Here is a 72,089-nt window from a genome sequence, read left to right as displayed (position 1 = left end):
TCTGAAGATAAGTTTACAAACTCGACCCTCGTAGGAACGCCAAAGGATCCATCACATGCCATGGAACCTCGTCTCGTACGTAATAAGAGTGCACGTGTAGGTCAAGGGGGTGCTACAAAACATAAAGGAATAGGCTCAAAACCTTTAGACACAAGCGCTCGAAATGACCAACTACAGGGTACAAGCAAGGGCATGTGTGTGGATTAGCACCGTCACAGTCAAAAGAAGACCAAGGGTCGAATACATTGTCACGGTCAAAAGAAGGCCAAGGTTCAAAAGCACTGTACGGTCGAAAGAAGGCCAAGGTCAAAAGCACCCTCACGGTTGAAAGAAGGCCAAGGGTCAAAAGCACCGTCGCGGTCGAAGAAATGCAAAGGGTCGAAAGTATGAATCTGCAAAAATAAAGGAGAATGGTATTTTAGTCTCCAAGCACCTATATGGACATTTGCATAAAAGAAAGGAATTTAAATAATAAAGGGGAAAGACAACCAAAATGAGTTTGTGAGGAATCGAACCCCTTACCCCTTGGAGAAAGTGAAGACACTAATACCACCAAGCTAAGAAGAGATAATGTAAATATTATGCTTGAGATGAATGTCTATTTATAAGAACCACAAACTCATCTTAGCCATTGGATCCACTGCTTGATCAATGGTCAAGAAGGGGGCTTGGCACTTGCTTTGGGATCTGCAGAGCACAATGATAGGATCACATTCACTCTCAAAATCTCATAATAGTCTTCAACTCCAAAGTGTGTTTTTCTATAATGTCGAAATAAAGAAGCAAGCTCATACCTCATGGGCATCCCAAAAGCATCGTACCATGAAGTCTACCAGAGAGCTTGGAGACCCTCTTATAGACTGGGGGGCAAGTGTGGATGCTAAAAGTTCCACATCGGTGAAAGACCCATATCTCGTGTATATGGTCCTTTGAAGGTCCAAAGCCACCATGACCAACACCTCGTTGGTCTCTTGGAGCACTACCTCAACGAAAAATGCATCAAACATGGTCTCAGCATGACCACTATTTCAGCCTTGCATCATGCATAACATAGCCATTTCACACGAGTGGTCCTGCAAGGCACTCGCCTCGCGCTTAACTCAGAGGTCTCGCTCGGGTGCCTAGAAGCCATGATGGCCTCACATAGTAGGACGCGCCTAACTTCACCCAGGAGCCCAGATAAAGCGTACCCATGTTGCGCGCACAGCCCACGGTCTCACGAGACACCACAGTTTCGCACTAGGTGCCTCACGCCACTAGCAGCACCAGACGCCTTGTGCTACCAGCCCCACCAGGTGCCTCGCGCCACCAGTCCCACCAGGTGCCTCACGCCACCAGCCCACATCTCACCAACACCAAGCGAGACGCCATTGTGTCCCCATCTCACCAGCATCACGCGAGCCACCCTCGCACACTGCATCTCGCCTCGCTGAAGGTCCCACGGTCTCGCGCCCAGGTGCTACGCACTTATGCGCCTCGTGTAGCCACTGAAGGTCCCACAGTCTCGCGCCCAGGTGTCGCGCACCTGTGTGTCTTGCCCAGGTGCTGCGCACCCATGCACCTCACGAAACCACCGAAGGTCCCACGGTCTCGCGCCCAAGTGTCGTGCACCCAGGCACCAAGCCCAGGTGCCACGCACCCATGCTCCTCGCGAAGCCACCGAAGCTCCTACGGTCTCGCACCCAAGTGTCGCGCACCCATGCACCTCACGAAGCCACAGAAGGTCCTACGGTCTCATGCCCAGGTGTCGCGCACCCATAAGCCTTGCCCAGGTGCCTTACACCCATGCGCCACACGAGATGCCACCGTGCCCCAAATCCGCGCCTCGCCCCATGCACCTTTGGATCGTGTCTCCTATGAGGACTCATGAAGAATTTAACATTTAAAGGTTGAAAGAGTGGGACGCCTTGGGGAGACGTAAAAACCTAGTTATAACATAAAGAGATCGTATAGGCACGAAGCATGTACGGGGTACGACCCTTAAGACTCCGGATGTCTGATTCTAATATCCACGCCAGACAAGTAGTGGTCATACGAGTAAGGTACCTGGGGTGGTCCTCACCAGCCAATCTTTGACACTCGTACTAAACAAGTAGCGGAGGCATATCCAAGTACTAAAGTGGAGGTGCTCCCATAGACCCTGAGCATGTACTAGAGCCAACCACCACGCTCTTGGCACCACTACTATCTATAGACTGCATCTGCAGAGTCCTATCCCCAGGGACCACCATGTACAATGAGCCAATAGTGCTCTACTATAAATATGACCTCCCTTCACCTGAAAACAGAGAGATTTTTTTAGAGAATTTTGTAACCACACATAGTTAATGGGAATAGACACTACACATTCTTTCAATTTTTCATTTTAAAATTTCAGCATTTACATTTTTGTGTTCTGGAAATCCTAAGAGAGTCTGCTAGAAGTTCATTTGATTTGAATCTATTTCTTTTAACTCACAAAGTTCTCGATCTAATTTAGTTGACGAGTTCTTACCGTCAACACATAGCGACAATGGATAACCATAAGATTCTCAACCATTTAAAAACTTTGGATTAAATAACTATCATCTGGGACCTTAATTTCTACTAAACGGGGTAGTAGAAATTGTCCCGAGCACTTAAGTTTAGATGCACGAGCCTCCCTAAGCCCTAAGACAAACCCAAGCTAAAACTAACTAAGCGGACCGCGACCTGGTCCTGAGGGTCGCGGCGTGCCTCAAGCCAGATATGCAGCCTTTGCATCTGGAGGGAGGCGGGCCACGACTTGCCCATTAGGGTCGCAGCGCGCCCTCATATCAGCAGCCCTCCCAGGGCCTTCTGGGGCACGCTAGCCACAGCGCCCATGAACTGGGTTGTGACGCGCCCCTGTGAACCCAGAAATCCTTGGGTTTCTCCAATGTTTTTCCCAACCAAACTCAACAGAAATCATCACAGATGTATACCAAAGTTAGAATCAAGCCTAAAACCCTCATCACCATATCATAGACAAGATAAACATCATGGAATCTATAACATATCCTCTACCCAACACATAATCAAAGCTAGAGGTAAACTTAGCTCAAAGCACCATCCAAACCCAACCAAATACTTCTTGCTCTCTATCCTACCATATCTTATGATGTGTCACCCTAGCCGTTGTCCGACATTCTTCGGTGTGAGTATTTCATCAAGGGACCGTACTTATCTTGATGTCCCAAACACTTGCACATTCGATGCATAATTCTTTAAAATTTGAATCACTTCCCCAGATTTCTAGTCTATTTGAAGGTAACCAATACTTCAAGGTTTTAATCTTATACTCTTTGTTTTCTACATTCTTTTCTAGAACTTGAATAATAGAGGGTCTCATCCCAACACTATCAAATTTGGTGTTCCACAGAGACATACAGTCTCCCTTCTCCTATAATCATTATTATGATACCCATTCACCTTAATCAAGGTGTGTTAGCTCGACCTGTTGAGTCACAACCTTCCATGTCCAACCATCTTGCTTGCAATCTAATGTGGTCCACCCTTACAGTCAACTAATAAGCCTTTTTACCTTCCAATATACGAATTTTAGATTTCAACATCCATTTAAACTTTCTGGTCACAACACCAGGTTCCCTTGAATCACTCATCCGATCTTCATATCTTAATTCATTCATATTAAAATAGTAGGATTCTAAACCATTCCTACCAGATCTTTCCTTTGAATTTCATTGTCCATGGAGATACATCTATCCACTGTCCTTTGCAGATACTATATCAACCTTAATCGTTACTTTGTATGATTTTACTGTAATTCGTGGCGTCCTATCCAACTGGCACAGATCTTACCAATTTAGGAGGTCAACTTCCATATCAATTTTCCCTTATGCAATCAAAGGTTTCCAATATGAATAACCCATTAAACCCCACTAGTTCTTGGTCTCAAGTTTATTCCTCTACAAATGACCAAACACTCAAACCCTTTGTGCTAATACAATCACTTCTATTCTGTGACTGCCAGCACTGCATCTTAACTGTGGCTATCTAGCATTACCGTCAACTTAATGCTCTATATATATCATTTGTGTTCTTATTCGTTCTTCTAAAAATCTGATACAAAACTATGCATTCAGTCCAACTTTAGATTCTTGTGTCATCCCAATTTCGGATGTAGCTCTCTTCGAAGACACTTTAAGTAGTAGATGATGTGTTTTACCAGTCTCACTATACTTACCCCTCAGGTGTTCTTCAGTAATTTCTTTTTGGCTTCTGACTAAATTCCTTCATACTTGATCCCATCACCTCCTATAACGTGACCTTAATTACTTTTGGAGAAATCAAAGCTTGCACTTTCTGGAGCCTTACCTGAAACCCTACTTTATCAGTCTTGGTATTATCAACGTAGTAGTCGTTTGCATTCTGCTTCCAACCGAGAGTAGACCAACACATTCCTAACCAATCTGGGAATGACTCATCCATATCATTTCTGTAATCTCTGGTTGTCAAACCTATCTGTGTTATCGAAGTATTAGTCAATTAAGAACCTTCGTTGATAATCCATCATAACCTACTTGGTGCTAGAAGTAATTCTTAAAATTTCTCTTTCCTTGATTCTCAACTGGTAATCACCAGATCGAAGATCAATTCCTGACAACATTGTCCTATCTTGCAACTGGGAAATTGAACCCTTCATCCTTAACAAGCGAGGCCCACGTGTCCCACGATACGATGCTCCGTCTGATTTATCCTTAAATCAATTACTTTCTTCAACTGAACCATTAATTCTTCATGATGTCCCCGACACCAAGTCTTTCCATACCCAAGCCCGTAGTGTACCAAACATTTCTTTGTGCACCCATCTGAAACCTTACTGGCTACTATAGTTTCCATTCAATATAGCTAATATTTTCCAAGTGTTGTCTACCCCAATGTCTAGGCATCTCGTAGATGCAACTGGGTCCTTCCCTTCCGAATCTAGACATTATTACTATCTCTTGTAATCCTTGGTTGTCCCTTATTTAACAGATTAGCTCATACTCAGGCTCATATCGAAACACTCATATGACAAGCTCAATTACTTTTACTATAAAGCTTTTACCACTTGTGTTCCAATCCTTCTCTTGGAAGTTCCCCACTCTTCCCCAGCAGGCACCAATATCTCAAGCCCCACTGCATAACAACCTTGAGGCTTGTACTTCATATGTAAACTTTTTCTAGGAGATACGCAACACTGAACTCTTCCATCTCATTATATAGTAAAGAACGAGGACTAACAAGTTAACCGGTCACCTCCGAGGGACTAGCCTAAGGCTCTGACTGTAATAGGGCAGACCAGTCCTCCCTTTTCCAATCTTAGGCAATCCGCCCTAACATGCTTAACTATTCCATGTAGAAAACATGCCTTCACTTAGCGTCCTTCCAGATGGCGTCTCCCACATCTGGCGCATACTAAGTAACCCTATCAGGTCTCATCGCCACCTTGACAGCTAACCTATAAACTATAACCCTTCTTGTCAGAACCAGGAGTAATAGAACTATCAGGGGTCCTTCTTTTTTGGTTACTGGGCATTTTCCCTTACTTAATCCTACAAATGGGAATACTATTTCCTGCGCTTCTTGCCTTACGACTTTCACACTCCATATCTTATCTCTTATATATTTAATAACAAGGCCCTCCCTACTGCCCAAGCATATATGAAAATCTCTTGCACTAGAGCGACCTTGGTGCTCTGGGCCATTCCAGAGTTTAGTCATTAGATAAATCGTTCTTTCCGGGCTACATCCGCTGGTACCAAACCCTCAAGCAGATTGACCAACCCATCAAATTCATCAACATACTCTGTCGTTGTCCTACCATTCTGACTGGGTTAATAAACTCATTAGTCTTCGCAGTTCAAACTGCATCACAGTAGTTTCTTTTATCAAATCACTGTCTGAATTCCTCCCAACCGATCATGAAAATATTCCAAGTCTGAGGTACTATTTACCACCAAACCCGGGCATCCCCCTGCAGTATACACAAGGTGCAACTACTCTCTCATGACCCACTATTCTCATATCATCAAGGACGAAAATCATCACGCCCATTTATTGATCAGTTCTTGAGCAAACCCAAAACTTCCTCAAAAACTAGGGGATAATGCTTCTAAAGCCTTTCACACGGTAACTCTTATATGTTTCCATCCTCAGGTTAAACTAACACGGGTGCCCTTATTGTCAAAATTTACGAAGCAACTATTTTTTTTTTCCAATGAAACTCACTGTCCCAGCCATCCAATCTCGTTATCCTGATCTAGCATCCTTATTCGCATACTAGCGAATGTCTACTGCGAACTCCAGGGAAAGATGGAGGGTTCTGACTCTAACCAACATCTGCAGCCCTCGCTCTAACAATATCAGGTCCAATTAACCATCTTGAGTTCATCCACTATGAATCAGTCTGCAATCACTAGCTAAACCCCTTAACCCTGATGTTCATAACCAGAATCATCCCACGGGCAGGTCCAAACAACCACAATAATCATACACACATTAAGCATATCAAAGCCCAATCTACATTACTCATGCATTAATTATCAAATCCCATCACAACCAAATATATTCATACACATCATGCTTTCTGTATTAACATGCAGATAAGGCACACAAGTTCAATTTAAACAATTAACCAAATAATCATGTCATTAGATACCTAACCATGAGTCGAACTTATCTTTTGTGGTGAGTGTACATGCCTAGCCAGTCTTTAAGAACCCTTAAACTAAGACTGCTCTGATACCAAGTTGTAATGTCCTGGATAACCAAGATCGTTACACTGTGCGTTTAAAATAGTGCTTAATCTACTAAGCAATTTGTTTGAACTTAAATGTGTAATTAAAGACTAAGTCAAGGTCATGTAATAAAAGATTTGGTCAACAAAATGTTTATTTTTCATTACAATATTATGTTCATACACGAGATCCCAAAGATCAGTTTACAAATTGGTAAAAGATAAACATATACAATTTAGCCGTCCTAAGCGGTAAAAACAAGGTTTAACCCTTGTTCCTCCTAAGCTACCCTGACCGTGGTAATCGAGCAGGATGCATATGTATGCACCGCCCCTGAAGCTCTCCAACTTATGGCTGGTCTAGCTATCAAGCCCCTTACTTGCACCACATAGCACCCGTGAGCCAAGACCCATCAAGAAAACTTAAAAAAAACATACATAACTAGGCAACAATATAAGGATAGTAAATATAATTCACAAGATTCAATTGTCAATAGATTATTGGCAACAATTCCAAGAAAAGAGCAACCGTAGCATTTAATCAAGCTTGACCCAACCAATCCAATTATTCAATAGAGTATAAGCATTAAGTTAAACAACGACAAACCTATATTCCCAAGCATACATTTCAATCAATAATGCAAATATTCAGGGTTGGCGCCCTTAGGTTGAGCCCTCTATTTACCCAACTGTCCCCAGCTCGCTTAGGCCGAGACCGTTGTTTATTTAGCTGACCCTGGCTTACAGTGGCCGAGCTGCGTCCAATGAGCTAGTCGCCAGCCTTGACTCTCTTAGGTCGTTCATTGTTTATTTAGTTGACCCCGACTCACAGTGGCCGAGCCGCCCCCAATGCGCTGATCATCAGCTCCGACTCTCTTAGGCCATTCATTTTCATATATCACATCAATCTTATGATCACAGTTTAAGCATTCAATTATTGGGAACCTTAGTCCCATTCTCAACCATACAAGAGTGCAATTTTCTTACCTCGAATCCCAAGCAGCAAGCGTATAACAGCCCCGAGCATGATCTTTAAATCCTGAGCCCTTACGGTAAAACCTATTCACATAGCGACAATGGATAACCATAAGATTCTAAACCATTTAAAATCTTTGGATTAAATCACTAGCCTCTAGGACCTTAATTTCTACTATACTGGGTAGTAGAAATTTTCCCGAGCGCTTAAGTTTAGATCCTCGAGCCTGCCTAAGCCCTAAGACAAACCCAAGCTAAACCTAACTAGGCAGGCCGCGACTTGGTCCTGAGAATTGCGGCGCACCTTAAGTCATAGACAAAACCTTTGCATCTAGAGGGAGGCGGGCCGCGAGTTGCCCCTTAGGGTCGTGAAGTGCCCTCATGGCAGCAGCCTTCCCAGGGCCTTCTAGGGCATGTGGGTCGCGATGCGCCCCCGTGAACCCAGAAATCCCTGAGTTTCTCCAATGTTTTTCCCAACCAAACTCAACAGAAATCAAGCCTAAAACCCTCATTGCCATATCATAGACAACATAAACATCCTGGAATCTATAATAATCCTCAACCCAACACAGAATCAAAGCTAGAGCTAAACTCAGCTCAAAGCACCATCCAAACCCAACCAAAATTCAGTACAAGAAGGCTTAGAACCTTACCTCAGTGATGGCTTGAATTTCCCCCAACAGATCTTTGTTTACTCCTAGCCTTAACTCTCCAAATTTTCTTGCCTAAATCCAAGCTTCTCTTCAAAATTCTCATTCAGCCATAAGGCACAAGAGTGGAAGGGAGAAGCAAAGTGTAAGAGGAAGAGGTAGAGAATACTTGAGAGGTTTCTAACTTACTCTATTATGTTCTGAACATCCTAGAGTTTCCACCAGCTTAAACCCTTAATTAAAAAAATAGACTAAAATACCCCTGGATTAACTCAGCCTGCTATTTGCCCATAAAGGCAATATGGTCATTATCCCAAATTCCCGTTACTTGCTCGAGTCACCCTATAAATTCCCAATTAATCCTTGTTGATGGTAAGAACTCGTCAACGATTTAAGGTTAGAAAACTCATATTATTATACTAAGGATAGCTAAGAATCAGCTGGAAAGAACTTGAATCAACAAAAAAATCAGAACTACAGTGGAACAAAGATCATATATTTCTTAAACGTCTCCTCATACAATCAGTTTTCCAACCCCTTAACCTGAGGGGTCGAAACCTATTTATAGGTGGGCTCTATTGGCCCCCTGATACAAGTAGGTCCCAATGGACATGGACGTATGCAAGTACAAGGTCAGGGTAGTGGCTTAGGACATAGTGGTGTCTACCCTGAAAATGCCCAAGTAGTGGTGCAGGACATCATACTGTGGACTCTGGAATATTGTTGGGGGTGCTCAAGTAGTACCTCCACTCTCCGCACAAGTTTGTACCGCCACTACTCGTCAGACGCAGATGACAGGGCCACGTCTCTAACCCCTTCATGATCGTACATCCTATATCAGTGTACGTACCTTGTAATTAGTCGTCCTCATCAATTCATGTTTTGCGCCTAATGATTATTTGACATACCCGTTTGGTGTTTCCAAGTGTTCCTCATGAATATATCGAGGAGGCTCCAAACTATACATGTCATGAGAAACCAAGACACGGGGAGTGTTTGTGGCGGAACAAGGTTCACACATGAGAAGTAGCGAGGCTGGCCAATGGTGCGGACGTGTGCGCCTATGGACGCGGGACCCGTGAGAAGCAGCGAGGCTACACCCTCGCATAGCGAGGCTAGCCTAGGTGGATCACACGGCGGCTGGGTGCGATGCTTCGCATAGACGCGGCGCGCGGGAGGCTAGCCTTGAACCTCGCATAGCGAGGGTGGTGCCTCAGGGTACCCATATTCGGATACTAGGGTGCGCGTGGGAGGCTGGCCTTGACCCTCACATAGTGAGGGTGGTGCCTCGGGGTGCCCATGTTCAGGTACTATGGTGTGCTCGGGAGCCTCGTACAGCGCGACACAAGGCAGCCTCGCATAGCGAGACATAGGGTAGTCTTGCATGGCGAGTCCCTCAGATGATAGCCCTTGAAGACTTATGCTCGGATGCATGTGTTTATGCATCTCCACCCTTGAGCATATCACCCTAGCGTGGGCACATCGGACCTTGCAAAGCCTTCAAGAATGGACACCATTTCAAATATTTCTTAGGATATTACTCGACATTTACACTTGCCCCCAAGTCTATAAGTACACTTTCAAGTGTGCTTGTAGACTTTATTCTTCTTCTCTTGTTTGATGTGTACGGCCAATTTTGGTGGACTCAACCTTGGAGCGTTACCCAATGTTGCTTGAAGAAACACAAAGTAAGTTTTGAAGTTGTGTTTCTTTATAGTGTCCAAAGAAACACAAAAACCATCTAACTTTTGGGGGATCCATGAATGTCCCTAAGATTGCATAAGGGCCAATCATTCTCAATCGCGGATCCCAAGGCTACCCATACTCTTGATCTCCACCATTCATATGGACTTGAATCCAATGGCTAGGGGTCCTTGACTTTCCTTATAAATACCCCAAGGCTTGAAGTCATTTCTCCACACCAAAACTTGCCTAGCCTAGTGGTATTCCCTCCAAACCACTTTCAAGAGTTCAAAGGTTCCATCCACCACAAAAGCATTCTTGAGGTAATTTTCCTTCCATTTCATTTATTCATCCTCTTTTTTTATTATTATTTTTCCTGATTCTTTTGCTCTTTTTTTTTAAACTAGCATTGCGGTGACGCTAGGCATTCTCTTGCTCCTACGGTATTGCCCTTGCTTATCGCTCAACCGATCTTAGGCCTCCATAAGTCTTTCCTTGCACACCTTCGACTTCATACATATACCTCCAGGTATGCCTCCTTCCTCCAATGATGCACATGCCCCTTCCTCTTTTTTTTTTTTATATTGATTACGCGGGGGTAAAATAAGTTGTTGTACGACACTCATTCTTTAGAGTTTGTCATTCTTTTCGTATGGCCTTTCAAGTACATATGCATAGGCCCTTTTCTTATACCCCTCACACTCATGTTGTAGATATAGGGTTACCCTTACGCATATACGCCCTCGAGTCTTAGCTGGTCCATGGCATCTAGGCGATGTCTCGAAGGTCCATCCAATGTTGAATTCATTGAGTTGTCATACTCCGACTCGGAGGCCGACGTTCCTAGACCCTCTAACCGTGGGGGTGTGCGAATGCTCTACCTCCGGAGACTGTCCTACCTCAGACAAAAAGCGTACGACCTGGAAAAGGCGCTAAAATCCAATACCAAGGACGAGGGTTTAGGTTTCTCCCCCCAGCATGTGACATACATTTCCCAGCTACAATCAATACTTCGGGATTGCCTTTCTGGAATTGCTTGCCTAGAAGAAAACTTGCCCCTGAGCCTTTTTCCTTGTGTGGTGACGAGTCTCCCGGTCATAGGGGTCCCTTCTTTGAAGGCAGTAGACGTGAATCGGTTGAACCCGAGTTCCTTTATATGATCCCACCCATGCTTCCTCCCCTGCCCCCGGTCTTATGCCTTATGGTCAAGCAAAGTGCTGGTAGATATAGGACAGATGGGGGGTCTTTCAAGATCCTTAGAAAGTCTGTGGCTCATAAACTACCTATCTCTACCTAGGTACCTGAGATGCCGAAAAGAACCTCTGACACTTCCGAAGAAACGGGCAGACCCAACCTTACCACCACTAAACTTACCAACATGCTAAATGCTCATCAGTAATCTCAAGTTCATCATCCCAAAGCGTAATGAACACGCATCTGAGCTGCCGGAAGGGTTCATGGCCTTCAGCGATGCCATAATCGATCTGGTGGGGTTTTGCCTCTTCACCCCTTTTTCGTCAGAGTGCTTAACTACTTTGAGCAGCATATATGTGTTGTACCATCACGTGCATTCTAGAGGGCCTTCCATGAGTGAGGTTCATTACTTCTATACCCTTAGGGCGAATACATCTGCCTCCAAGCTCTACCAGCTCCAAAAAGCCGCAACCCATAAAGGGAATTCCCTCGTGGAGGGCTCCATTTCGAATAGGGGCTCGTGGAAGATAGACTACTTCTTCACTTATAGCGGGCACACCCGACACACTAGCTTCAACACCCCAAGTAAGACTATTCTCACTTTGATTTCATACATGAGAGGTTTCTCTTTTTACTCGACTTTTCTTCTATGGTTTTTCTAACTGTAGTTATTTCTTTTCTTTTGATGGAAGGTCTCTTGTGGGTTGTTGGCTCCACCTTGAAACCGTCGGCTTGCGACCAAGTAGTGAAAATCCTAGCCTTCCTGGGTGAATGCAAACAAGCCTGCGTCCTTTTTACAGAGAGCAACCTTCACATGTACAGGTTGCTGACCCCGGACCAAACCGTCTCTTTGTGCTCCATTTCCTCTGAATCTGTGGATCCACGCCCTACCTCACCTGAACCTGCGGGTCAATGCCCCACCTCATCTAAACTTGCGAATCTGTGGCTATACGGCCAGGATGAAGGCAATTATGACAAGGTAGATGATAGGGACTATGTCTACCCTTCTAGCGATCATTTGGATGTTGAGGAGACAATGGTGTCTGAGAACTACTCATGCTTACACTCTGTTGATGGCAGGGCTAGGGGTGTGGCCGATGACAGTCATACTAGCGGTGTTACCTCTCGGTTGCCACCGTCGATGCTTGGCGACGAGTTTGCCTTCGATGCCTCTGTCCCCCACCCCTCTGTGCCTAAAAGGAATTTTGTCATTCCTTATTTCGCTGGGGCTCCTCTACCCTCGAGGAGGCGCCTTGGGCGGACGTCTACGAGCGCCTCTTTTCCTAAGGAGATGACTCTGTTCTCTTCTGCTCCCCACACAACTGCGGATAGATAAGGACCTTCTCGGTCCCCATCCCTGCCAAAGCGTGCCCCGGCAAGCACACGCATCTCCCCGAGTCAAGCTTATGTTTCTGCTTCTGAAGATCATCCTCTAGCAAGCCAGTATGGGGAAGCCATGAGCCATCATCTGGGAAACTTTCCCAAAGGCGAGTGGGGGACTCTGCACAATGTCCCCGACACTGAGCTAGAAGACGCCTATATGCGAGCCTCCTTGCATGTATTTGTCAAGATACTTGGTTTATTCATTTATGATAGATATACATTTTTTTTGTTTTCATTTTGTTTTGATATTGCCTGAACCTCGAGGCTTTATTCTATGTCCTTGCCCTTACTTAGGCTTCTATCTTGAGTCATCGGCTGATCGCCTCAAACTCCTCATCGACCCGACGATTATAGTGCAAGCTCGAGCAGGCATTGGGGAACCTAACGGTGGCCGAGGCGGTAATGGATGTCTTGTCAAGTCAACTGATCGAGCCAGTTTTCCAGAGGGACGCCGCTTTAGCCCAGGCTGCATCAACCTCTCACACCAACACCCAGCTGAAGGCTACCATCCATAATTTAAACGAGAGGATTATTGCGCTTGAGGCTGAGCTTGTGAATGCTAAGAATCGCATAGTCGAGCGCACGCTGCACGTTGTATGGAGGACCAACCCAACCGTGGACCTGTCTCCCTTTGGAGATTATGTCGTTGAGAAGATTTCTGAGTGGAAGGGTCAGGATGGAAATTTGTAGGTTCCTTTGTATTCAGCCTATGTATGTTGTTGCTATGTAATCCCTCACGTTATTTCCCCTTTTTTTGTGTTCATCAAACTTAAGGGACTTTGGTAAGTCCCTCTTATTATTATTATTTGTGGATTAGATATCGCTTCCTTGATTTGATGATGATAATCTTTCTGGTGCACCTTGATTATACTTGTAAGGACACGTTAACCCATTGGGCTTATGGGGTCCTTTCATATTCTTTGCGCGCGCTTGTTACTTTTTGCGAGAAGCGTCCTTCTCGTCATTATATAAAGTACTATTTCTTCAAGGGTCTCTTGTAGGACCCTTTTTGGCTAGTCGACTTAATAGCCGTTCTAGACTTATTGGGAGATTCCTTCCTTACGGCCTCACCCCCTGGGGTGTCGACCTTTGGTTGGGGGTCATCCTTTTAAACAATTCCCTTGATATTCATAAGGGTAGCTAATCCTTTTGAATATAAGAGATTTTTTTTTTGGTTATACTCGTGCCTCCTGTCCTACCCCCCAAGTGCTTGGTGAAATTTATTTCAGCAGGCACTTTGGTTGCTGCTCGCATAGAGAAGAAAAATAACATGCAAAGTTGTGAACAATTTCATAAATAGTAGGAAGGTTACAACGATATATATGAAAAGTTTACATCTACTTGGGAGGTAATCTAGGCAACCTCTTTGATTCCTGTCTACTAAGCTAACATGACATGCAACAAACTAAACACAGATACTGCTTGCATCAGATGTGGAAGTCTTATTAGTAGTACTTCTTGAGGTGTTCCGCATTCCATGCTCGAGGTATGATGGTGTCATCCATGCGCGCCAACTTATAGGTGTTTGGTGGTATGTATTGAGCGACTCGATAGGGCCCTTCCCAGTTCGCCCCAAGTACCCCCGCCCTGGGTGTCACGTGTTGGGGAGTACTTTTCTTAATACCTGGTTGCTTACTCAAAATGTTCTCTCTCGCGCCCTCGAGTTGTAGTACCTTGTTGCCCGCTGCTGGTATACCGCCACTCTCATTTGCGCCTTTTCCCTTCTTTCTTCTAGCATGTTTAAGCTTTCGGCCATTGCCGCATGGTTGACCTGTCCTAGTATGCCTGTATCCTGAAGGAGTTAACCTTCATCTCAATTGGGAGGACAGCCTCACATCCATATGCTAAGGAGAAAGGGGTTTCTCCATTGGTTGTCCGCGGAGTGGTTCTGTAGGACCACAGCACATTAGGTAACTCCTCGTCCTAAGCCGCTTTCATCTTCTCTAGCTTTGTTTTTAAGTTCTTCTTAAGGAATTTGTTAATGGCCTCCACCTGCCCATTGGCCTGTGGATGCACAACAGTCGAGAAACTTCTCCTTATCCCCCTTTCCCTACAGTACACCTCGAACGTTTCCCCTTCAAACTGGGTACCGTTGTCAGAAATAATTTTGTAGGGCACTCCATATCTACAGACAATGAATTTGTTTACAAAGGTGGTGAGATGCTTGGCCGTTATCTTTACTAGAGGTTCTGCCTCAACCCACTTGGTGAAGTAATCTACGACTACTACGGTGTACTTTGCTCCACCTCTACCTGGGGGAAAAGCGCCAATCAGGTCTATCCCCCAGATAGCAAAGGGCCAAGGGCTGGTCATGCTAGTTAATTCATTCAGGGGTTTTCGAGAGTAGTTTGTGTGCCTCTAGAATTTGTTACATTTCCTTGCAAAATCATTTTCATCTCTCTCCATGGAGGGTCGGCAGTGCCCTTGCCTCATGGCTTTCCAAGCCGTGGATGGTCCACTCACATGGTTGCCGCATTGACCCTCATGTATTTTATAGAGTACCTTCACAACCTCTTCCTCATCAACACATCATAAGAGTGGCACAGAAAACCCCCTCTCATATAAGATCCCATCTACCAAGGTGTATTGGGCTACCTTATATACTAGCCTTTGAGCCTCCCTCTTGTTTGTTGGTACAACTCCATCCTTCAGGTAGCTTATAATAGGGTTGGCCCATGACTCCTTTGGGATGCTGACCATGTGAACGTCTGAATTAACAATGCTTGGCCTTGGTAAGTATTCCACAGGCACTGATTCAAGGGTATCCCCATCTTTAGTGGAAGCCAGCTTCGCAAGGGAATCAACATAGGTATTCCTCTCTCTCGGGATTTGGTCTATGCTATACTCCATCAACTACCCCAAATAGCCTCTTACCCTTTCCAAGTATGCAGCCATCTTGGGACCCCTCACTTGATACTCACCCTTCACCTGGAATACCATCAACTATGAGTTACTAAAGATGTGTAGATGCATTACCTTTAGCCCATGGGCCAGCCGTAACCCTTCTAGAAGCGCTTCGTATTCTTCCTCATTGTTCGAGGCTTCGAACCCAAACCGTATCACACAGTACATCTTGTGTCCTTCGGGTCCAGTCATCACGATACCTGCTCCAGATCCTCCTTCGTTGGATGCTCCATCCACATGCAGGCTCCATTCTTCAGAACTCCTTAGCTCTCCTTCTACATCTCCTCCTCCATTCAGTCGATAGGAGGTCCTTAGGGTATAAGCGATGTCGAATTGACTCAACTCGATCGACCACTTCATCAGTCTCCCCTTGGTTTCAAGTTTATGCAAGACCTACCTTAAAGGGCTATTGGTGAGTACTTCGATCGGATTGGCTTGGAAATAGGGCCTCCACTTCCTTGAAGCCACAACTAACACGTATGCCAACTTCTCTATCTCCGGCTATCAGTTCTCCGTATCTACTAACCGTTTACGGACGTAGTACACAGGCTGCTGGTGTTTCTTCTCTCCTTTAACTAGGGCAGCACTTATGGCATGCTCGGATACTGCCAAATATAAGTATAGCCTTTCACCCCTTTTAGGTTTTGCCAGCAAGGGTGGCTTCCCTAAGTGTTCCTTTAGCTTGAAAAAAGCATCCTCATATTCTTCATCCCAAGCGAACTTTTTGCTCCCTTTTAGGATATTGAAGAAGGGGAGGCACTTGTCCGTATACCTCGAGATGAATCTATTAAGGGCCGCCACCCGTCCCGTTAGACATTGCACCTCCTTCCTATTCTTGGGTGGGCTCATTTCTATTAGGGCCTTTATCTTATCAGGATGAGCTTCGATGCCTCTAGAGTTGACCATGAAACCTAAGAACTTTCCCGAGGATACACCGAAAGTGCACTTGAGTGGATTCAACTTCATTCGGTACTTCCTAAGTGTGTCAAACATTTGTCCTAGGTATTTGTTGAGTTCTGCGGCATTTTTGGTCTTCACCAGCATATCGTCAACGTATACCTCCATGTTCCTCCCTATCTGGTTAGCGAACATTTTTTTCACCAATCTCTGATAGGTGGCACCCGTTTTCTTTAATTCGAAAGGCATCACCTTATAACAGTAGAGCCCTTTATCCATTATAAATGACGTATGCTCTTTGTCGGCTGGGTTCATAGGTATCTGGTTGTACCAAGAGTAGGCATTCATAAAGCTAAGTAACTCGTGCTCGGCTATTGCATCCACCAGATGATCTATCCTTGGAAGCGGAAAACTGTCCTTAGGACAGGCCTTATTGAGGTTTGAGAAGTCAATGCAAGTCCTCCATTTTCCATTCAGTTTCGGGACTAGCACTGGGTTCGACACCCATACAGGATAGAAGGATTCACGGATGAACCCATTGGCCTTCAACTTGTCCACCTCCTCCTTTAAGGCTGCGTACCTCTCTGGATCAAGCGCTCATCTTTTCTGCCTGACAGGCCTTGCCTCAGAGGCGATATTCAAATGGTGGCACATGATGGCTGGATCTATTCCTACCATGTCTTCATGACTCCAAGCAAATAAATCAAGATTGTCATTCAAAAACCTCACCAACTTTTCCTTCGCGTCGCTTTGAAGTCTTTTTCCCACCTTCAACTTTCGCAATGGCTCTTCCATCACCATGATCTCCTCTACCTCCTCCACAGGTTCAGCCCCTGGCTCCTCCATGATTCTGAGGTCTAGTTCCTATGGGTTTGCACCCCCATGCACCACCATCGCCATCAGTTCTCACGGTTTCACAGACGTGCGAAGGGAGGTGTTATAACACTCCCTTGCCTCTCTTTGTTCTCCTTTCATACTCGCTACTCCACCAGGAGTTGGGAACTTGACGACGAGGTGATATATTGAAGTGATCGCTTTCAATTTTCTTAGGGATGGTCTCCCCAATACCGTATTGAAAGCTGAAGCACAATCTACTACGACGAAGTTTTCCATGACTGTTGTCTGTCGGGGTTGTTCTCCCATGGTGAGTGCCAATTCGATCACCCCTAAGGGTTGTATCAAGTCCCCCATGAATCCGTATAAGGAGGATTGACAGGGTTTCAAGTGTCTGACGCCCAAACCCATCTTCTCCAAGGCGGGGCGATATAAGATATCTATGAAACTTCTGTTGTCTACAAGGACTCGATGCACCTGCATGTTGGCCAACTGAACTGCCAACACCAAAGGATCATTATGGGGAAAGTGCACCCCTCGTGCATCCTCCTCTATGAAAGTGATTGAGTCATTTTCTCCCTTAAAGCTTTTCGGGGGTCGCTGCTCCAAACTCATGACACACGGTGGTGGACTCTGTCTGGCTTCTCTAGCGTACCTGTCTCGACCCTTTTTGGACTCTCTCCCAAACCTCAGACCTCCAAAGATCATTCTCACCTCTCCTTGTGTCTCTGGGGCTCCTCCTTGTGTCCGAGGTATCACCGGCACATCCTTCGATGTCTGCTTCGCCCTTCTAACATATCGGCCCAGGTGTCCCCTTTGGATGAGCTCTTCAATTTCTTCCTTCAAATGGGTACATTTTGCCATGGTATGGCCGATATCCTTGTGGTATTGACAGTATTTGCTAGGGTCCTTCTTGGACCAGTCTTTTCTCATCGGTGGGGGCCTTTTGAAGGGAACCCGGTCATCATTTGTGAGGTAGATATGCTTTCTGGTGTCCGTCAGGCTCGTATAGAAGGTGTAAGTTGTTTGCCTATGGTCGCTTCCGTGTTTGGTCCTTCTATGTTGATCATCTCTCGACCATTCATATGCCCTCTTCTTCTTTGCTCCATTCGACCCTTCATTGGCTGGGGGCTTTACATGCAACTCACTTTTTCCTGCCTTTAAGTTCGCATGGCCATCCTCCACACGAATGTAATTTTGTGCCCTCTCGCAGAAGTAATCTAGGTCGGTGACTTCCCTTTAAAGCATATTATCCCACAATTTGCTTCCCGGATGCACTCCGGTTGTGATGGCCATTTTCAACTCTCTACGGGTCAAGCTCCCTACTTTGGCTGCCTCCATGTTAAACCTGTGGATGTAGCCCTTTAGAATCTCGTTTTCTCCCTGCTTCACATTGGCGAGGCTGGTGCCCGACATTGTGTAATCACGCACATCATGATGCTATTGGAGAAATTCATCAGAAAATTGCTGCCAAGACCTGATGGACCCTGGTCGAAGTCTCTTGAACCATTTGTACGCAGGTCCTTTCAATGTGACAGCAAAGCAATGGCACCTAGCTCTGCTACTAATCCCCCTTAACCTGATCATGTCGTTAAACGTGTCCAGATGGTACTTAGGATCATGTGATTCCTTCATAGGGGGTCATATGAGGCTCCTTGAAGTTGGCTGGGAGCCGGATGGCTTGGATCTCACTAACGAAGGGCGATTCATGTCAAACTTATCCTTGTCGGATTTTCCTCCAGATGCGGTGACGATCTTGCTCCGTAGTCTTCTCATCTTTGTGTCTAGGTCTTGCCTCCTCTTTTTCAAGGAGTCTCTCAATGTGGACGGGCTTGCATCTCCCTTTCCTTTGCCTTCCCAGGGCGCTATAGGAGGTGTAGTCCTTTTATCTGCCCTTTTCTTGTTGAGTTCCTCTCGTAGATCTGAGGGTGTCCTCCTTGAGGTGACTTCGACGTTGTTATGAGGGCCAGCGTTGTTCTTCTGCTCTGGCCTCAGAGGCTGCTTTGGTGGTTCGGGACGTTCGCTGCTTCGGTGGTCCGCGATGCTTGTGCTGCTTCACCCGGGGGGTATTACTGGTGGAGAGTTGAGTCCTCCCATCGTCTACTGGGACGGTGGCCTTTACCCCCTCTTGGCCTCTCTCTTTTCACTTAGGGAGAGATATGTTTGACTTCCCTTGCAACATGCCATTCAACACCTCTTGCATGTTCTCTAAGGTGGTTTCAAGCCTTTGGTTCTTGCGGTGCAGTTCACATATCTCCTCTTCATAGAATCGATACCTTGAACTCAAGCACATGGAATGGACCTGAGAATGCTTGTCTAGTCTGCGCATTGATGGGCCCCGATCCTGTCGGTCGGAGTTTGGCACCTGTGGCGGCCTTGAGGGCGGGAACTCGTCGGCATCTTTTGCAGGGGCAGCTGTTGACCTTGGATGATCCTCATATGGAAGGACGACTGGGGATGAAGCCTCCCTCTCTACTTCGTGAACCTCAGGTTCCTTTGGGACCTCCACATCTCTGGGCAGAGGAGGGTTCTTCATTGAGGCCTTCAGCTGATCTCCATCAAGGCGGACCTCCACCTCTCGTGGCTCCCTCAGTCGTTTAGAACGTCTTCGCATTTCTTCCTGCCAGAACTAATGGAAGTGTAACGCTCTACTACCTTAGAGCCATTACTAAGTGAGTTTTAAAAGAAACTTTGTGCAAAGAACTCGCTAACTGAGGTTTTTAAAACAAAAGTGTGACTAAGCAAAAGTCAATGATGTAATCTTTAAGAAAATGCGGTGTTTCATTGAAAACTTCTAGTATTTAACATTTGGGATCCCAACATAAGGTTTGAAAACTATTTACAACTTAAAATAAGTTTACAGTTGATTAGTTATTAAAATCACAGATTATTACAGCCATTTTTCGTAAATAACCCCAACCAAAGCAGTCGGGCAGGCCAAACATGTACGCGTCGCTTCATGCTCTCCGTACTCATGGCTGGTTGACTCATTCTTTGCCCTTACCTGCAACACAGAGCACCCGTGAGCCGAAGCCCAGCAAGAAAAATCATACAGTTCATAACATGTGCAAATTATACAGTTAACATATCCGGTAATCCGCAGATAAACAGGTCAGCCATCAAACTAAGCAAACACCGCCATGCTGCCCCAGAAGCCTTACCAAAGCCTGGGGTTTCGGTCCTTACCGTAAGGATATCCCATTTATCCACTAGGTCCTGCCCTGACTATAAGCATCCCATGTGCTAAGTGTTACTTCCGGCCCCGCTGCCGTTCTCGGCTCATTAACCGTTCTCGGAACCTTTGCCGTTCTCGCTACTATAATCACATATAGTATAATTCAAATGACATTCAAACATATAACAATTCAATAAAAATTATACCATAATCATGTAATACCATTTAGGGTCGTGCCCTGCATTAACACTACGGGTCCATGCCCTGTCCTACGGGTGCTACAGTTTTCCTTACCTGTATCCCGAGCTCTCCGATGCACCAAGGCCACAAGCATGGTCCTCTAGCACGAGCCTCTCCGAAATCCTAGTCACAACACACATAAAACACTTTTTAATACTAACCAATCCAAAACCATTTCCCGGGACCATTCCCACACTCTCGAGACTTCTAATTCCTTAAAACAATACCTAGGAACCATCCCCCGAGTCCCCGGGCAAAAGCCCTAAAAACCCAATTTTCGGCTGTCAAAATTGGCCTAGGGCCGCGGCACTCCCTTCAAGGGTCGCGACGCCCAGCAGATTGCCCTCCTCCTGATGCAACCTCGCGCCGCGGCGCCCAAGAACAGGGCCGCGACGCTCCTACGCGAACCCAGAAATCTGGGTTTTTTCTTTGCATTTCCTCGAGCCAAAACACTCCCAAATCATCCCAAACTCACACCTAAGCCCCAAAACCAACTCAAAACTCCAAATAGACCATTCAACAACCCATAAACATCATAACCTAGCTCAATAACACAATCACACTAAAAATCCACCCATTTGATTTCAACTTCAGAAATTTAAACCCATAAACCAAAGCTTGAAAAAACTTAAGCCATGCTTCAAATTTCCTAAACCACAACAGAAACAAATCTTAAAATTTCCTAGAATCTTTACCTTAAGTGGAGAATTCACCCTTTGCTTCCTTGATTCATCTCCAAGTCTCCAAATTTCAGCTCCTTCTCCTCTTCTTCTTCTTCTTGCCCTAGCTTTTCTTCTTCTAGTTTTTATTTTCTTCTCTTATAATTTTATCAAAACCAAACAATGACAAGCCTAAACCGAGTACCCCATATAACCCAGCTGCAATTTGTCTAAACCCCTTGCCAAATGACCATTTTACCCCTCCTTACCTATCCTTTCCTAACTAAACCTCAAGGGCTCACTTGTCATTTCCTATCCATTACAATTCTACCATTTTTCCATCTAAACCTGTTACTCTCTATGGTTACTAACCATTACATAAGGTACCATATTACCAGTTACCATAAACTCTCAAGAACTAAGTTACAAAATCCCCGAAATACCCCTAGGCTCCTCTCGAGCCAGGTATAAAATCCCATTGTGACTTTTGAGTTAACTAGCTCTCCAGGACCGTCTCAGCACGTGCATCACAATAATAACACCACTCTCACGTGGTACAAATCACATAATACAATTATCACATATATGCCCTCAGCGGGCTAAAATTACCAATTTACCCCTATCATACAAAGGGGTCCACATGCATATTTATTTCACCTAAACATGCATACTAACCACATATTCATTTAAATTCACATAAATTAATGCAATATAAAAATTATTGTTCTCCAGGCACAGTAATCAAGGCTCCAAGATTTAATAGCAATTTTAGATCGTTGCAGGAAGAACAGTGGCTTGGTACTTATCCTTCCCACAGACGACGCCAAACTGTTGACGGTAAGAACTCGTCAACGATTTAAGGTTAGAAAACTCAGATTATTATACTAAGCATAGCTAAGAGTCAGATGGAAAGAACTTGAATCAACAGAATAATCAGAACTACAATGGAACAAAGATAATATATTTCTTAAACGTCTCCTCATACAATCAGTTTTCCAACCCCTTAACCTGAGGGGTTGAAACCTATTTATAGGTGGGCTCTATTGGCCCCCTGATACAAGTAGGTCCCAGTGGACATGGACGTATGCAAGTATAGGGTCAGGGTAGTGGCTCAGGACATAGTGGTTTCTACCTTGACAATGCCCAAGTAGTGGTGCAGGAAATCATACTGTGGACTCTGGAATATTGTCGGGGTGCTCAGGTAGTGCCTCCACTCTCCGTACAAGTTCGTACCGCCACTACTCGTTAGACGCAGATGACAGGGCCACGCCTCTGACCCCTTCATGATCGTACATCCTATCTCAGTCGTCCTCATCAATTCATGTTTGGCGCCTAATGATTATTTGACATACCCGTTTGGTGTTTCCAAGTGTTCCTCGTGCATATATCGAGGAGGCTCCAAACTATACATGTCATGAGAAACCAAGACATGGGGAGTGTTTGTGGCGGAACAAGATTCACACATGAGAAGTAGCGAGGCTGGCCAATGGTGCGGACGCATGCGCCTATGGGCGCAGGACCCGTGAGAAGCAGCGAGGCCATCCTAGGCAGATCACACAGTGGCTGGGTGCGATGCTTCGCGTAGACGCCACACGCAAGAGGCTGGCCTTGAACCTCGCATAGCGAGGGTGGTGCCTCAGGGTACCCATATTCGGGTACTAGGGTGCGCGTGGGAGGCTGGCCTTGACCCTCGCATAGCGAGGGTGGTGCCTCGGGTTGCCCATGTTCGGGTTCTAGGGTGTGCGCGGGAGCCTCGCACGGCGCGACACAAGGTAGCCTCGCATAGCGAGATATAGGGTAGCCTTGCATGGCGAGTCCCTCACATGACAGCCCCTGAAGACTTATGCTCAGATGCATGTGTTTATGCATCTCGACACTTGAGGTTATCACCTTAGTGTGGGCACATCGGACCTTGCAAAGCCTTCAAGAATGGACCTTACATTAACTTTTATTCCTGCAACGGGCCAATTTTACAAATATCCCTAATTGTCAAGAATGGGATTGCTGCATATTTAATACTCCTAAACATGCATATAAATATAATCATACCCACATATCATGTTTATCATGCATGCCACATAGTCACACATTAAATCTGTTAATCACACATATATCCAATTATGTCTTCCCGGCATCCTAATCAAGGCACTAAGCCTCTTAGAATTTTTGAGACGTTACATTAATCATAAATATGAGCGCTCAATCATTTAGCCATTTGGACTATTCTATGAATTAAATTATATTTTCACTTCTTACACCGAAGCTTATAGATTTCAAATCTATGATAGATACTTTCATTCAATTATACTATTGAATCTCTAAGATGTAAGTATAGGCTATACCGCAGGGACAAGCTTTTCACGAACAAGTTAAAAGACTCAGAGAATATAATTAATAGAAATTTATTCCCCAGAATTTAGATTGACTCAACCTATGATCAACGTTGTGATAATGATTAGATTTGATAATAACTATACTTAATTATCCATCAATAATCAGTGTCGGTCCTAGTATGATATAAGAAGATACATTTGATCTTCTCTACTTGGTCAATGTCTTGGATAAGACATCATTCGATTGTGTATGTAGATCATACTGTAGATCACCTAATCATTGAATATTCTATGCACTTATTTAATCTTTTCACTGATTCTTTTGAACATATAATTACAATTATAATCCACTGCGATCTAGTGATTATAAGTATAACTATACATATGTTCACAATTTTATAGATTTTTGTTGTTACACCCCAAATTTTGAGATATAAAAAGAAGTCTCGTGAGGATTTAATCTAAACCATGTAATCAACCCTATTTTTTAGGGATATTTATTTATAATTAATACAATTAATTGTATTTTAATATACATATTTGTATTTCAAATTCAAATCTGATATATTTTAACTTCCCTAAAACCAAGGGAGGATATTTTTGTGTATTGAACCTATAAATAGTCTGGGTGATGGTCTTTAGAGGGGAAGCTCTATTCTTTTATGAAAACACTCTGAAATTTCTCTAAAAGCTTTAACATAAAAAGATAAATAAAGTTACTCGTGGACTAGATAGATTTAACTATCGAACCACGTAAAAATCTTAGTTCTTCTTTTCTTTCTAAATTATACATTTGCTTAATTTCCCTTGTTTTTAGTTGACGAAAAACATCGTCAACAGTTTGGTGCTCTCATTGAAAGCATTAAGCATTCTTGTTCTTTCAAACCTTTCATTGAACAAACAATGGCTGCACTCGCTGGCAACGTCCCTGGATTTGGAAATGGTCAACTATTGCCCAGAATGCCTAAGGAAAATATTCCTCTAATGGAAGAACATCCCCAAAATCCTAGCAAACAACCAATGAATGAAGAAAATCCTGCTAAAGGGAGAGCATAACCAGCCCTGCGATAACCTAGCCAAGGGTCTAGGACACCTAACAAGGGTTATTATTATAACCCCGAGAGATATGTGCCAGTGGTGGAGTTAGAGAATAGAAGATGATGAGGAAGGCAGCAGAATTACAGGTGCCCTTACGGCGGACTAGAGGATGTCCTCATGGATGTACTGCGACAGGGGTAACTAAAGAAAGAGCCCAACAAAGTCAAGTAACAAAAGCTGGAGAAAGTATTGGAATCAACCAGTGTGGGGTATCATCTTGAAACCCCTTGAGAACACCCTAGCCAAGAGAGGTTCTGCTCACTATTGGGAATAACCAAGCTGCCCCACAAGCAGCTCGGAATGATAACCCAGAACCAATGAGGCCAACAACAAACAATCATGTATCCTCCATCTTCTATCACACATCCCTCACCCATTGGGATTGTACCGCCACAGGCATCTAGTGGACCACGAACTGACAGAGGAGCTCTGCAAAGGCCAACCTAGAGTGCTAGGAGTAGTAGCCGAGCTAGGAACCATCGAGCTGGGCCCGAGTGTAGAGATGGTCGCGAAGCCCCCGTGGGGGCAAGGCAAAGACAACCCAAGTCGTCTAGAAGTTATGTTTCGAGGTCACGTGCTATAGGGATCAGGGTACATGTGGGCAATCCACCTCGTAAGCAGGCCCCATGACAACAAAGGGTCGATAGCTTCCGAAGTGACAATCAAGATTATAGTAGGTCGGTGAGTGTCTACAACACCGAGCCTAGGTATTATGAGGATTATCCTAATCATAATGCAAATCTCTGAGATCACTTGAACTAGATATGGGGGCAATACAACCCCAGAACCAAGATCTAAGGGCACACATAAACTCCAAAATGGAGCCCTTACAACATGTGTATGATAATAACTATAACGCGATACTACAACAAGGAGTTGGAGTTCTTATGAATAATAACCAACCCAGTAGTATAAGTTTAGGCAGTGGTAGATCCAGCTCCAGACAAGATAAGACAACTTGACGAACAGTTCAGGCTCCTTCAAGATGGGAAAGATGAAGAAAAGGCATACAACTGGGATGAGGAACTTGAGCCTTTTTCTCCTCATAATTGGAGCACAAATTTTCCCCACGAGTTTAAGATACCACATGTAGCGCCATATGGCAGAAATACTGACCCGATCAATCATTTGAGGACATTTAACACCGTCTTGAGAGCGAGTAATATTGGTCTCGAGATTAGGTACATGCTTTTCCCAACAACACTCGATCTCGTCCTGGGAACAATTATCGAAAGATATCAAGAAGAAATTCTGGGATGCAAAAAGCATTAAACCTGAAGCATACTCTATGGCGAACATAAAGCAACAGCTAGGTGAATCACTAGAAAAGTATCTGTCTAGATGCACCATCGAGGCAGCAAGGGCTCGGGATGTCGATGACACCAATTACTTAATGGTTGTTGGAGTCAGAATATTATCAGTAGGCCCCCTTTGGGATGACTTACAAAGAAATCCAGTGTGGACTATCACTAATTTTACTCTCTGAGCTCAGAGGTTTATCAATGTAGAAGAGTTCAGTTCAGCGCTACAGTTTGTGTCTCCTTCCCCGATAAATACAACAACAAACATCAACTCTGCAACAACCACACCAACACCATCCACGACTTATCCTTCAGGCGATAACTCTTCCAAGAGGAAGAAGAATGAAGATAGTGCTTCCAAGGCCGAAGGGAGTAAGAAGAAAAGGGCGATAAATATGTCTTTATCTACAATGTATACACCGAGTTAAGTGATACTCGAGAAAAAATATATGTAGCCAATAAAACATAGGTCCAGTTTCGACGACCTGAAGTGATGCGCAACCAACGCACTAAGCGAGATCAAAACAAATACTGCCAATTCCATTGGGACATTGGTCAACTAACTGAGGAATATAGGCAGTTAAAGGATGAGATCGAATGAACGATATCGAGGGGTTATGTTGACGCGGTTTTTCGCCAACAGTAGATTAAGAAACCTAATAGGGATATTAGTGCTAAATTGTAAACCGTAATGAAATAACAAGAACCCTTTTGTACACACACAATTTTTACGTTGTTCAGTGGTTAAAATCCACCTAGTGCACGAGATAGTATTATTGTTTTTCTCTCACAATTTCTATAGAGTTTTAGTAATACAAAAGGGCAATCCCCTCCCCTGTCCATTGTCCCTGATATTTATAGGGGAATTTCCTGGACAGGTTTGGGTAACCATGTAAATAAATAAGGTATACATTTAATACAGATTATTCCCATTTGCATTGGGATATGATTTGATAACATAATAGAATATACTCCTGCTATCTCGGATAATGAATGATAGATATGAAATACTACCTGGGCATTAATGAGCGTATAAGGAGCCTCCAAATCTCTTGGGATCCTTCAGTATGCATGTTGACCAGGTTCCCATGATTGAAATATCTCACCTGAGCTGGTGTTTAAAGACTATCTGAGCCTTAGTTCGTATTAAGCTCAGAGCGCCCAAATGTGGATCTGGCCACTATAAGTCTCGAACTCGGTTGTTATCCTAAGAGGCGGTCTGATAGCAACCTGTACATTATGTACAAACTAGATTGAGTCTCGAGATGCTGACATCATTGTTAACCAGATATTCTTCTTGGCTATTTTTTCACATATTCATCTGATAGTTCTACTCAATATAAGAAATTGAACTCTTGCTAATTTTAGGGTACAACCGGTTACCTTGGACAGTATGTCTAAAATAGAAACAACCAAGGGCAAGCCCAGGGAGATCAGAGGGAAACCCAGCCCAGCCAGCACAGCGAGCTCAAGTCTTGACTACCCCTGCTAGGGAAGACAATAGTTCCCTTCCAATAAATGGAGAAGACGTGATAACCATATATGGGGGACCTCACATTGCTGGGACAACTAGAAACGCCCAAAAAGGATATGTTTGGTAGCTGAATACTGATGATGGATCTCCCCATGTTCTGGAATCTCGAGCTCCAAAACAACTGAGAGTTGAATCCCAACCTATAACATTTATAGAAGAAGATGCTTCACACGTACAATTTCACCACAATGACCCATTGGTCCTAACCATGCAACTCTCTAACAAAAGAGTCTATCGAGTGTTGATCAATAACGAGATCTTGGTGAATATCATTTACGAAGCAACGTTAGGAAAAATGGGCTTTTCAGTATGAGACCTAAAGGCCTGTGTGATCAGCCATTATAGATTTTTAGAGAAGATAGCCAACACAGGAGCAATCGAACTTCCGGTAGCCTTGGGAGAATACCCAATCTCGGTTACAAGAATGTTCGAATTCATAGTAGTGGACACCCCCTCTGCTACAATGTCTTGCTTGGGAGACCAACCTTGATTGGGCTGGGGGCAACGACATTGGTAAGGTACTTGGCATTAAAATTCCCATCACTTAGCGGAATTTGAACACTAAAAGGAGATCAACTAACAGCCTGAGAATGCAATTGTATTTCTATGAAGGGAAAAATTCAATCTAATGTCCAAACACTAGTAACAATTAGGGATATTGAAGAAAGGAATTTCGAAGTAGAAGATGAGATCGATCCTAGGGTGGGGAAAGATAGGGCAGATCTCGGCCCAATAGAGAAGCTCGAAGACATCCAGTTCATTAACAAAGATGCCACCAAATTTGTAAAGATAGGGAAAAATCTCACAAAGGAAGAGAAATAGCAATTAATACGCTTCCTAAGGGAGAATCAAGGTGTTTTTGCATGGTCTCATTCGAATATGGTCGCGATTGATCCCAAAATAATAAGCCATGCATTAAACATAGACAAAATCTCCCACCCCTCCCTGAAACAACAGAAAAGGAGGATCCTAGATGATGAGAGGAAAAAATCCCTAAAGGAGGAGGTCAATAGATTAAAAGAAAATCGTTTTATAAGAGATGCCTCCGACCCCGATTGGATTGCGAATCGAGTCTTAGTTCCTAAACTGAATGACAAATGGAAAACAAGTATAGATTATTCAGATCTAAATAAGGTGTGCCCAAAAGATTACTTTCCACTGCCTCAGATCGACCGGCTAATAGATGCAACCGCGGGACACGATGCCATGTCATCATGGATGCTTATTCTGGATACAACCAGATAGAAATGCATGCTCCCGATCAGGAACATATGAGCTTTATGAGATAAAGGGTTATATTGCTACGATGTAATGCCATTCGGGCTCAAAAATGCGGGAGGTACATATCAACGGTTGGTAAATCAGATGCTCGCAGAGAAAATTGGGAATACCATGGAAGTGTACGTGGATGATATGCTCATAAAATCCAAACATAGTAATAACAATGTCGATGACCTCGCCAATTTTTTACTATACTTCAAAAGTATAACATGAAACTTAACCCACAAAAATGCTCCTCTGGGGTATCGTCGAGAAATATTTTAGGGTTCATAATGAATTCTTGAGGCATTGAAGTCAATCCTAACAAGATTAATGCTTTAAGTGAAATGCCTTCACTTCGAAAGCATAAATATTTTTAGAGTTTGACTACGCAGATGGCCTCTCTAAACAGGTTCATCTCAAAGTCCACTGATAAGTGTTTACCCTTTTTTAACCTTTTGAGATGGTGCAAGAAATTTGAGTGGATGGAGGAGTGTGAGCTGGCCTTTCAAGCTTTAAAAAATCCTTTCACTGAATAACTTATCTTGTCTAAAACAAGGTTGGGAGAAATACTGTACTTATACCTCGCTACAACCGAGCATGCCATCAGTGCGGCTGTAACGTACCAAAAATGCTAATAGGGTTTAGTGCCTTGATTAGCGTGCTGGAGGACATAATTGGATGAATGTTTTATTTATTTATTAAATGCATGATTATGAGCATTAAATATGCATGTGGGTCCATTCTTGTTGATAAAGGCATATCTGTAATTTTGGCATGTTGCGGGCATAAATGTGATTATATGTTTTAAATGATTAAGACCACATTTTTACGTGGATATATTTGTAGTATATGGCTCGGCGCGATCCTAGTGAGCGAATTAGCGGAATAGTCATAGCGGGGTTTAATACCCAGCTCGGGGTGAGCTTAGGGATATTTTGGGAAGTTTAACGTATATTTGGGGATTTATTGAGTAAAGAGTAAGTAATTGGTGATTAGTTGGGTATGTCGGGATTAATTGAGAATATGAAGGACGACTCGAGGAATTAGCGAGAAATGGGGCAAATGACCGTTTTGCCCTTGTGGGCAACAAGAGGGTTGGGTTAATATCAGGGGCAATTTGGTCTTTTGGTTAAGGGATATAATTAAATTAAAATATAGGTAATAACCAGAACATAGTGGAATAACTATCAGCTCTCTCTCTCTCTCTCTCATTTCACGTTTCTTTCTTCTTCTCTTATTCCTTGAGATTTTTTGAAGCTTTGGAAGGGAAGGCTTAGAGAATTGAAGTTTGGAGAATGAAGGATTGAAGCCAGAAGTGTTTGAGGTGCAGCTTAGGGGAAGAACCATCTTTAAGGTAAGGTTTCAGCTGTGAATTAATGATAGGACTTTGCTATTAGTTTAAGTGTTTGTAGCTTCTAAAGTTCAAACGGGATTTTGATGAATTATGGGTTTTGACAAGGATTTTGGTTAGAATTTTAGGAGGTTGTGGTAATCTGAGTTGTGATATAGTAGTTGAATTCTGGTTCTGGTGTATGCTAGGTTAGATTTTTGATGAATTAAGCTGGGGAAAAATGCAGAGAAACAAATTGATTTCTTGGTTCACGGCAGCGCGCCATGACCCAGTTCATGGGCGTTGCGGCTCGCATGCCATGATCCTTTGGGCTAAGTCGCGGCCCGCCTAGGCATCCATACCCTAGGTTAGTTTTTAGGCTCAGGGAGAATTCTACTACCTAGTTTAGTAGAATTCGGAGTACCAGAGACTAGTAATTGTTTCCAAAGCATTTAATTGAATTAGATTTTGATAGTAAATGAACTATGTACGTGACAAGCTTATAGGAGATGCCATTGTATGTTGTAAACTATATGAACTTGGATTCTTTTTTATCCTTCATTATATTTTATTACTAAATTTCTGAAATTAAATATCGCAGGATGACCTTCTAGATCAAAGAAACGAGGGGACACTTGTAGAAGTTGGGACAAACGATATATTGACACAAGTGTTAGGGAAAAAGGAGCATCCTGGTAGAGTAAGAGGCCAAAGTCGTGGCGTTACACAAAGAGACTACTTTTTGAAGCCAGCAGGAGGTTTTAGTGGACTTCAACAATATCAATTTCAATTTCAACAACACCAATCGCAAAAATACTTAGATGACTTTAAAAAGTTAGAGAAATCGTTTGAGCAAAGACTACGTTGTCAAGCTAAACAATTTTAAGCAGAACGAAAACGAGAAAGAGAAGAACGAGAATGAGAAAGAGAAGAACGAGAATGAGAACGAGAGTTGTTTTTGACAAAGTTTACAGAATTAGAAAATCAAATTTCATCATTAAAAGGAAGTGAAGTGAGTTTGCCTACGATAGTTTCACCATCAAGTGAGACCCCTACACCAATGGAGGTGGTAAACGAGTCTTTAATTTCTTCAAAAGTATTTTATTCTTCACCTTTTTATATTATTATTGAAGAAAATATCTATTATGACATAAATATTATTATTTTCCTCATCTTGAGCCTGTAGGATAATCAGAAGTCTAGATTATTGGAAAAAAATGGTGATACTTTTGCTATTGGACGAATAATGGCAACAAGCGGAACAATTCATTGTGTTGAGTTAAGAGAGGGTAACTATCGTGTGTGGGTGGATGAGTGCTGTAATAATGATGCTAAACTTATTTTTCCTATTAAGGATGAGATCATTTTTGTACGTCATGCTGTCGGTTACTTTGTTGAGTGGCCATCTCATCTGATCATTCCATACGATTCAAATTTGGTAAGATATTAACAAATAGTTATATTTACTGATTAAATTATTTTTCAAGACTAACATGTGTTACTTTCATGTTGAAGCTACCTAAGAAGACAAAGAAGCAAAAAAGAAATAGTTCACCAATACCTAATGCCTCAATGACACAAGACAAGTCTCATCCTTCCCAAAGACTTCCTAGTCAAAATGAAGTAGTGTCAAGTAAAGCTAGTGCCCCGATACTCTTCAAGATTCCTAGTGGGGTTCCTCACTCTCTCAAGTGTTTATTAACTACTGTGAAGTATGTGGAGCCAAGTTTCATGGTCAAAGTTCCGATGGATTTCAAGATATTAGGTCATGAGAATGATTTATATATCTCACAAGAAGATATAGTCCACTTTGGCTTAATGGAGGAGATTGGAGCATCATGTATATCGTTATATATCAGGTATCAAAGATTTTTAAAACCATTATAAGTTTGTAGATAACTTATTTTATAAATTTAACAAAGATATATATTTTTTATGTAGGATTTTATACTTCCAATTAGTGAAAAGAGAGACCAGTCACTTTTTTCGTTTTGTTGAGCCAATTTGGTTATCAAATGTTGGATCTACTGAAGAAGAACGAGTTGAATGGATATCAAAACGTATGATTGATTCAAATCCAGGTTAAATGTGGTTGTTGCCATATCATAAGGGGTAAGTTTTTTACTTTTAGTATTTTGTTAGTGGTTAAATATAATATTAATAATGAAATATTTTTGTGTTTCTGTTAGAAATCATTGGATGCTTATAATAATGGATTTTGATCACCAATTGTGCTATTTCCTGGATTCTCTTGATAATTTTCCACCAGATGAAATCAAATCTCTCATTTCTCGATAATAATCTAACCAATTAACTATATACTCTTAAATTCATTTAAAAATTAACAACATATAAATGTCTATGTTTTTATTGCATAGTGTTTGTCAACATTTGCGCACAAATAATGCGAAAACTAAGGAAGTCGCATGGAGAACTGTTAAGTGTCCTCGTCAACCATCAAAATCAGTACAATGTGGATTCTATGTTATGAGGATGATGAAAGACTTCGTGACAAATGAGTTTTCAATGCGATGGCTAACTAGTAAAGTAAGTGAAAATATTTATTATTAAAGTTATAGCTTTACCTCAAGATTAAGTATATTAATTCAACTCACGCAAGGAATTTTGTTTTAGTGTGGCGGGAAGAATTCTTACACAAAGGATGAGATCAATGAAGTACGTGAAGAATGGGCACAATGCGTTATGGATTTGATGAGTACTACATAAGTCTACTCACTTTTTTGTTAACTTAGACTTTTAAAGAGATATACTTAGAATAACTTAGACTTTCTAAGAGATACACACACTTTTATTGTCTAACTATAGTTTACACTTTTGTTGCTTATATGAGTAATTTTGTAATTAACTTAAGACTCATCATTATTTTGGATATTTAATTCAAATTCTAGTATTTTATATTACTGTGATATATGTTTTGTTTTGTTATGTTTGTTTGTATAAAAAGCAGGATTTGTTTTGGCATAATACACTTTTCATGAAAAACAAAAAACACTATAAGTCGGTTGGGAACCGACTTACCCTGTTTTACACTAGAGGTCGGTGTGCCAGACCGACCTATCATGATTTACACTAGAGGTCTGTTTGCAACTGACTTACCCTGTTTTACACCATAGGTCGGTGTGCAACCGACCTACCATGTTTTGCACTAGAGGTCGGTGTGCAACTGACCTACCATGGCTTACACCAGAGGTCAGTTGGCGCCAAACTGACCTCTAGTGTAAGACATGGTAGGTCGATTTGCAACCGACTTACCATGTCTTACACCATACGTCGGTTTGCAACCGGCCTACCATGTCTTACACTAGAGGTCGGTTTGGCGCCAACCGACCTACCATGTTTTTACATCATAAGTCACTGCATGGGAAGTCAGTTCACAACCGACTTATGAACATTCAGAAGTCAGTTTTTAACCGACTTATCGTGTAATTTTTGTAGTAGTGTATCCATTATAGTTTGTGACTAGGGTTACCGTTAAGGCTCGAGATTGAGGATCGTGCTCGGGGGCCGCTTTACTTCCTTCGCCCAGGATTCAATGTAAGAAAATTTCACCCAAGTTGTGAATGGGACTGAGTTTCCCTATAAATGAACATATGTGCTCTATAACCTGTATATATGTTATGTGTGATGTGAAAGTACAACCTAAGGGAGTCGGTGCTAATGTTGAGCATATTGAACGCAGCTTGGCTTAAGCAAGTTGGATCAGTTAAATAACCAGAGGGCTCAACCTAAGGGTGCCGACCCCTATTTAACTATTTTAAGGTTGATTTATATGTGTGGATTGAACTATTATCGTTGCTAATTTAGCACATGTATTCAGCTATTAATAGAACTGATTGATCTAAATTTTACTATGTACATTCTGTTGTTATATATGCTTGTGGAATTTGGTTTTCTTGCTGAGGTGGTACGTGGTGCAGGTAAAGGCAAGGGAAAGTTGGACCAACCATGAGTTGGAGAGCTTTGGGGGTGGAGTGTACATCGGCAACTGCTCGACCGCCACAGCTGAGGGAATTACAAGGACTAGAGCTCAAACTTGTATTTTTCCATTTAGACTGGCTACTGTTGTATTAACTTTTGAGGGTTGTATCCACCATGTGAATCTTATTTTGGGATCCCATGAATCAATCTCTTATTTTAATGAAAATTAACCATTTTATGATCAAATTTTTTTAACCCTAACATGTCACTTGACTTTAGAAACACATTTATGTTCAAACGACTTGATTAGCAAGTATTGCACTATTCTAAACACACAGTGTAACGGTCTTGGTTATCCAGGGCATTACAGTGGTGCTAGTTCAGGAGGACAAAAAGGAACAAAAAAAGATTTACTTTAGTAAATGAATCTTAGGATCTAAGTCCCGGTACCCTTTTATGGAGAAGCTCGCGCTATGCCTAGTGCACCCATCTCGAAAATTACGGCCTTACTTCCAAGCACACCCAATACATGTGGTGACTGATCATCCATTGAGGCAAATATTGTCAAAACCCGAGGCGTCCGGTCAACTATTGAAGTAGGTAGTTGAGCTCGGGCAATTTGAAATTAGATACCATCCGATGACAACTATAGAAGGATAGGTGCTGGTCGATTTCATAGTAGAATGCATGGGAATATCCAACAAAGCAGTCATAACCCCAGTACGGGAGCTGTGGAGACTTTACATCGATGGATCCTCCAATGAGAATGGATCGAGGGTAGGTATTATACTCATCACCCCATCGAGACATAGTTTTCATTCAGCATTGAGATTTGGATTCGATGCATCCCATAACGAGGGTAAATATGAAGCACCACTAACTGGACTCTTGGTGGCCACTGATTTAAAAGATAGAGCAATACATTGTTATAGTGATCCGCAACTTGTGGTAAACCAAGTTCTATGAGAGTACCAAGCTCGTGGAACCAAAATGGTGGCATACCTGGACAAGGTAAAAACAACATTCAGTCAATTCAAATTTTATACAATCAAACAAGTCCCAAGAGAACATAATCAAAATGTAGATGCCTTGGCTCGACTTGCAACAACCACGGAGGCCGACACACTCAATGTGGTCCCAATAGAATTTTTACCACAACCAAGTATCACAAGTATCACTATGAGCTAGAAGCCAATGAGGTTGGCATGATAGACGCACAACCAACATGGATGACACCTATAATTGACTATCTCCAAACCGGCGATATCCTAGATGACCGGAATAAAGCTCTTAATCTGATGTATCAAATACCAAAATATACTATCTTGTATGGGGGATAAACCAAGCTCACCATGATGAGCTCCCCCTGGCCATTAGCAGTATGGGGGATAAACCTCATAGGATCATTACCCACGGGAGAAGGTGGAGTTAAGTACACAATTGTGGCAATGGGCTAGTTCACCAAATGGACTAAGGCTAAACCTCTAGCCACTATCACATCAAAAAAAGCCCTTGATTTCGTGGTAAGAAACATAATATGTTGGTATGGGGTACCGAGAAAAATAGTTTTGGATAACGACACCCAATTCGACAGCGGACTTAGTTCTATGAAAGGAAAGGGATAATAACAAAGTTATCCTTAGTAGCTCATCTTCAGAAAAACAGTCAGGTCAAAGTTGTAAACAAGACCCTAAAGAGTTCGATAAAGAAACAACTCAATGAGGCAAAGGGAAGATGGCCAGAAGAATTACCAAAACTGCTATGGGTTTATGGAATGACTGCTCGAACTTTGACTACACACATGCGCATCTTGTTAGCTTATGGTTGTGAGACCATGTTGCCAATCAAGGTCAAGGTTCCAACACTAAGACGCGAGGTGTATACACAACACTTAAACCAAGCCTATCTCTTAGAATCCTTAGATATTATAGAGTAAAAGCGAGACGAAGCTCAACTTAAAAGTGTTGTGTATCAGCAACGCGCCACGAGATACTTTAAAAAAGGGGGTTCGAGACAGAAGCTTTGGATTAGGAGACTTGATGTTTAGAAGAGTGTTTTTGGCCACACAAGATACATCAACAGGCATGCTCGAGACTAATTGGGAAGGACCTTACCAAATTGAATCTATCATTCGACCTGTAGTATATAAACTAGCTCGAATAAATGGATAATTGGTCCCACGAGATTGGAACGTTTAACATATACAAGCATATTATCAATAAGTTATGGAAAGATGTTTGTTTAGTTGTAACCAAGCTTGTATTTTCCCACAGGCAATCTTTTTCCTTCTTGAAATCCCCTAGCCATACAAGTTTTCCATTCACCTTAAGAGAATGTACAACTATTCCTTGAGCAGGTTTATTAGTCATACAACTATGGATTAGGGACACTTTAGGAAAATTGGACACCAAACCTGTAATATACTTTAATAATGAACTGAAGCCATTAAGATACGTAGATCTCGTAGCAAATGTAGAGTCTAAGGCTGGACAATTAGACTCAACCACAAAAAAAGGAAGACCAAGATGTAAAGATCAATCCAAAGCCACCATCAAAGTCACTCCCCCATGGTTGAATAACTGAGAAATATCCTACAAAAAACACTGAAAAATAGAATTATTTTAGAAATAAACATCTAAGAAGGAAATGAAATAATACAATAATATAATCATGTCTAACAATAAAAATTTGGAAAAAAGAAATAGTGAAGTGTATCGAAGGGATAAATGTTGGGGGAGAGTAAATCTACACCACCAATATAATTAGAATCTACACGAAATTTCGCTCGATAGATTCCAATAAAAGATAAGAGATGAGAAGTGCAAACCCTCTTCGTAGAACAAACCCTTTGATCTTCTTGAAATCTTGAAATCTAGATGAACATAACTTGAATCTTCTTTGTTGGTGAGAATCAAAACCAAGGCTTATACATGAAATGTATCATTGTCCAAATTCTCTATTTCCTAGCCCTTCATGGACGCTTGAGGATTTCTCTAGCAGGAAAGGGAATTGGGATTGCACAAGCCTTTGAAATTTAAAAGACAAGCATTTTCCTTATGAATTTCTTGGAGAAAACTTATGATATGTTAAAGTAAGATAGAGAATTGAAAGTGTGATCAATACCTTCAAAACCCTAAAAGACCCCTTTTATATTGTAGGCACTGCCATTAAGTCTAACCAATAGGATTAGAGATTTTAAACACATCATTTGGAGCTTAAAATACGATATTGCATGGACTAGATAGGCGACATGTCATTTGCTACATTTTGCCTAGGTTTTAAGATTTAGGCGATGTGTCGCGTACAAGGAGGCAATGTAACACCAAATAAACAGCTCAAACTTTTCAAAGGTGACCTTAAACATCTTCAAATACTCCCAAAAATTTTAGGCACTCTTATATACCCAAAAGTATGACTTTGGTCCCAAAAATATTATTTTTAAATGCCTACATGAAAAATTCAAATCTCACACCTTCTGTAACGTCCTACTAATCCAGGACTGCTACACTGTGTGTTTAAAATAGTGCTTAACTCGATAAGAAAGTCATTTGAACTCAAAAGTGTAATTTCAAATTAAACGATGCTTTAGGTACTAAAAACTTTTGGTTAATAAAATTAAATTTTCTTTAAAAGGTTTGAATATATATACAGGATCCCAAAAGTTTATAAAAAAAAGATAATTATATTAAACATTACAAAAATAGCCGACCTAAGCGGCAAATTTGAACTAACGTTCTAAGTTCCTAAAAATACCTTGACTGTGATGGTCAAGTAGGGCGAATATGTACGGGCCGCTCCAAAGCTCTGTAACTCTTGGCTGGTTACCAATAGCTTGCCCTTACCTGCACCATAGGGCACCCATGAGCCAAGGCTCAGCAAAAAATTCCCCCACAAGGCATAATAATAATAAAATTATTCATAAGCAATAAACATATGCTTCACAGGCGATAAATGCATCCCCCCACAATGCATTCATTCTAGTCATATACATCATAAAATCATTTTACAATAACAAGTACATTTATTTCAATAATAGGAATCACTTATATGACCCAAGAAAAATAGCCTTGCCAAGCGAGTGGGACTGTACCCTAAAAAATGAACTTGCTTTCACGGCCTGCGTTACACACGCTTGCCGACGGCCTGAGTTACATGCGCTTGCCAACCAGCCCCACATTCAAGCACTATTGTGAGAATTGAACTACGCAAGTATACGCAATCGTAACAAGTAATAAAGTGATAAATCAATTAGCATTCCCTTAGTAACTACCAAAAATTAATGTGTAATTCTAATTGATTCAACAAATAATGAAGTCAAAATTTATAAAACTAAAGGAATAAAATAATAAAATAGAACAATTAGGAACTCAATACTAAATATTAATTCAATGGAACAAGAATTAGGGTTATTAACTTCATTAACTCTTCACCTATGCCTCTCTAATGTGAATTTACGAATTCATATCTCCATTGTGATAGTAGAATACAATTGTAAATTATATTCTTGCTAGGACTTATAATTCTCTACAATAAGCAATCTCCTACATCTTTGTGGTAAACTAACATATTGCAGGCATTAAACACATAATCCCTAAATTACACAAATCATACAGGTACTCTCGTCTAATATAAATCTATGATTATTTGACTATAGCATATTTATCCTTCACTTCTCACATCTCATGTTAAAATAATATAAATCATGTAAATTGTGATCAAGCATTCATAAACATTAAACACAAAACAAATAATTCACAATATTGATAGGGAATTCGTAAAAACTTCATTAGATAATCATAAGGTCTCAAGAAGAATCCATTAACACTGTAAATAAGAAATTAGTTCATGCTAAACATAATCAAATCAATCAAACTAAATATAAACATTACTACAAGAGAAAGTAAAAGAAGAAGACGAAGAAAAATAATGATAGAAACTAGTTGATCTCCAAGATTTTGCCTCCACAAAGTATTTCCTTGAGTCTTTCCTTGGGTTTTTCTTTTCAAAAATCGTCATAATGTTGCTTAAATAGTATTTTGCGCTTTGAAAGTGAAATTACACTTGTTCCTATGCTTAAAATGCCATAATATGTACATTGACCGCCTCAGGCAACGCGACTCGTGAACTTTTGTCCATGTCCTCAATTGCAAAAATCAAAGGTCTCTGACTTAACCTGCACTGCGATCCTACTTTGCCTGCGTCTTTGCTCTAATTCTTCAAATAATAGCGTCGCGACCCTCATTTTCCCAGAACCTTTAGGTCTTTGTTTCATCTCAGCAGCGCGACTCTAATGTCTGATTTTTGCTAAATTACTTCTTTTCTAAGTCAACACGGTCTTTTTGTCCATTCTTCCATAAATATTGAAATATTAACAAAAAAGACAACAAAAGCATCGTACTACACAAACATAACTAATAAAGCTTGAAAATTCCATAAAACAACTCTCTAAAACCCCATAAAAACTACTGTATCAAACTCCTACAAACTAAACTTTTACTCGTCCTCAAGTAAAACATTTGACATTTCCAAAACAGCTAAAAAACAAACATGAATAAAATTATAACCTACCAAGCCTCAACCTCAACAACACCATGCAATACAAGCTCAGAATTTTCAACTATGTTTCATCTAGAATTTCAGTAAATTCATTACAATAATCAACTTCAATCTTTGCTACACCAATCAACCTTAACCAATAAATAACACACAATCACAATACCATATACATGTCAAATCTTCCAAATCATTCCATCAAAAGCAAGTATTTCATATGCTTGAATAATTAATCAATCTTCCCTAATATGATAACACATGCTCAAGAATCAAAAGGACTTTTTCAGCTTATAACGAAAGACATAGGCTCAGGTAGGTAAATAAAAAGTTATTTGGGCTCAATTATACCATAAGCACATAACTCAAACAAATCAATCTTTCTCATCTTGAAAACCTACAATAAATCGCCAAATTTCCCCAATTTTTCCCAAATTTCCTACTTTGAGAGAATTCATACTTCTTAATTTTTTTTTTCTAATGATACTACACTTTGCAAACTTATTTCTTTATATTCTTATTTGGAGTGTAGTTCATTTATCAAAAAAAAAAAAAAATTTCTTTGTCTCTCTAAGTATATTTTTTTTTTCTATTGTCATTAATACAATTTCTAATATTAATAATAACTCCTTCCCCCATCACTTTTCATATGCTCATGGTATATCAAAGGGAATAATAAATAACAAAGTTCCAGAAAGATAAATGTCAAACAACAAAAGAATCATGTTAGGCTCAAATTGGGTAACTAGGGATTTAATACATTAAGGTTAGCTTGAAAGGCTCAATCGTTCCAATGAATTGTCTAAATTATCTTCCTAAGCATGCATCATTCCAATTTCAGTTCAATCAACATCTATCCAAGTTCTAAAATATTTTTAAAATCTCATTCCACAGACTCACTTAACATGCATATATGTAGAGTCCCATAATATTTACTTAGCAAGCTAGATAGTAGTATTAGTTAGTAGTATGTTAGTTACCATGGATTTTGGTTCAAGTCGAAACTCGTAGCAACAGCTATGGATTTTATAAGTTTAACCTATAGTTTAAGAATATTAATTATAACATAAGGTTTGATTAACATTGCTGGTCCTAGATATATTATTTATTATAACCTAAGGTTTAGATAGAACCATTAAGAGCATGACACTAGTCATGATCATGATTATTAAGGAATTAAGTATTTTGATGAATAGTTTTAATAAAAGAAAGATCTAGAAGCTCTAGAACCTTCTAGAAACTGTTAGGATTGTATTATGACTTAGTCAAAGTTGTTTATCCAATTCAAATTATGCTGAAAAAGTGCAAATACGTGTTTAATATATCAATGTATGCCGATATATCGCAGCATAGGGGCCGATATATCACCTACGGAAGATACAGAAAACACGTCGACTTTGTACGAACGTACAAACGGGGCTTTGGATTAGGGTGGAGTCGATATATCACCCAGGGTAGGCGATATATCGCCGCTAGTGCATGATTTTTGAAAAGTTTGGTTTTTGAATATTAAAAATAGCCTTAACCACTTGGACCTGTCTTTGAACGATTTTCATCGAGTTCTGGGCGTCAGTTGAATGGAAATTCAAATATTTTTCCTTTTATAATAATTTATTTATTCAAATTAAAAGGGGTTAGTTTCACTCCTTGAACTCTATAAATAGGACCTAGTGCTCATCCAAATTCTTCATTCCTAAAGCATTTGATCAGAGCCTCCAAGGTGTTAGTGTTACTATAGAGAGATACACTTGGGTTTTGGGATAAAAGCTTTATTATTTTAAGCTTTTCTAAACACTTGGGAAGTGAGATTTAGTGTGATTTCAGCATTGAGGTTTAGACCAATCCATAAGATCATTCAAAGTATTCTTATCCCTAAGTTCATGTTCTTTACGGTTCTTTAGTTTACTTTTATTCAGATCCTAACTCTTGTTTATGATTCTTGATTAGATATTTAAGTTTCTTGAAACTTAAGGTTCTTCTTGGTAAGTTTCTTCTTGATGGTTTAGTTCTCATTTCATCTTTATTCTTAGAGATTCTCACCATTTTTACTGTTGGTTTATAGGGGTGTTCTAATCCCGTTCTTGTTCCCAAATATCCCGGCTTTTGGTAAGGAAAATATGATAGATTTTATGTTCTTATATGTTATGATATGTATATGTATAGTATGTCTTATAGTCCTTGGGCATTTGACTTGTTTAGATAACAAGCCCCAAGAGTATGTTTTATAGTCCTTGGGCATATGACTTGCTTAGCTAACAAGCCCCAAGAATTTATGATGGCCATTAATATTGTAGTCCTATATGATATATGTTTTTATAGTATATGTTTATGATATAGTTTTATGCTTATGATTTATGATGTATGTTTTTAGTAGATTTTCCTTGCTGGGCATTAGGCTCACTCCTTTATTTTTAGCTTGATGCAGGAACATAAATATGGAAGGCAGAAGGATTCTTGGCAGCTTGACTTGTTTGTTAAGAATGAATGGATTCAATGGACTGCGTGTCGATCGAGGATGACGTTATTTATTTTATGTCTTTTAAATCATCTTTTGATGTAATTCCGCAAATAGTAGTTTAAACATATTCAAAATCTATGTTGTATGTTTTATGTTTTATTAAACAATGGGATCCCATACCATATCACATTTTATTTTATATTTTTACCTTATTTTGTATTGGTACAATATCTATTTTGGGTTTTAAATAAAGTTATGTTATTTCTTATGTATGTTTCCCAAAAAGTAGTAGCTATATCTAGTAGTTTTAATGGTTCAAGGTTTTAGAAATAGTTGTATACTAAAGAATTGTAAGTAATTTATTGATTAAGGCATTCATGGAAATTAAAACTCAGATCAAAGCTAATAACTAAATCAATTTCACCAAGCACACAGATTCACACAGTTCTAAAAGCTTCACTCATATCACATGATTATAAGTATCATCGGCTTCAAAATAACTTGATTCACAAACTAAAAACATGAAAAACAACTAAAAACAAAGTAAACTCTTCCCCAAACTCAAAGTACACATTACCCCCAACATGTCACAAAAAGATGTTAGGGTTTTATGCATAATTAAAACCCAATTTCTTTGTAATCTCATTTTATTATCAATAAAAGAATAGAAATCATGTTTTGACTTGGTCAATCACTTTGCTCACATGTTTTATTTTCATGATTATTTGTTTAATATAAACTTCTATTAAATCCCAAGCATATAGCTAATCGTATTTATAGTGACGTAAGCATAGTGGAATATAAATAGGATTATATGTTCAAATATAAGTTAGTCCTAAGACTAGTCAGTGCACAGGATTTACACTGACTTGCCAATCTACGATATGATCTACTTGCACATTGCAGTGTTATGTTCTTTCCAGAACATTAGCAAAGTAGATCAGATCAGATGTATTTGTTACATTGGACTGGACCGATATTGATAGAAGATAAGATAAGTAAACATACCATTATTATCTATTCTAGTCATATCATATAGTTGACCATATGTCAACTCAATCTCAATTCTGAGTGGTTATTATTCTAACTAGTTGTATTATTTGAGTTCTTTGACTTGTTCGTTACCAGCTTACCCTACGGACTAGCCCATACTTACATCTTGGGAACTCGGTAATATAATAGAGAGGGAGTGTTAATGATAGATATGAACATCTATAGCTTCTGATGAAGAAGTGAAACGATGGTTTCCTATTAGTTTGGTTCAAGGTTCTAAATGATAGAGATCTCATTTCAGTAATTAATATTAGTTTATAGAAATATCATTTACAATGAACTAAGTGTTTTAAGGATAAAATACAATGAGGGGTAAAACAATATTTTAGTCCCATCTCATTGTAGACCATCTATAGAGGATTGAGTGACAATTATAGTTGTAACAATGGATAATCAATAGCGTATCTATATTTGTTATAGAGCATTCTATGAATTCAAGAGTGCAATTCTGAGTCTTTAGTGGAGTCACGAGGAATCAATAAGTTAGTAAATTTATTTGTTAGACTAATGATAACTTATTGGAGCTTGATTTCATAGGCTCATGGTCCCCACTATACCTTGGATAAAATCATCTAGACAGTCTCAATTAATTGATTTAATTATCAAATAGAATTATCAAAGTTGACCAGGTCAATTTTGGATAGTTTCACAGAGTTATATAATTTAGAGAAGAAAGAGAAATTATGACAGATTTATTAATTAAGATAAATTGGTATCTAAATTAATAAATATGTTTAAATCAAGGTTAAAATTATAAATAATTAATTTGATAAAGGATTTAAATAATTATTTAATTAATTAAATCAATAAAAAATAATACAGGTCTTGATTTTAAGTCAATTGAACTTATAATCCATTGGGAAATTTCATGGGCCTAAAGCCCATGATAATTTCGACCTAGGATTATTATTGGCTATTATTTTATTGATTTTTTAATTAAATAAATGACCTAATTGAGCCTATAAAAGGAATGTTAAGTGAGAGTTGAAATCATATGACAGACACTGGTTTTCTGATAGGCTTTAGAATCTATCTAAACATAAGTCCTTTTCTAAGCCTTATTGTTCTTCTCTTTTCTTCTGTTTTTATCTATCTCTAGTGTTGAGAATTTCCCACTCTAGTCTAGGTGATTCTAAGGATAGTTTGGAAGATTGAGAAGAAAATTGAAGATTAGTTCAGTTTCTTGGTAATACTCTGCGACAGAAATGATACAAGGGTTAGAGAAACTGAAGGAATGCCTCATTCATTCGGCTGCGTATAATGTAAGTATTCGTATCATTATTTCTCTTTGAATTCAATTTTAGAAACATGTTCTAGGTTATCTCATATTAATTTGTTTGATATTAGATCTACATGTACCAAATCACACACCAGATCACTATGGTGGTTCATTTTTGTTTTCATCTGGATAGGCGCGTCGTGGCTCATTTCTTGGGCACTGCAGCGCCTGGACTTCGCTGAAAATTCAGTGGCTCTCTAATTTCACATGGGTCGCGACTTCTAATAGTGGATGTTGTAACTCAATATAGCCTGCGAATTTTTTTTTTCACGATTTCCACGGTTCATAAATGAAAAATTAAAGTTTAAAATTATAAAAACATAAAATTAAAACTCAACATAGAAAAATTATCCTAAAATTAAACAAAAATAACGAAACAACAAAACGTTAAATAGATTGGGATTCCTCCAAAGGGCAATGTCGTTAACGTCGTTTAGCCAGACATTGAATTCCTCTGCAATTTCAACTTGGATCAAGTCCACCCCTCACGTCCTTAAGAGCCATAGTGTCATGAGTGGAAACTCGTTTCTTGTTATAGCAAATTGGTGGAACTTTCCCTCGCTCATGTAAAATTCGAATCTTCTCACTAAAGAACATTTTTAAATGATGGCACACTTTTTGTATTCCACTTTTAACCATGGACCTTAGATTAGAGACTTCCAACTTTTTCTCTCCTCTTTTTACCACATCAACTCTACAACAAGTTGGATTTTCCGTTGCTGCAAACACATTAAATGTTACATCCTCTTTTTGCACTCGCAGCTTCAACTCACCCTTTTCATACATCAATTAATGCTCTACCAGTAGCCAAGAATTGCCTTCCAAAAATTCTTGGAATATTTTCATCTTCCTCCATATCAAGAATAATAAAGTTCAGAAAGATGAATTCATCAACTTTCACCAATACAAACTCAATCACTCCATGAGGATATTTAACTAAATGATCTGCCATTTGTAAGGACACAATAGTAGGTCAAGCTTCTCCAAATTTCAACTTGTAAAAGATTGATATAGGCATTAGATTCACACTAGCCCCTAAATCACATAAATCCTTTGTCACCACTGACCCCCTTATAGAGCATGGTATATTGAAACTACGAGGATCTTTAAGCTTGGGAGGTAGGTTCTTTAGAAGTATCACACTTTACTCTTCAGTAAGTGCCACTTTCTCATAGTCCCCAATTTCCTTTTCTTTGACAGAATTTCTTTCATAAACTTCACATAACTTGGCATTTGTTCAAGTGCCTCGAAAAACAGAATGTTGATGTGAAGCTTTTGAAATACTTCTAAAAACTTAGAAAACTGCTTGTCAAGCTTATTCTTTTGAAGCTCTAAGGATATGGTGATCTATGCTTATTTTTGGCTGCTTCTCTAAGTTCTCAGTAACCTTTGACCCACTCAATTCCTTCTCCTCATCAGACACATTTTCTTCAATAATCCATTTTTTGTGTGGGTTCATCTATCACCTTTTCACTTCTCAAAGAGATTGTGTTGCACTGATCTTTAGGATTCACTTTTGTAGTGCTTGGTAAGTTCCCTTAAGCATGGTTTGTCATTAAATTGGCCAACTGACCAATATGCCTCTCCAAACTCTTGATAGATGCCCTTGTCTCAATCATAAATTGATTCAATTCATCAGGCTGTAGTTCAGGCTGCTTCATTAAAGTTTTTGATCGTGAGGGTCGTGTGGTTGATAGAATTCAGGAGGTAGGACTTGTTGCTGATTTTGAGGGAAAGCCTGTTGTACGGCTTGGTTATTAGTCCATGAGAAGTTAGGATGATTCGTCCACCCTTGGGTGTATGACATTGTAAAGGGGCTGTTGGTTGGCCTTTGGAAATTCCCTATGGCTTGCACTTGTTCCATGGGCATATTATTCATATGCAGGGAAGGGCACTGATTTCGTGGATGGGTACTACCACATGCCTCACATATATTCTGTTCTTTTATGGCTTGAGATGGAAGGTTGTTATGTTGTAATTGTTTCGTTAAGTCTGCCACTTGAGCAGTAAGCATTGAGATAGCATCTAATTTGATCAAACCAGCCACCTTCTCTGTTTGTCCCCTCTAATTAGGCCACTGGTAATTGTTCATAGCCATCTCTTCCAATAATTCATATGCCTCATCAGCACTCTTTCTCATGAACGCACCCCCTGCTGACGCATCAAGTATTGTTCGAGTAGCACCATTTAACCCATTGTAAAAATTGTGAACCAGCATCCACTTAATCTCCCTTCTCAACTTTACAACTTTTGCTGGATGGAAAAAATTTGCAAGGAACATCCGGGCTAGTTCCTCCCATGTTATAATAGAATTGTCTTGCAGCGAAATTAACCAACTCTTTGCTCTCTTTCTTAGTAAAAATGGTAAAATTGAACATAGTTCCAGGAAATTGGCTATGTGAAAATTAGGATCTTCAGCAGGCAACCCCCCAAATTAAACGGTAGACTTCACCATTTGTAATATTTTCGGCTTGATCTCAAAGTTATTAGCGGCAACTGTGGGGTGTCAGATGCATGAATGCACTCCCGTGACAGTGGGAAGCACATAATCTCTATGCATCCTTGGTCCTTGTTCCATAGGGACCTATGCAACATTTGGAATATTATTGGTAGTAGCTGCATTCCCCTGACTTTCTGCCATATCAAACTCTAACCTTTTCTTAATCCTTTGGTTTTGTCTACATGTTCTCTCTATTTCAAGATCTACTGGTAACAGTTCCTTGTGTCTACTTAGTCACATATACCAGTGTTTCAAGAAAGCACAATTCAGCCACAAACTGAATGAGATTAAAATAGAAACCAATTTAGAATAAAAATCAACTATATTGATATTAATAATACAATGCCCAACAACGACCCAAAAAATTGTTGGGAGAATTTTGAACTACGCAAGTATACGCAATTGTAACTAGTAATAAAGTGATAAATCAAGTATCGTTCCCACGAAGACCATTATTAACTACCAAAAATTAATCTTTAATTCTAATTGATTCAACAAATAATGAATTCAGAATTTATAAAACTAAGGGAATAAAACAATAAAATAGATCAATAAAGAACTCAATACTAAATATTAATTCAATGGAATAAGAATTAGGGTTATAAACTTCATCAACTACCCACCTATGCCTCTCTAATGTGAAATTAAGAATTCCTATCTCTATTGTGATAGTGGATTACAATTGTAAATTATATTCTTACTAGGACTTATAATTCTCTACAATAAGCAATCTCCTACATCTTTGTGGTAAACTAACATATTGCAAGCATTAAACACATAATCCTTAAATTACACAAATCATACAGGTACTCTCGTCCAATATAAATCTATGATTATTTCGACTATAGCATACTTATCCTTCACTTTTCAGATCTCATGTTAAAATCATACAAATCATGTATATAGTGATCAAGGATGCAAAAGCATTAAACACAAGACAAATAATTCACAATATTGATAGGGAATTCATAAAAACTTTATTAGATAATCATAAGGTTTCTAGAAGAATCCATTAACACCCTAGATAAAAAATTAGTTCATGCTAAACATAAGCAAATCCATCAAACTAAATATAAACATTACTACAAGAGAAAGTAAAAGAAGAAAAAGAAAATGAATGATGGAAACTAGTTGATATCCAAGCTTTTTCCTCCGCAGAGTGTTTCCTTGAGTCTCCCCTTAGTTTTTTTTTTTTAAATCGTCATAATGTTGCTTAAATAGTAGGTTGTGCTTTTAATGTGAAATTCCACTTTTTCCCTTCTTCAAATGCCCTAATGTGCACATTGATCGCCTCAGGCACCGCGGCCCTATAAGTGTGTGCCGCAGCCCGTGTCCTCGATTGCAAAAATCAAAGGTCTCTAACATAACCTGCACCGTTGCCCTACAATGTTTGAGCCACGACTCTAATTCCTCAAGTAATAACGTCGCAGCTCCGCAAGGTTACGTTGCGACCGTCGTTTGCCCAGAACCTTCACCTTTCTGTTTCACCGCAGCGCTGCAACTCTAATGTACGATTTTCGCCAATTTACTTCTTTACAGAGCCAAACACGATCTTTTAATTAATTCTTCCATGAATCCTGAAATATTAACAAAAAAAGGCAATAAAAGCGTCATGTTGCATAAACATAACTAAATAAGCTTACCTCAGATTCCACTTGACCGGGTAGCGGAATCGTTCCCATGCCCTCTGATTTGATTCCCCGAAACAAAAATTCAAGACATTCTAAAATCTCATTTAGAACCACTGTGTCCCCAGCTACGCCGCAACCCCACAATATGCCGAGAAGCCTCCAAGAAATCACAAACATTATGAGTTGCGATGCTCAGCACTAAGGTTGCGCCCCACTGACCGAGAGTTTACGCCATTATAGAATCTGGGGGTGTCCTGCCCACGTCCTAAGGAAAAAGGACGGAAAGCTAGAACCTCGAACTGAAGTTTGCATGTTTATTGGAGGTCCTAAAGGTAGGGTGGAATTTTCTATATTCATTCAGAAAAGAAAGTGTTTACTTCTATGAATGCTACTTTTCTGGAAAATGACTATGTCCAAAACTTCAAACCGCGCAACAAAGTAGTTTTAGAGGAGATAATTAAAGAATTAACTCCAACCAATGTTCCATCGTCATCAACACGAGTTGATGAAATTCCCACTCTTCATGTCCAACCGACACAAGTCGATTTAAATGAAGAAAGTACCATTGTTCCTAAGCAAACAGTCACAGAGCCTCATCCTAGTGGGAGAGTTTCTAGGAACCCATTTCGCTATGGTTTGGATGGTGAAACCAATATGGTTGTTGGTGACACTGGTGACGATGATCCATTGTCTTTCAAACAGGAAATGGCTAGCGCTGAAAAGGAACTATGGCTCGAAGCCATGAAACAGGAAATGGAGTCCATGTACTCAAATTCCGTCTGGGATCTTGTGGAAGCACCTAGTGACTTTAGGGCCATTGGGTGCAAGTAGATCTACAAGAAGAAACGAGGTGTTGATGGAAATATCGAGACTTATAAAGCTCAATTAGTGGCAAACGGTTACCCAAAGAGAAGGCGTGGACTATGAGGAAACTTTTAGTCCGATAGCCATGCTCAAATCCATTTGCATCCTCCTATCCATAGTAGTCGTTGTCGACTATGAGATCTATCAAATGGACGTCAAGACAGCTTTTCTTAATGGGAAGCTTAACGAAGTCATTTATATGGATCAGCCAAAAGGATTTAAAGTAGCTGGAAAAGAAGGAAAAGTTTGCAAGTTGAATAGGTCCATTTATGTACTTAAGCAAGATTCTTGTTCCTAGAATCTTAGGTTTGATGAAATCATCAAGACCTATGGCTTTGAAAAAAACATTGATGAGCATTGTGTTTACCAACTGAAGGCAAATCAAATAGAGGCATTCCTGGTTCTTTACGTAGATGATATCTTACTCATTGGAAACAATGTTAAAAAATTATCAGATGTGAAGAATTGGCTGAGCACTCAATTCCATATTAAGGATTTGGGTGAAGGAAGTTATATTCTAGGTATCCAGATCATCAGGGATAGAAAGAACCGATTCTTAGCTCTATCTCAAGCAGCTTACATATATAAAGTGCTTGAACTATTCTCAACGACAAATTCCAAGAAAGGACGTTTATCATCCCACCATGGAATTCATCTTTCAAAGAAGCAGTCTCCCCAGACTCCTAAAGAGGAAGATGCAATGAGAAAAGTTCCTTACGCATCTGCAGTTGGAATTCTGATGTATGCCATGTTGAGTACTAGACCAGATATCTGCTGAGCAGCTATCAGTCAAACTAGGACCGGAACATTGGTAGTAGTTAAGCATATCCTGAAGTGTTTAAGGCGGACTAGAGATTATATGTTAGTCTACAAGCGTGGTGTTCTAATCCCTGTAGTCTACTTCTGGATTGGTGTTTACTCTTGGGGGTGGAGCTGTGATGTGAAGAAGCATAAAACAGTCTACAATCTCATATTCCACCATGGAGGCTGAGTGCATAGCCACGTGTGAAGCAGCTATGGAAATAGTCTGGCTAAAGAAGTTCTATTTGGATCTTGGTGTCATTCCAGAAATGGATAAACCGCTTGTGTTGTTTTGTGACAATACAGGAGCGATACCCAACTTGAAAGAACCTCCAAGTCCCAAGAGGAGTAAGCATATAGAAAGGAAGTATCACATTATTCGAAAATATGTGGCCAGGGGAGATGTGAAGGTTATGAAGATTGCATCTGAAGACAATCTTGTGGATCCATTTATAAAGACACTACCAGAAGCTCCACTTGATAAGCATATCAAGGAAATGGGAGTAGTAAAATTTAGGCATTAGTTTCAATTAGTGCAAGTGGGAGTTTGTTGGGGTTTTATGCCCTAATTAAAACTCAATTTCTTTGTAATCTCATTTATTATCAATAAAGGAATAGAAATCATTTTTTGACATGGTTAATCACTTTGCTCACATGTTTTAATTTCATGATTATTTGTTTAATATAAATTTCTATTAAATCCCGAGCATATAGCTAATCGTATTTATAGTGACGTAATCACAGTGGAATATAAATATGATTAAATGTTCAAAATAAGTTAGTCCTAAGATTAGTCAGTGCACATGATTCACATTGACTTTCCAATCTATGATATGATCTACTTACACATTACAGTGTTATGTTCCTTCCAGAACATTAGCAAAGTAGATAAGATCATATGTATTTCTTACATCGGAGAGGACCGATATTGATAGTTGATAGGATAAGTAAACATACCGTTATTATCTATTCTAGTCATATCATATAGTTGACCATAGGTAAATTCACTTTCAATTCTGAGAGGTTAGTATTCTAACTGGTTGTATTATTTGAGTTCTTTAACTTGTTCGTTACCAGCTTACCCTACGTACTAGCCCATACTTACATCTTGGGCACTCGGTAGTATAATTGAGTGGGAGTGTTAATCATAGATATGAACATCTATAGCTTTTGATGAAGAAGTGAAATGATGGTTTCCTTTTAGTTTTGTTCAAGATGTTAATTGATAGAGATCTCATTTCAGTAATTAATATTAGTTTACTGAAATATCATTTACAAGGAACTAAGTGTTTTAAGGATAAAATACAATGATGGGTAAAGTGGTATTTTCGTCCCATCTCATTGTAGACCGTCTATAGAAGATTGAATGACAATTATGGTTGTGACAATGGATAATTAATAGCATATCTATATTTGTTATAGAGCATTCTATGAATTCAAGAGTGCAATTCCGAGTCTTTAGTGGAGTCACGAGGAATTAATAAGTTAGTAAATTTATTTGTTATATTTATGATAACTTATTGGAGCTTGATTTGATAAGCCTGGTCCCCACTATACCTTAGATAAAATCATCTAGATAGTCTCAATTAATTGATTTAATTATCAATTAGAATTATCAAAGTTGACCAGGTAAATTTTGGATAGTTTCACTAAATTATACAATTTAGAGAAGAAAAGAGAAATTAAGGCAGATTTATTAATTAAGATAAATTGGCATCTAAATTAATAAATAATTTAAAATCAAGGTTCAAATTATAAATAATTAATTTGATAGAGGATTTAAATAATGAAATAAATAGAAAATAATACATGCCTTGATTTTAAGTCCAATGGGCTTATAATCAAATGTGAAATTTCACGGGCCTAAAGCCCATGATAATTTCAACTTAGGTCTGATTATGGACTATTATTTTATTTATTTGTTAATTAATTAAATTCCCTAATTGAGTCTATAGAAGGAATGTTAAGAGAGAGTTGATAACACAAGTCAGACAAGTTGAAACACAAGTTTCTGAATGGTTTTAAATTCTCTTTAAACATATGTCCTTTTCTAAGCCTCATTATTCTTTCTCTTCTTCTCTCTATATCTATCTCATGTGTTGAGAATTGCCAACCCTAGTCTAGGTGATTCCAAGGATACTTTGGAAGACTGTGAAGAAAATGGAAGATCGTTTCAGATTCTTGGCAATACTCTGCGACATAAATAATACAAGGGTTAGAGAAACTGAAGGAAGGACTATATTATTCCGCTGCATATAATGTAAGTATTCTTGTCGTTATTTCTCTTTGAATTCAGTTTTAGAAACATGTTCTAGGTTATCTCATATTAATTTTTTTAATATTAGATCTACATGAAAATAAATAAAGATCTTGTATAAGTTTTCCCAACAGTATTGTGACTAGGGTTTCTGCAAGGCTTGGGTCAGGGATACCGCTCGGGGTTTTTTCTTCATTCACAAAAACCTCGAGGTAGGAAGACTCCACCCTTGTTGTGATTAGGGCTCGTGCCCCTGATAATGAGCATGATTACAATTATGCCTATGAATATCTGATTAAATATACTGGAATGTGTTGTATTTGATTATATGATAAATAGATTATATGTTTGACTATTCCTAATTGGAAAGCTCATCTTATAAGCCGTGGTCAGCACTATGCATGCATAATGAAGGTTGCTATGGCTAGACCACCCTAGGAGTGCAGTATGCACTTTTCTAGATCGGATGCCACTTTACTATTTTAAAAATTTTAAACAAATTTATTGTTGACCAAATAGAAATAGAAAATTAATGTGTTGGTAATTAGTAAATCAATCTTTGTGGGAACAACCTTTATTTATCATTGTATATCTTGTGTCGATTACGTATCCTTGCGTATTAATTTTACCGAACACCTGTCGAATTAGGAAGCATGTGCTATTCTTATAGGGCCTGGCCCTTTACTATTGTATGCACATTAAAGATGTGCTTATTAGCACAATTGTTGCTTGTATATGCTAAAGAAATGCTTATTAGCATCATTGTTGTCTCTGGATGATAAAAATTATTAATAGCATTATTATATGCATATGAATGTCAGGAATGTGTTTTTTAGCACTGCTGATTATTGTGAATGTTAAGAATCTGCTTATTAGAACCCTGATTGAGCATGAATATGAATCGACACGCTTATTAGCATGATTGTATATGTGTGAAGTTATGGAAATGCTATTAGCATTGTCGATGCATGTGAATGCTTATTTGATCGGCTTTGGGCCATTGGTTGGCATGACATGCTGTTATTATTGCTCGATGAGCCGAGTCATTGATTACAGATAGAGTTGGAAGTATGCTTCCAGGGCAATCAAATGAGCCAGTTGGCTGAAAGTCAGGTCGGAAATAATGACCAGAGTGAGAACCCTCTGCCAGCCCCCGAGAACTGGCGATCGATGCTTGCTGAAACACAAGTTAGGCTACAAAGGCAGGAAGAAGAAATTTGCCAGTTGAGAGAGCAACAAGTTCCGACAGGGAACGCTGCGTCAATAGCACCATTTGCTGCCACAGTATTGGTCGTACAGTAGTAGCCAGAGATTGAGAACCATTGGGAACTACTGTATGAACGGTTCAGGAAGCAACACCCTTCGACTTTTGAGGGTAGCATAGATCTACTCAAGGTAGTGAATGAGAATGATCACATCCATCCTAGACTTTATAAGGTTTGTGTGTAACGAGATGGTAGCTTGTGCCACACACATGTTTTGGGAGGATGCCCGAATCTGGTGGGAGGTTGTATCCCAGACTAGGGATGTGACCACAATGAATTAGGAAGAGTTTAGAGATGTATTTAATGAAAAATACTGCAATGATGCAGTGAGAGCTGCGAAGGCAGATGAATTCAACAGTTTGGTTCAGGGAAATATGTCAGTAACAAAATATGCCCTGAAGTTTGATAGACTAGCCAAGTTTGCTTTGGACTCGGTGCCTACTGATGTAACTAGGAAGGAGAGATTACTTAGGGGTCTGAACTCTATGATAGCCCGAGATGTCAAAATTGCTGCAGTGCCTAGAGTGATGACATATGCTCAGGTAATAGAGAGACCCCTCACTACAGACAGCGCTGAAAACAAGATCTAGTAAAAGAACGTGACCAGAAAGGATACCAGGAGGATGGGACCTCCTTTTACAAAATTTGGTAGGGGTGGAGGCCCTAGTGACAAGAAAAGGAAGAACCAAGATATTGTTTCAGCTTCAGGCCCCGATAAGAGGCCATGAGGTGTATAGATTGGCCGCCAGGGTGGGAACGAGGTCTGGAGGACTTATGCAGAGTGAGCTAAATGTAGAATACGTCATCTGGGAGAATGTCGGATGAGGGCCTGCATTTTATATGGAATGGTAGGGCATCTCAAGAAAGACTGCCCAAGAGTGAAGAAAGAGGAGCCGAAAAAGGTGGACTACTTGACTCCAGCTTGAGTTTTTGCACTGATACAAACAGAGGCAGAGGCTAGTCCCTCCGTAGTGACATGTCAGCTTTCTTGTGTTGGCACTTCTTACACTGTACTGATTGATTATGGTGCTACACACTCCTTTGTTTCTAGTAGAGTAATTGATAGACTGTGTAGGCCGTGTGATTATTATACTGTTGAGTTTGGAACCTTACTGCCTACGGGGGATTTGGTAGTCTCTAGGAGATGGGTCAGATCATTACCGGTGACAATGGATGGCAGAGTTGTCAGTTGATATGATTGAGTTAGCTATGAACGACTTTAATATGATTCTAAGAATGGACTGGTTGGTTTGATATGGGGTAACCATTGATTATTAAAAGAAAATGGTAACCTTTGAGCCTGAGGGTGAGGAACCCTTTGTATTTGTTGGCACAGTTCATTGAACCCGTGTACACATGATATCAGCATTGAGGGCTAGAGACCTACTATGAGGTGGTTGCATAGGATTCCTAGCCAGTGTGGTGGATACCACTAAGGTCGTGCCAGTGGGATCAAAAGAGACTAGATTAGTCTATGAGTTCCTAGATGTGTCTCCAGTGGGATTGCCAGGGTTGCCACCACATAGAGAGAAAGAAATTGTTATTGAACTGACATCAGGGATGGAGCCAGTGTCTAGGGCACCATACAGAATGGCCCCATCAGAGTTGAAAGAACTGAAGGTATAGTTACAGGAGTTGTTAGACTTAGGTTTTATTAGACCCAGTTTCTCTCCATGAGGTGCGCGAGTGAAATTTGTGAAGAAGAAGAATGGTACTTTCAGGATGTGAATTGATTACACGGAACTGAATAAGTCAAACATTAAGAAAAAGTATCCTCTGCCAAGGATATATGACATGTTTGATCAGTTGCAGGGTAAGTGTAGTGTCCCAAATTTTTTACTTAGGTAGATAGTAGTAGTAGTTAGTATTAGTATAAAGTATGTTAGATTCTGTGGATTTTGGTTCAAGTCGGGACTTAGTTGGAAACTCATAGCAACAATTATGGATTTTATAAGTTTAACCTATAGTTTAGAAATATTAATTATAACATAAGGTTTGATTAATATTGTTGGTCCTAGAAATATTATTCATTATAACCTAAGGTTTAGATAGAATTAATAAGAGCATGACACTTGTCATAATTATGTTTATTAAGGATTTAATTATTTTTTATGAATAGTTTAAATAAAAGAAAGATCTAGAAGTTCTAGAACCTTCTAGAAAATGTTAGGATCTCGTTTAGACTCAGTCAAAGTTGTTTTATCATTTCAAAATATGCTGAAAAAGTGCAAATACATGTTTGATATATCAACGTATGCCGATATGTCGCAGCTATAGGGCCGATATATCGCCTACGAAAGATACGGAAAATACATCGACTTCGAACGAATGAACAAACGGGGCTCGGGAAAATGGTCTAGGCTATATATCACCCAGGGTAGGCGATATATCGCCCCTGGGAGTGCATTTTTGAATCTTGAGGATTTTTAAATTTAAAAATAGTCTTAACCACTTAGACCTGCCTTTGAACAATTTTGACCGAGTTCTGGGCATCTATTGAATGAAAATTCAAATCTTTTTCATTTTAAATTTATTTATTTATTCAAATTAAGAGGGGTTAGTTTCACTCCTTGAACTCTATAAATAGGACCTAGTACTCAGTCATTTTCTTCATTCTTCAAGCATTTTTTCAAAGCCTCCCAAGTTGCTAAGATTGCTATAGAGAGAAACACTTGGGTTTTGGATTAAAAGCGTTATAAATCTAAGCTTTTCTAAACACTTGGGAAGTGAGATATAGTGATATTTCAGTATCGAGGTTTAGATCAAGTCATAAGATCATTCAAGGTATCCCTATTCTTAACTTTAGTTTTCTATCATTCTTTAGTTTTCTTTTATTTTCTTTCAGATCCTAACTCTTGTTTATGATTCTTGATTAGGTGTTTAAGTTTCTTGAAACTTAAGGTTCTTTTTGGTAAGTTTCTTCTTGATGATTTAGTTCTCTTTTCATATTCATTCTCTAGAAATACTCATGGTTTTGCTGTTGGTTTTTAGGAGTGCTCCAATCTCGTTCTTGTCTCCATATCCCGGTTTGTGGTAAGGAAAATAGGATAGATTATATGTTTTTATATGTTTATGTTATGATATGTATATACATGTATAAATATGTTTTGTAGTCATATGGGGCTTATAGTTGCTTAGATAGCAAACCCCAATATTTTATGTCGCTTGGGGCTTATAGTTGCTTAGATAGAAAACCCCAAGAATTTTTATCATTTTCATGGTTTAGAGTTATGATTTACCCTACCTCGATTAGTAGACAGAGGACCTAGACGGGTTATCATATACTACCATGTTATCTAACCTACCTCGATTAGTAGACAGGGGACCTAGATGGTTTATCACATGGTATATGTTTTTATAGTATATGTTTATGATATATGATATATGATTGTTAGTAGATTTATGATATAGGCTCATTCCTTTATTTTTACCTTGATGCAGGAAAATGAATATGGAAAGCGGAAAAATTCATGGCAGCTTGGCTTGTGTGTTAAGGATGAATGGATTGAATGGACTGCGTGTTGATCATCGAGAATGTCGTTATTTTTAAAGTCTTTTAAATTATGGTATTATGTTTTGATGTAATTCCGCAATTAGTATTTAAACAATTAAAGTTTATGTTTTATGTTTTATAACAATGGGATCCCATACCATATTTTATATTCATACATTATTTTGTATTTGATACAATATTTTGGGTTTTAAATAAAGTTATGTTATTTCATATGTTTGTATCAAATTTGTAGCAATGTCTTAGTAGATTTAATGGTCCGAGGTCTTAGAAATAGTCGGGGCATTACAGTAAGATGGTATTCTCATAGATAGACCTTCGATATGGTTATCACCAGTTGAGGATCAAGGAGGAAGATATACCAAAAACAGCTTTTCTCACCAGATATGGGCATTATGAGTATCTCGTCATGTCATTTGGTTTGACTAATGCCCCAGCTGCTTTTATGCATCTAATGAACAGGGTGTTCAAGGATTATCTGGATTGGTTTGTGATCAGTTTCATTGATGATATTCTAGATTATTCTCAATCAAAGGAAGAGCATGAGCATCATCTTAGATTGGTTTTTACTGAGGCTGAGAGAACACAGACTATTTGCGAAGTTTAGAAAGTGTAAGTTCTTGTTACCTCAGGTGACTTTCCATGGTCACATTGTTAGTAGAGATGGAATCAAGGTGCACCCAGCTAAGATTGAGGCAGTCAGAGATTGGCCAAGGCTAAGGAATGCTTTTGAGATTAGAAGTTTCCTTGGATTAGCATGTTATCACCGACGCTTTGTGGAAGGGTTCTCAAGGATAGCTACTCCATTAACAGAGTTGACACGAAAGAGCCAGAATTTTGTGTGGTCAGATAGATGTGAGAACAACTTTCAAGAGTTGAAGCGACATTTGATTACCACTCCAATTTTTAGTCTTCAAACATATCAGGAGAAGTTCATGGTTTACTATGATGCCTCAAGACAAGTGTTAGGTTGTGTTCTTATGCATAAAGGGAAGGTAATTGCTTATGCATCACGTCAGTTGAAAGAATATGAGCAGAGATACCCTACGCATGATCTGGAGTTAGCAGCTGTGGTCTTTGCACTAAAGGTATGGAGGCATTACCTTTATAGTGAGAAGTGTAAGATATACACTGACTACAACAGTCTGAAGTACTTCTTTGCACAGAAGGATTTGAACATGCAGCAAAGACGTTGGTTAGAACTGGTAAAGGATTATAGTTGTGAAATCCTGTATCATCTAGGGAAAGCCAACATGGTTGCAGATGCCTTAAGTCAGAAAGGTCCGGGACAATTATACAATTCGAAGCAGATATCCAAGGAATTTGCAATGGATATGACTAGAGCAAGGATAGAGTTAGTGGCGGGCCAGTTAGCCAACATTACCTACACTCTACTTTTCTAGATAAAATAAAGAAATGTCAGTTGAATGAGAAACAACTGATAAATATTAGAGGGGACGTCCTAGCTTGAGTAGTTAGGGACTATATAGTATCAGATATGGGTTTACTGAAATACAAAGGTTGGATCTATGTTTTGATGGATGTTGCAATCAGACGATAGATTCTAGATGAATCTCACACCACCCCTTACTCTTTGCGTCCAGGCACCACGAAGATGTATCAGGATATGAAGACTTTATATTGGTGTCCTGGGATGAAGAGGGATGTAACCGAGTATGTGGCTAAGTGCTAGACGTGTCAGCAGGTCAAGGCTGAAAATCAGTGACCTACAGGGCTATTACAACCTTTGGATATCCCAGAGTGGAAATGAAAGGACATCAAATTGGATTTTGTTGTTGGGTTGCTCAGGACTGTGGGTCAACATGATTCGATTTGGGTTATTGTAGATCAATACACCAAATCAGCTCACTTTCTACTTGTGAGGATGACTTATACAGTTGACCAGTATGCAGATCTCTATGTGAAAGAGATAGTATGTCTTTATGGGGCTTCGAATAAATTATTTTATATCGGAACCCTACATTTACTTCCAAGCTTTGGGAAAGTCTACAGAAAGCTATGGGTACACAGTTGAAATTTAGTACAGCTTATCATCCTCAAATAGATGGTCAATCTGAGAGGATGATTCAGATACTGGAAGACACGTTTCGGGCATTTGTTTTGGACTTGGAAGGGTCCTAGAGTAAATATTTGCCACTAATAGAGTTTTCCTACAACAACATCTATAAGGCGACCATTGGAATGACTCCTTATGAGATGTTATAAGGTAAGATGTGTAGATCACCAGTTTGGAGAACCAATGAAGTCATCGATAATATTAGAGCTCAGATGCTCGAATCACAAAGTAGATAGAAAAGTTATTCAGATCTGAAGAGCAAGAAAGTGGAGTTCCAAGTGGGGGACTATGTCTTCCTTAGAGTTTCACCATTGAAAGGGATTAAAGGATTTGGAATAAGGGAAAGTTGAGCCCTAGATTTGTAGAACCTTTTGAGATCCTAGAGAGGATTAGTCAGGTGGCCTATACATTGGCCTTACCTCCGGTAATGTCAGCCATGCACAATGTGTTTCATATTTCGATGTTGTGGAAGTATGTGTCTGATGAGACTCATATACTGAGTTATGAAGATCTAGAGTTGCAGACAGACTTGTCTTACGAGGAACACCCATAACAAATATTAGACAGGAAGGACAAGGTCTTGGGGAATAAAACCATACATTTGGTTAAGGTATTATGGAGGAACATCCAGGTTGAGGAAGCGACCTAGGAATTGGAGTCCAATATGTGGGATCGGTATCCCGAGCTATTCAGCTAAAATTTTGAGGACGAAATTTCTGTAAGGAGGGGATAATTGTAACGTCCCAATTTCCCTACTAAGGATTAGTGCCTTGATTAGGGGGCCAGGAGGGCAATAATTGATTTAATTATAAATTTATGTATTATGGGTATATTATTATGTGAATTATGTGAATGGTATGATGATATGCCTATGCTTCCATGTTTAAGAGTATTAAATATGCATGTGGGCTCGTTTCTAATTAGAAGGGCATTTTCATAATTTTGACCCATTGAGGGTACAACTACAAATATATGTGATTTATGATTGTGACCACATTGTTATGTGGATATATTTGAGTTACCCAGCACGAGGTGATCCTAGTGAGCAATTTGGCAGAAAAGTCACAACGAGGCAAAGTACCTGGCTCGGGTTGAGCTTGGGGGTATTTTGGTAATTTGGTAAATTAACGGGATTTATTAAGTAACGAGAATTAACTTAGTGAATATTTGGTATGATAGATTTATTTGGGAATATGTGGGGTAATTTCAGATTAACGGGAATTATGCCAAATGAATAATTTGCCTTTGTGAGTAAACCTTGAGGTTAAGTGGGGAAAGGGGCAATTTGGTCATTTGACCACATTAGATAGCAAATAGGCAGCTCAACACTTAGTCACATTCAAAGCATCTTCTATTGGGTTTTTGTTATTTTAGAAGAGCCTCTAAGTATCAACTCTAGAACTAGATCAAGGGTGAATTATTGGGAATCTTGAGGAGATTAAAGGCCCATGGAGGTACTAGAAGCTATTAAGGACTCCTAACAGGCTAAGAATTTCATAATTCAGTAAGTAATCCCTCAGTTCTTAAGCTTTTGGCTTATTTTAAATGTTCTTGAGTTTTTAAAGCTTTGATTGTGGGTTTTAAGTTAAATGATGTGTTTTGTGGGGGATGAGTGTTTGGTTTAGTTTATCTGAGATTTGTGGGGTGTTTTGTGATTGATATGATGTTAGAAACATCTATTTTGGTCAAAATCAGAGTATGGTATTTGTAGGAAATCCCAGGGATTTCATTTGGGGAAGAAGACTTATGTTCTGGGCAATTTTTGGGTTTCTGGTGACCTAGCGCGACCGCACTAGTGTCCCAGAAGAGGTGGAAGTTGAATTGGGTTTTGGGTTTCAAGATTAGGGGCGCGACCGTGCCAATTCCTTGGAAAGCCCAAATTTTTTATGGGAGTAACCGCGCCAGGTGCCTGAAAAGCTGTTTTGCTGAACTTTTAGGGTGAGGCCCAAGGCTCATGAATCCAGTTTGGGAGCCACTTAAGAGCTCGGGGTACCTTTTTATCGGCCCTTTAACTGGAAATTGTGGTTCTAAGAGTTAGAGTCCAAATTGGAACTCAAGATCTGGGGTTGATTCCTCATGAATGAATACTTGTATTGTGAATAGGGTTTCTACTAGGCTCAAGTCAGGGATAGCGCTCAGAGTCGTTTCTTCATTCACACGAAACTCGAGATAAGAAGACTGCACCCTGGTTATGATTAGGGCTCGGGCCCCTATTAATGAGCATGATTATAATTATGCTTGTGAATATCTGATTAAGCATACTGGAATGTGTTGTGTTTGATTATATTATAAATAGATTATATGTTTGATTATTCCTGATTGGAAAGCTCGGCTTATAAGTTGTGGTCAGCACTATGCATGCAAAACGCAGGCTGCCATGGCTAGGCCACCCTGGGAGTGCAGTATGCATTTGTCTGGCTTGGATGCCACTTGAATAAATTGAAGTTTGATATGCACTTGTGTTACTCTGTGGTCGCATACTTGTATAATGTCCTTGTTCAGTACAATTATTATTGTTACATATGTTGTTTGTATTCGATGAACTATCTGAATTGGTTTAATTAAGTTTTCATGCTGAGTCTTGGCTCACAGATGCTATGTGGTCAAGGTAAGGGTCAGGAGAAGCTTGGCCAACCTTGAGTTGGAGGCTTTTAAAGGCGGTGTGTACATATGTAGTCTGCTCGACCGCCACGGCCGAGAGATCATAGAGAAACTAGGGTTGCACCCTATTTTGTCGCTTAGGTCGACTGATTTTGTGATCATTTGAGTTGTAAATAACTTTTAAACTTCTATTTTGGGATCTCATGTACAGACATAAAATTTTCATGAAATTTTTTATTTCTTTGACCAAATTTTTAATACCCGAACCATTAGTTACTTAAGGAACACATTTAAGTCTAAATGACCCATTTAGCGAGTCCAGCACTATTTTCTACACACATCGTAACGGTGCTTGATTAGTTGGGCGTTACCCTTGCCTACAACTTATGTTTTCTTAGCCTCTGTAGTACCAAACGGAGATGTTGCTCGTGTTCAATCCCTGAATAGGGTTAGGCTAATACATTACCGATAAATTTAAACACAAATTGTCCCAATAATCCTCAAACTATTTATTCGTCAAGTCCACATGGGTCCTTGGAGCATTGATCAGATCTAAAGCCTTCTTTTAAAATCCACAATGTCATACTTAGTGTGGGAGGTAGTTCTTGAAATGTCTTTTCTCTTGACTCTCAGCTGGTAATAAATAGATTGAAGATCAATCCTTACAAATATTGTCTTGTCTTGCAATAGATTACACCAATCGTCAATTCATTCCAGTGGATACTTATTATTGATAATCACTTTCTTCAACATTCCATATTCGGTACACATCCTCACCACTTCTCCTTCTTCTTAACAAATAGTATTGGCATACCACGTGGTGAGAAACTTGTTCTATTCAACCCCAGGTTGAGTTGTTCCTCCAATTAAACCCTTAATCATTTCCCCTAAGCTTGTTCCATACCTTACGGTGCCTTGAACACCAATTTTATCCATAATGTCAACTTAGTAACAAGATCAATCTCCTGATGCGGTGGCGATCTCGGTAGACCCTCTGATCCAACGAGTACATCCCTTGTAGCATCCACTACATTAGCTAGGATCCTACAAATGCCCTATTCCACTCTTTGCAAAAACATCACTCGATTCATATCTATTAGAAAAATACAATTCTTTTAGAAAGGTTCAGTGGGGCCTTGTCAAAACATGCAATTTGAGCCCAATACTTTAAAATAAAATTATAGTGTCTTTATGCAATCTTGAAAAACAAATATAAAGTCATATTATAGCGTAATAAAAACATAAACCATAACATAAAAGTTCATAAACATTCTTTGTGTTTATATAGATCATTTTATCACTAATGGATGCTCTGTGACATACATGCTTAGACGTTTGAACTCCCCGCATCACAGTGTGTGCCAAGAAGAAATCTTATTGCCTATCTGAAAGGGGGCATGTAAGAGGGGTGAGCTAAAAGCCCAGTACGGAATTACAAATAAAATACAACAATTACAAGAAAAATATCGTACAGTCTACTTCATAACGTAAGCTCATAACTTATCATATCATATCATAACCATGCACTTTATCTAAATATATCATCATAACAAATAAAGCAAGCAAGTTCTAGGAGGCAAGTGGTAAAGCATAAACCAGTTAATCCTCTTCTATGAGGTAAACAGGAACTCTAGTCCTTGAATAACCTCGGAGTGTCAGCCCTATGAGTTACGTCATATCCTTAATAACTCATTTGTTGTGTCGTGTTCAGAACGCTAACAACCTACTTCTTTTCATACAACATACAAGCACATATACAAGCAGCTCATCTCATAGCATAATAACTCATTGATCTCATAACATAATAGCTCATTCATTTCATAACATAATAGCCTATACCTTTCATAACATAACAACTTATACTTTTCATAACATAACAACTTACACTTTTCAGAACATAATTGTTTATACATTTCATCACGTAATTCATCGAAATTCTAACTAACTTTCTTATCTCAAGTCCAAGCAAAATAAAGTGTGGGGTACTTCACAACGATCCTAGAATCACAATCAAATATTTCTCTCAATATCACATAAAGCATAACATACAATACAAACATACCCCACGTGTGCATGGGCAAGGCACACGTGGCACAAATTGCACCACAACCATTAACGTACAATGTTTTCACATAAAATCATAAAATAATAATGTCAATTCTACTAAATAATTCTTCTTAGTTACAAAACAGGAATCATACGTTTAATTAATTAGCGTACATTTGAACGTAAAAATAAACTTTCATGTAACATGCATATGTGAGAGTGTTCTTAAAATTAACGTTGAAGTTGGTAAATTCGACTCGTTCATTTTATCGCCACTTAAAAAAAAAAGGAGTCAGCAAGAATTAGTTTGCCAATTTGTTACCATTATCATATTACCTCCGTAGCTCATTGGGTTTTATTTCACAAAATTATTTATTTAATTAGCACTTGAGTCATATTTATTTTTAAAATAATAAAATCTCAATTTTCATTTTAAATAAGGATAAAATATGACAACACTTCTATTTTTCTCAAAAATAATTTAACATTACTAAGTAATTAAGAAAATATGCTCGCTCTGTTGATCAAGAATACTAAAGTGATAAATAAAATAAATAAATAATCTAACTTTTAACAATTTAAGATCTCAAAATCACCACATTTTACATCCAAGTCATAAATTTTCAAATAAATTGGAAAAACCTTACTATACTCTCATTTATTTAAATACATTCCTTAGTCCGATTTTAATTAAATCTTTACTAAATTAATTATTTTACAAAATAAAATATGCACTAATATAAATGAGAAAATACATATTTAAAGTGTAGAAAAAATATATTTTTCATGTATAAAATCTAAGGCATAAATTGTTAAAACATATATTTTATATCCTTTACTTAAAAGAGACTTTTTCAATGAAACTAAAAATTTCAGCTAAAAATTTCAGCAAGCATAATATCACATAAATTTTAAGGCATGAGTTTTTCAAAACATATTTTTGCTATCTTTTTAGTTAAATGCAATTTACTACAATACTAAGCAAAATTCAGCAAGCAATGTTATACTCAACTTCACAATTTAACAATTATTCTCATCACTCCAAAAGAGAATAATACTAAGAACAAGAATCCAAACACTACTCCAAATTATAAAACTTATCCTAGGCCAAATATACTATCAAAATATTACAAAGAATTATAACAAAATCACGCTTCCCCTACACAATAAATACCTCAAAGGATCATGCTTAAAATGATCAAACAAGCAACAAAATAAAAGAGAACCTAAGTCTATAACAACACACAAGGTCGAAACCCACATACTATCCCTTTATTATCACAACACTAAGATTGTTTATCTATAAACTCTCATTCTCAAAATAACAATAAGCCTTCTTAATAGATCTTGAACAAAATCATATGCCAATATTAACCCAAAACTCAAATTCACATTCTTTAAAATCCATATGAACCCAAAACAAAATACACCATTAAATAATACTAACATGCTTTCTAGGAACAAAATAAAACAAAGATTCAACAACAACATAAATGACCATTTCCCTAGCCGAAACCCATAGGCAATCGGAACCCCAAATAAATCTTTCGAACTCGTAAAAAAATTTCTTAGCATTCTTCTAACTAGATATCACCATCAATTACATCAAGGATTCTAACCAAAACAACAACTCACCAAACATAAATAGATATTGACAATACATCAAGTATTACAAAGACACATCCAAGAATCAAATCACCAAAAAAACCCAAACAAAATCTCCTCTTTGATACAACCCTAGGGATTTCGAATCCACAACATGAAAAGAAGACAAAACAACAACAACAACAAGACTTAGTAACAAGAAGGTGGGGAGAAGGATTAACTGATTCAACCACTAGAGAAATCAAGAATACAAACCTAAATTGAACCACCCTTCTTCCTCTTCTCCTTCTCTTCCCCGTGAGTTCTCTTCCTTTCTCTTATCTTTTCTCTTATTTTTCTTCTCTTCCTCCAGGGTTCGACAGCCACAATTTGGGATCTCACAAATTCTCTTCTCTTCTATATATTTACCTAGTGCCCGACCCCCCTATGCTAATGAGAGAAAGGGAAATTCCAAAAAAATTAATTTCCTTGATTTTTGTATTGAAATCAAATTGGAATAATTGTGAAAAATCAAAGGGATATGTCAACAATCAAAAAATGGAAACTAGAGTTTTCTTCTTACACTCCCACGTGCCTCTCTTCTCTTCTCTCTCTCTCTCTCTCTTACCCTATTTAGCTTTTGTAAAACGCCCTTAAACTAGTACTTAATAAAACATTCACATTTTCAATGGTTTATAATAGAAAGCCACTTATTATAAAGGTTTTAGTGGGGTCTCACTTAAAACATGTAAGTTGGGCCCAAAAGTTTAAAAAGAAAAAATTAGTTTTATGCAAAGTTCTAACACAAACAAAATTTTAAGTCCCACTGACAATTTTAAGAAAAATCTCATTAAACATAACATTATTAAAAAAATTAGTGTTTAAAGTTGATCGTTTCTTGTCCATAGGATGCCCCACGCCATACACACCAGGACGATAGAACTTCCCACATCACCACGCGTGCCACAGAGAAACGTATTTGCTACCTAGAAGGGAAAGTAAGGGGGTGAGCTATAAGCCCAGTAAGGAAGTACAAACAACAAGCAAGTAAGAATACATAATTAAAAAACCCCTTCATTCATCTTTAAACATCATAGCATCATCGTCATAATGGCGTCAATATCATAAACATAAACATATTCACGTCAACATTAACATCATCATTATATCATAAACATCATAACATCACCATAACATAAACCTCATAACATCATTATAACAAAACATCATAACATCATCATAACATATCGAAACATTATAACATAATCATAAACATCACAAAACATCATAACATAATCATAAACAATTCCTTGTGAACATGGCCCGCTAACTTGTCCATGCCACCCTTTGAGGTAAACAGGAGTCTCTGGTCCTTGAATAACCTTAGCACGTCCGCCCTTAGAGTTACGCCTTTATATCCTTAGTAACTCGGGTTACGTCTTCATATCCTTAGCAACCCATTTTGATGTGTCGCGTTCATCACGCTAACATCCATTACATAAAACTCGATTACGTCTTCATATCCTTAGTAACCTCTTTATTTGATGTGTCGCGTTCATCACGCTAACATCCATTCATATCATGCAGCATTCATACAAGCTGACATATCATCATATTATAGCATTTCATAACTCATAACATTTTCACTCATACAAATAGTCTTACCATTCATAGCATAAACAATCATAAATTCTATCTAACTTCCTTACCTCAGGTCCAAGCTAAGTAAAACCACAACTTCTCAACGAGCCTATACCATAATCAAAACGACATTTCTTAGCTTCATATAATTACTATTTTTCCCTTTCATACAACTCATGTGTGCATGGGTCTGGTGAGAGTTACACACAACATACAAATATGCTTAGTTACACATAAGGTCATAAAAAGAATAATGCTCATTCTACCTATATTGCATGCATGATCCTTCTATAAAAACTACATGATTGCATAATAGACATAATTTTGGACGTAAATGTGAATTTGCATGTAACATGCATACGTGGGAACGTTGCGTAATTGTAGCGTTTAAAACGATAATTCTATGCGTCTTACTTCTATCATTTTAAAAATAAAAGACTTGTAGCATGTGTTGCTTACCATTGTTCATCTTCTAAAAATTACTAGGTTGATTAAATCTCCCAAGACATTCTTTTTATTTCATAAAATCAATTTTATTTAGCCATTAAGAAAATATAAAAGACCCGTTTATTATTTTCAAATTACAAAGAAAGCAAAGGCATTGGAAATTATTTTAAAAAGAAAAATACCTATGATTACCGTGTTTCCTTAGAAAAATAACGATTTAATTTAAGTTAATATAATTTCATAATTTGATGTGAGAAAAATAATAATATTAAGTTTGGAAAAAATATATTTTATTTGAGTTATTTTTAATACTTAATTTAATGTAACACAAACTCATATGTGAAAAATTAAATAACTATTTAAAACTTTTTAAACTAAAGTTTCAGCCATTATTTAAAAATCACAAGTGAATTAAATCCAACAATTTTCTTAATCCAATTAAAGAAAATCATAACTTGTAAAATAACCACTCATATTATATTAAAAATATCACTTTTAAATTTTACCATTGTTTAGGTTATTTATTTATTTCAAAATACCAATCAAATTCATTTTATTGAAACACACTTTATATTTTTAAACAAAAATTCCAGCAATCAAATTTTATCATTAAAATCACCATCCTTATTTTTTAAAAGCTCAAATTTTCTCAAAAATATAAAAAAAAATCTGAGGTATTTATTTGCACAAAATATCATTTCACGGAATAATTAAATTTCCCATCAAACTTCTTAAAACATCAAAACACTTGCAAATTTTATTTAAGCACTCAAAACGTTATCTTCATCATAAACAACATCATTTTTGCACAAAAAACAGCAAGCACATTTAATCATAAAATTCATTCTTTTCATTATATTCACAAAATTCATGCTTATTAAATTTCAAGGCACAAAATATCATTTCAAGGAATAATTAAATTTCCCATCAAACTTCTTAAAACATCAAAACACTTGCAAATTTTATTTAAGCACTCAAAACATTATCTTCATCATAAACAACATCATTTTTTGCACAAAAAACAGCAAGCACATTTAATCATAAAATTCATTCTTTTCATTATATTCACAAAATTCATGCTTATTTATGTACAATATTCCAACACAAACCCTAGCATGCTTCTTACCTCTTTAACCATTTTAATCACACCATGAGCATACAATAATTCATCAATCACCTTGAAACTTATTTACAAGTCATGAACAAATAACCACCCTTGATCTTGTGTTAAATATACTCTCAACATATTATTACCATGCAATTATTCTAAAGAACAAAACCATCATAACTTCATACAAGATCTTGCCACAACCTATCATGATCTAAGATTAAATTGACATTAAACATAAAAAAAAAAAAAAATAACCATCATGCTTTTGAATATCACCTTTAGGCCGAAATCCCCATAGCCAAAATAATCAAATCCTTTCATGTTATTTTTAAAAGAGATATTCATCATCATTTTTATAGATCACAATTTAAAACCTTTGTATATTTTCACATAGAGTCTTTAAGCCAAAACATACCCATCATCAAATCATAGAAGATCTTTAAACAACATGTCATCAACACCACATTTCAATAAGACTAATCATCAAATATATCAAAGGAGAACAAAACAATGAATCACCATTCTCAAACAATATTCTCCAAACCACAAGAAACCAAAGATAAAAACAATAACCATAAGACAAAAAGGTTCCCATTACCTCTCTTGCTAGAACTCAAGGGCAATATTGACAATAACCCAAACTATGGCCACCACTTGTTTAAGCCTAGGGTTTCGAAACCCACATGAAGAAAAGAAAAAAATGATATTAGATTCAAGAAGAGGTAGAAATTAACATCACTATGAACCCAAATACTTACCCTAGGGATTTCGAACACTAGCCTCCAATTCTCTTGCATCAAAATCCAAATCTATCATCACCATCATTTTGCCTTGCTTAGAATCAAGATGTAGAAGAGACAAAATATAATGCTATGAACCTTAACCCATACCTTAGGATCCCTAGCCTTGGCCTCTTCTTTCTTCTCCTTCACGTTCTTCTTCTCCACCTCTCTCTCTAAAACTCACGTGCTCTCCCTCTCCCTTCTCTCTAAGCACACGGCAGCCACCAAGCCAAATGAGCCTTCAATCTCCTTCTTATTTTCTATTTAAATGCCTCAATCTTCAAAACCTAGCTAAGGAAAATGTAATTATCATTTTTCCTTTATTTTTCCTAAATAAAAATATAATTCAATTAAAAATTATACTCAGTCAATCAATCCATTTTATCATTGACAGCACACTAATTCCTCTCTTGTCTTCCTTGGCTGTCCATGGCTAATAAAGGAAATAATGCTATTCTCGTAACTCTAGGGTGCTTAGACTTGGGACTGGGTTGTGACCCGTTTCTGTTACGGTTTAGGAAAAATGGCATTCACAGAAAATGTAGATAATTTCATTAGCTTTCTAACGGTACAAGTTGTGTCTAAATTGGATATCCACAGCCCATGTTATACTCATTTTACTGAGGCTGGGTCTAAAGTTACAGGAATTCAAAAAATGACAACTCTATCATTTCTCACCATTTGTTTCCCAATATTTTTCTTGTGTGAACACAAGCCTCTTTATTTCCCTTTCTTTTTATTTTCTTTTTAAATTCCTTAATTAAATAAAAATAAATAAACCAATAAAAGGAAATTAATGTGTAGAAAACTATTGCATGCACACCATGCAACCATGCACATGCACATACTCAATCACTAGGGTGCATCACTACCTACCATGCACCTTAGTGCATTCAATCAAATCTCACATAATCACATTTTAAAAATAAAAAATATTACATATCATTTAACAATTAATTTCACAAAAATGCTACCAACAATTCTAACAATTAAATAAAATAGCAAACCATTAAATACAACAAACAACAATTAAATAAAAATAAAACACAAAAATTTTAATAACTAAACAAATATATTTTGGTGCACTACAGCTTTATTTGATTAAATTAAAAAAAAAATGGGAAAAAGAATTCCCTCTCTTCTCACACCTACTCTCTCTCTCTCTCTCTCTCTCTCTCTCTCTCTCTCTCTCTCTCTCTCTCTCTCTCTCTCTCTCTCTCTCTCTCTCTCTCTCTCTCTCTCTCTCTCTCTAGGTTTCCCATTTCTAACATGTATAAAACACTTCTAGAATAATCCTTCTTCACATCACTCATTATTTTCCTTATCATAAAATATTAAAAATATATATATATAGGAGAGAATGAAATACAAAGTGTATGGGAAACTAATGCATGTTCACCATGCATACATGCACACGCACACACACAATTGTTAGGGTGCATTTCTACTAACCATGCACCTTGATGCACACAACCAAAACTCAAAATCTCACATTTTCAATTAATTAAATAAATCAATTAACAAAATACAAATCACTCATTTTATACCAAACAATTCAAATACAATTAACACTTAACAATTATAAATTTAAATAAAGCACACAATTAAATAAAATAAAAAAAATTGGTGTGCCTCATAGGAACTCCATGAATCCTCCTGGCGATAGGTCTCTAACCTTCAATGTCAAAAACATTGGATTGCGAGGCCCATTCACAGCACCCATGAACAGAAGCGGGTCCTTCAAACTTAAAAGTCACCATTTTCCTCCTACAGTCTATGGTCGTTCCCACGTGGCCAACCAATCCATACCCAATAATATGCAAACTCTTTTATTACTACTCCTTACCATTTATCTCTATCAGTAATAATCTAATTTCACCTTCTAGAGGTTGTTCATTCCCAACAGGCGACAACGTCCCAACTCCCACGACATACATATCACGAGGTCTACCCATTTTATCAATAACCTCACTAATTAAACCATAGCAAGTCTAGCACCAAAATAAATTCATATTGTATAAGAAGAAAATGCAAGGAATCTATCTTGTCACCATGGAGGGACTAGCCTCAGCCTTTGTTTGTGTCGAATCAACTACTCATGCTGGAACTGAATTGAGGCACTATTTCTTGAAATTCCCCACTACGCCATAGAGGAAACATGCTTTAGCACAACATTCTTGCAAATGGCGTGTCTTGCACCGAGTGTACTTTAGGTAAGTCATCCAGTTCTCACCCTGCCCTGACGGCTTCTCTGAGCGCCCCAAAACCCTTTCTCTGGTCCAGGGGTGCTAAATGTGTCTATAGCCTTTTCTTTTCTTATCACTGAGGCCTCCGCCCCTACCTAATCTGGTAACCGGAGGTACCATTCTTCGAGCGTCGCACCCTATGCTGCCCTTTCCCCTTAGCTCATCCTTTGTCCCTCAATAGTAAGGGTTTTCTCTACTGCCTAAGTGTAGGTAAAAATCTCAGTTACTGGGGCAATTCTAACACCCTAGGCTAC

At 38.8% G+C, this 72,089-nt stretch overlaps 1 long non-coding RNA gene across 1 annotated transcript; it reads left to right on the top strand.

The window, feature by feature from the left end:
• The first annotated feature begins 31,522 nt into the window (after positions 1–31,522).
• LOC133789917 (uncharacterized) lies at positions 31,523–31,937 on the top strand. Its single transcript, XR_009873784.1, has 2 exons — positions 31,523–31,630; positions 31,708–31,937. It is a non-coding gene; the product is annotated as an uncharacterized LOC133789917 (long non-coding RNA).
• The last annotated feature ends 40,152 nt before the right edge of the window (positions 31,938–72,089 follow it).

This window comes from Humulus lupulus, chromosome 7 (genome assembly GCF_963169125.1).
Source record: "Humulus lupulus chromosome 7, drHumLupu1.1, whole genome shotgun sequence".
Classification (NCBI taxonomy): Eukaryota; Viridiplantae; Streptophyta; class Magnoliopsida; order Rosales; family Cannabaceae; genus Humulus; species Humulus lupulus.
This window is presented reverse-complemented; position numbering and strand designations above follow the sequence as displayed.